This window comes from Bidens hawaiensis, unplaced genomic scaffold, assembly GCF_021521415.1.
Source record: "Bidens hawaiensis isolate Kalapana, Puna unplaced genomic scaffold, B.hawaiensis_p1.1 tig00001179_1, whole genome shotgun sequence".
Lineage (NCBI taxonomy): Eukaryota > Viridiplantae > Streptophyta > Magnoliopsida > Asterales > Asteraceae > Bidens > Bidens hawaiensis.
This window is the reverse complement of record NW_027491068.1, coordinates 2,903,599-2,975,322: the sequence shown is the minus strand read 5'-3', so window position 1 is coordinate 2,975,322 and position 71,724 is coordinate 2,903,599. Positions and strand designations below refer to the sequence as shown.

Here is a 71,724-nt window from a genome sequence, read left to right as displayed (position 1 = left end):
TGAACCGGATTCTCGGATAGGTAAACGGCCGATAAGTTATCACAGTAGACGATTGTTGCCTGATGAGTCAGAACGTATATTTGAAGAAGCAGATTTCGTAACCAACTTGCTTCGGCAACCGTATTGGCAACGACACGATATTCAGCCTCGACACTCGATCTCGATATGGTTGCTTGTCGTTTGAAGGACCAGGAGACCAAGTTAGTGCCCAAAAATATGCAATAACCCTAGGTAGATCGACGTGAGTCCGGACAACCTCCCCGATCCGCATCGGAATAGGTGGTGAGAGATTGGGAGCGGGAGGCGTTGATGTGTATACCGTGGGAGATAGTACCACGAAAGTAATGTAGAACCCACTTTAGAAAATGCGGATGGGGTTCTCGCGGTGCATTCATGAAAAGACATATTTGTTGTACCGCATATGTAATGTCAGGTCGGGTAAACGTGAGTACTGTAGTGCACCGGCGAGGCTTCGATAAAGAGTAGGCTCCGAAATTACATGACCAGTGTTTGCACTTAATTTGGAGGATGTGTCAAGCGGAGCTGCGGCCGGTTTACACGATGTCATATTTGCTCTTGCCAACATGTCTTCTGCATATAATTATTGAGATAGGAGTAAACCACCATTTTAATGTTAAACTGAAATACCAAAAAAATGATTAAGTCGACCGAGGTCAGACATGGAGAATTCCTTAGAAAGGGATTATGCTTTTGAACAAAGACAAATGTGGCGCGGTTAAGATGATGTCATCAACATAGAGGAGAAGATAGGCCATATTGTCACTTTTTTTATAAATAAAGAGTGATGAATATGATATTGCACTTGTAAACCTGCATTTTTTAGTGTAGGATGCGAAACCAAGCTCGAGGTGCTTGTTTTAATCCATACAACAACTTTTGTAATTTGCAAACATGTCACGGGCGATTTGGGTCCTTAAAACCCGGTGGTTGGAACATATAAACCGTTTCTTTAAAATCACCATAGAGAAACGCATTCTTGACGTCCAATTGATGGATTGGCCATGATCTCGAAGTGGCAAGACTGAGAACGGTTTGGATGGTTGTTGGTTTTACGATGGGACTAAACGTTTCGTCACAATCAATACCAACCCTTTGAGATTTTCCGTTTACCACAAGCCTCGCTTTGTAACGTTGTAATTGGCCCGTGTCATTAAATTTGTGTCTAAATAACCACATACAACGAATTACATTAGCATCCGGCGGCTTAGGGACTAATTTCCAAGTGGTATTGTGCAACAAGGCACTATACTCATCGTTCATGGTGTCATTCCAATTTGGATCGGAAAGGGCGTTTAGATGGGAGGTTGGGAGAGGTGAAACGGTAGTAGTATGTAGGTTTAGAAGTATTTTCGGTTTGGTTATACCAGCCCTAAGGCGAGTCGTCATGGGATGTGTGAGAATCGGCGGTGATGGGTTTGGTTGCGGTTATTTGTACGCTTTGTATGTTAACCTTTATTTGTACTGAATCCCATGCCTACATAGAACAACGAGAGTAATTATGTTTAGTGTACGAATAAACAGAGTAATTATGCTCAACATCACGAATAACCAGAGTAATTATACTCAGCGTATCATAATTACACTGGCTATGTAGGCGTGGGACCCGATGCAAATAAAGGTTAACATATGAACAGGCAGAGTGATTATGCTCAACGTTAACCTCCATTTACTTTGGTTATTTGTACGCTTCACGTATTAACCTCTATTTGTGCTCGATTCCACACCTACATTGAATAGCCAAAGTAATTGTGCTCAGCGTACCATAATTACTTTGGTTATTCTATGCAGGCTTGGGCTCCGGTATAAAATTACAAATGGAGGTTAATATGCAAAGCGTATGAATAAGTAAAGTAATTATACTTAGCATAATCATGAATACTCTAGTTCATTTAGTTGTGAGTAAGTAGTATTAGACTGCTTTAAAAATGTAGCAATATAATTATTACTCTAGTTTAAGCATAATTACTCTAATCATATATATAGTACACATGTGAAAAGTTCTTTGCATTTAATCCCAACACCTAATTTTATAGCATTCAGATATATTTTTCCACTAGTTTTTGAACGCGTGTATTACACGGAATTTGTCAAATAATAAAAATAAATTAGATCCTTCATTTTAATTGTGATTCTCAATAAAATATATAAATTAATTTAATGTAGATTTAATGAAAAAAAAACAAATGGGTGGTTAACAAAAAGTACTAAAATAACATGGTTTTAATGGAAACGTCAAGAAATTTTAAAAAAAGTATTAAAGTTGTGTAATTGGTCAAACCTCAAGTATGAAAATGAAACTTAATTCAATAATGAATAAAATCCACACTATGTTATAACCCATGAATAACTAGAATGAATGAGATGAGAGATTAGAAATTAGAAAAATGTAGGCTTGACACCTAAGATTTATCATTCTCTTTTATTAGTATTGTAAGATTTACCTATTCATCATCTACAATTCTATATATAGTTCCCACTTGCAAATAAAAACCATGTTCCAACTATAGGTTTCAAGCTTCAGGCTGAAAGTTCGTATCATTGGGAAATAACGTATAAGATACGAACTGCACTAAAGATCTTAACGCTCCGTGAGAAACATGTTCTCGTTCAGTTTTGGTCGCCTCGTGCAATTGGCAAACACCAACTACTTACAACCATAGATCAACCGTTTGGACTTGGTGTAGCTAGCGAAGAACTTTTTTATTTTAGAAGGGACTCTGAGCACAAAGCTTTTCTTATTGACAAGGATCATGAAGAAGAAGACCTTAGTCCTCCTGCTCGAGTATTCAGGCGAGGATTGCCAGAGTGGACTCCTGATATAAATAATTACAGGACTGAAGATTTTCCACAACAAGACTGCGCGATCCGTTGCAATCTTCATGGCTATTTGGCTTTACCCGTCTTTGATTCTACTACAGGGTTATGTGTTGGTGTGCTTGAGATTTTGACTTCCTTCAAGTATACGTGTTATGCATTCGAGGTTCAACAAGTTCACAAAGCACTAAAGGTTTTCCTTTTTAAATCTTTGATCTCTCAAATATGATAATCTATCTCATCGGTCATCTGTAACTCCTGTTGTCATATTGCAGGCAGAAAATCTGACGAGCCCCCAAGTTTTTGATGGCCCTACAAAAGTTCTCAGTGAACGCAGGCAAAACGAGTTGGATAAAATCTTCAGTATTTTGAAATTTACGTGTGACTTCCACAAATTACCTCTTGCTCAAACATGGGTTGTGTCATCACCCGGTAGTTTTGTTTCCCATAATAAAGTTATAGAGAAGACGTGTAGTAGTTTTGATACCAAATGCATCGAGAAAGTCTGCATGTCCACATCTGCTCTACCATTTTATGTTCGAGACTTGAGCACGTGGCAATTCAGGAAAGCGTGTACAGATCAACACTTGGATAAAGCCTGTGGCTTTGTTGGGAAGGCTTTGTTAGACCGTGGTTCATGCTATTGTCAAGATGTAACTAAACTAAGTGAAGATGAGTATCCTTTGGTACATTATGCGCGCATGAGTGGGTTAACCAGCTGCTTTACAATCTTCTTGCATAGTGTCGAAGGCGATGATGATGGCAAGGACTATGTGTTAGAGTTCTTTATACAGAATACAGATAGCAGAAATGTACTAAACTTGGTGCAAACGTTGAAGCAGAGAGTTGAAGTTGCTTCTGGATATGAGTTGGGTGAAATATCAGATTTAGAAGTTAGTGAACCAGCTAAGGATGTTAGTTATTTGTCATCAAGTATTATTCCTCATACTATACAATTATCATCAACCACAACGGCTAACACGCTGATGGATTCATCAGATTTAGAGTCAGTTTTGGCAAATGCTGCTAAAACAGACTCTGCAAACGTCCCAGACCAACGGTCATCTAAACAAGTTCACCCTAATAAACAGGGGTGTATTATCACTGACAATGTAAGCAGACAGAAGATTAAACAAAGCCGAAAACGTAAGATAGACTCTCTGACAATGGAGACGGTCGAGCAACATGTTGGAAAACCACTAGATCAAACTTCTAAAATTCTTGGTGGCAAGTCCTCTTACTTATTAATTTACTATTGTTTGTATTCTTACATTCTATAATAGTTTAATGAACATAATCTTAACTTTGGTCTGGTTTGTTCTTTTTCAGTTAGTAGGTCTACAATGAAGCGTTTTTGTCGGGAGCATGGGATGTCTAGTTGGCCTGTGCCAAAACATAGCAAAAGAACCAGTTCTGTTACCAACCTGAAGCTGTCACAAGAATTATGGTCAGAGAAACACTTGCAAAAGTCTTCAATCCATGTTGTTGTTTTCGTGATGTTAAGGGTTAAGCGTTGGAGTTGTTTAAGTAAAAACCATGGATTTTCAGGCAGGTGGTGGATTTGTGGCAAGCATAGCTATCTTCCTTTAAAATTAGGTTCTATATACCAAGTAACAAGACTTGTTGTGGGCTTGAGGCGCTGGAGACGTAGGAGTTTAAACAAAAGAGGTTATCATGCAGGGAACAGTGTGGCCCATGCGGGGTTGTTGACGGTGAAGGCGATTTATAAAGATGATATAATAAAGTTCCGGTTTCCTGTTTCATCCGGGTTGTTGGGACTGGAAAAGGAAGTGGCAAAAAGGGTGGATGTAAAGGGTCAAAAGCTTTGTCTAAAATACAAGGATGAAGAGAATGATTTGGTACTTATTACTTGTAACGCCGATCTGGAGTTTATGGCTAATAGGACAACTGTCAGATTACTCGTCGACGATCTGATGATTGATTATTATTAACCATGGGTGGGCAAAAGTGAAATTGCACTAATTTTGACGTTATTTTACTAATCTTGTGAAAATAACGTTAAGAGTGGCGGAAGGTTAATCAGGCATCATGTGGTGGCGTTGATAGCCGAAAGACAAGGGTACATGCACCAATCGGCTGGTGTCCCGATGGTTGAGTGTTATGTGCCTTATGTCCGAGGATTGATGCAAAACTATTATCGAGCCAGGGGTATCACTGGAAGCAACTCTCTATTCTTACGGGGTACGTAGTGGTAAAACTGTCTACATCTTACCCTACTCAGACCCTACCATAGCTTTGCTATTTGTGGGATTTACTGAGTACGATGACGATGATCTTATGCAGCAGCGACAACGGTGGTGATGTGTTATTATTATGTTTTTATTATATTTCTTTTCTTTGTATAAAGAAACTGAACTAGTCTTAAAAACAATAGGTTTGAGTTGCAAGCTGATCAGATCATAATTTGATTTCATAAAAGCTTGTTATCCAACTAGGTAGACACGAAACATGAGCTGTCGAGCTTTAATATCTAATTCAGTCCAAGCTATGTACTTTCTTCACTTTCTTGGGTATATTACCTCCAAACCATTTGCAAACAAGAAGGATTGGTGCATTTACATATTAAGTACTCTGAGAACTTCTACACTTATCATGACTTCATATTTCAGTGTTCATCCTATTCAAGGATCAATTTCCATACAGTGGCTAGTGAATAACAAATGTTTAGTTTCTTAAACCTAACGATTAGAACCGTAAAGTGTCGTGTGATTCTTTCAATTTTGAATGTAATTTAAAATTTTGAAAAAAAAAGAAAAGATTAGGATAGAATGTTTTAGAATCATGTATGTTTAATAAATAAATTTAGAGACCAAATTAACAAACACACATGCTTAGAAAGTTCAAAAACACAAAGGTTATTTCAATTTTTGTTTATTTCGGTTCGGTTTTTCGGTACATAACAAAATACAAAACCGAACCAAAACCAATATTTCGATTTTTGCTAAAGTTCAAAACCAAACAGCCGATTTCTAATACAGATTGGTTTTTCGGTTTTATGGTTCGATTCGGTTTTATGCACACCCCTAAGCTTTATAATTGTTTCAATTAGGTCACTCATTAAATATTTTGTTCTAGTCAGGTCAGTCAAGTTTTATTTGTGTTCTAATTATAAATATTTTACATGGATATCAAGTTATATAGGTTTTTTTTAGTTTTAAATAGTTTGACATTGTAAAATACTTTTTAAAAATTGACAAAATTAGTGAAAATTGAGAAAAAAAATAATTGAAAAAAAAACAAAAACAATTGAATTTTTTTTCTTTTGAAATTTTCAGATTAATTTTTTATTTTTATTTTTTTGCAATTTTTTCGCAATTAATTTTTTTTTCTTAATTTTTACTAATTTTGTCACTTTTTAAAAAAATTGTTTTGCATTGTCAAACTATTTGAAAATATAAAGAAAACCTATAAAATATGTTATCTAAGTAAAATATCTAAAATCAGAAAACAAAAAAAAACTTTAGTGACTTAATTGTAACAAAACATTTTATGAGTGACCTGATTGGAACAATTTCAAAACTTGATTGCTATTCTTTAGAATAATCCATTTATTTTAGTTAAGTGCAAAATGCACCGCTTTGGTCAACACCTTCTTTCAACATGAGAACCTGTGTTGGCCCTTTTGCACTTTGAGCACTTAAACCCTACATTTCAACGCAATTAAAACCCACTTGTTAAGTCAATGTTTGTTTGACTGTTAAATAAATATTTGGCAGTCGTCTTTTCACACATAAACCTAATAATAATAATAATAATAATAATGAAACAAATTCAAAACCCTAATTCCCAATTCAATTTTAAAGCTTAAACATTTAGGTTTATAACCATAACAAGGTTCACCATGGATAACAAATTCAACTAAATATAGTGGGTATTAATGTTAAACTAGACGATTACAAGTTTATAACATAAAGCAAGAGTTTTAAAACATCCAGTGTAACATCTTACTTTTATTAATAATAATTAAAAGATATGGACTTAAGGAGGGAATATGGGTCTAAGGTCTATGGGCAAAGGTATATAAATACACCTTAAATTTCTCTAAAACTCTATATATCACATTTTTCATATTTGCCAAATACACTGAAAACGCACACACACCTCTCCATAATTTCGAATTCAATGTTTAATTTAAAAGACAAATCCAAATTGTTTTGTGTTATATAAATCATCCAAGAAACTAGTAACAAGAAACGTTTACGTTTCATAATGAAAAGCTTGTTCTAAGTCACATTGTGAGTTAATATTGGACTTTTTAAACGCTAATTTGTTAATTTTATTATCTGGTGTTTTAGAAAATGCTTACGTATGATCCCACAAAACGAATCTCAGCTCGAGCGGCTCTTCAACAATGCTATTTTGATGATGTAGAACAATTAAAGATCTAGGATGCCACATTGTTTCTTTTGGCTTTATGATGTCTTCGTACGTATTTTGTTCCTGCTTGTTTCCTGAAATGATGATTCGTTTCATTGTACTTATTTTGGTTGTTTGTTAGATGTCAGATTTAAGTGGAAACACGCTCCTAAGAAATAAGTTTAATACAGTGATTGTTTGTTTGGGTCAACACCTTAGATTTACATTGATTGTACCTATGATTGGTTTCAAGTAGAGGTGCACAAACCGAGTATTTTGTAAGAATCGGTTCTTGGTATGATCAACAAAAGTCAAAACCGGGTCAGGTAGAAAATGGTTCGGGTATAGTTTGGTATTTGACCGGGTTTTTTTTTTGAGTTTCGGGTAGAGGCGAATCCGAGTCGGGTCGGGTCAGGTCCGGGAGAAACCTAATATCAGGTCGTACCTGCGGGTCGGGTACGCGTAGGAACAGGTTCTGGGTTGGGTCTGGAACAAGGTATTTTGTGCACAGTTTCAAGTTTCAGCTTATCTAATCATACATAATTAGACTGCTGCTACCCCTTTAGGATGTTTGCATTCAGGCTAAATTATTTCCAAAACTATGTTCTGCCAGCGTTTCAAAACAGAGTTGGAACATCATTAACCTTCCAAAACTCTCCCTAGACGTTGCAAAACACCCTATACAGCATATACTTTACCAACTTAGTTTTAAGCACATTTAAACTTCGTTTTCATGACTCTAATCTTACTAGTTTACACTTTACTCCAACGAGTTTGAAGGATCTAATAATGTGATTTACACATATATAAACTTCTTTTCAACCATCGAGTAAAGTTCTAAAACCTCGATTTACGTATGAACCTTGATTCATTATTGAAATCCAATCAATCTCACCTACGGAACTTTACAACTTTCCTTTAGTGTAACCTGTAGTCTCGTCAAAAAATCATATCATTAGTGATGCTCTGTGGAGTTTATATGATTACAAAACACTTTTGATGTAATTTTCAAACGAAATAGATTTTAACTTTGGTGGAAAGTAGTCTCAATGAGCCATCACATCGTTGATATTCATTGACATCAAAGGTAAGGCTCCGTTATGTTTACACTTCATATTAAGCAATGGTCAAGAAAATCTAAGTTCATAAAGGTCGTCTAAGACATGTTAAGCATAATGTTTCACAGCTACAGTTACAATTCACCCCCATTTCAAAGAGTTTGTAAAGGCAATAGTAGGGTTCTTAAACTGTAACCTTGTGTGAACTTTGACCCGTTTGGATTTTAATCAAATTCCAATGAATATTGGTTATGTCGCATTAGTATTCTTATTCTCAACCTCATGATATTCAAATATATCAAATAAAAATTTCATGCATATCATAGAGCATAATAACATGCTTCATGCTAGTTCTAGTTTTTAGTACAAATGATCAATCAGTATAACATCATTTTTAAAATATGCAACATACTATAATCATGATAATTTCATGCATATGTTCAATTGTGAGAGAAAAATAGAAACCCATCTGACAAGTGACAACCATCAAACACACGAGGCCCAAAATCAAGCGTAGTTAATTATCACTCACATTTAAAGGCCCAAGTAGTGGTGGAAAACTAGAAATGTGTAAGAACATTCACATTAGCTCTCCATTCCCATAATTTACCAAAAAATCGTCATTTTATAAATTTATTAATTTCTAAAAACCTCACAGATCTCATTCTCCATTCCTTCCTTTATAATCTTTATTTATTATTATTTCTTTCTTTCTTATTCTGTCATATACAATTTAACTGCTAACTATTTTGTCTTATTATCTTTTTTCTTCTAAAATTTATTTATTTCTAATAAACTTTTTATCTTGGGTTCGGGTCCATCTAAAAAATAGCCATATTGGTTCGAGGATGACTGGTCATGAACATGAACGGGTTTAGGTCTATCTACAAAATGTTTGTTTTGGTTCGAGCAAGACAGGTCATGAACATAAACAGATTCGAGTCAATCTAACCCATATTATTAACACCCATATATGTATACAAAATTATGCTAATAAAAATGACTTATGTGTGAAAGTAAAAAAATAAAATAAAAAATCTTCATTTTGCTACTTGTACCAAAAATTGCAAAACGTGAACACTTTAGTACCAAATTTTGCATTGAATTGAATAAAAAATAGATGAAAATGAAGAAATGGAGATGTGAAAAACATATACATGAAGTTCGTACTCCGATGTTCTCTTTTTTCCACTTTTACTACCGTCGACACAAACACCCACCACCAAATTTCTGCACATTTGTTGTAACTATTATTATAACACACGATATATCCAAATAAATCAATCAATCAGACATGTTAATACTAAAAATATATGGAAGAAGGAAATTCTATAAAATCATATGATTCAAGCGTTACGACTTGATAAGTTTACAGAAAAAAAATAACTATACGAAAAATCAGGTTGTTACAATTATCCACCCCTTAAATGGAGTTTCATCCTCGAAACCATATCAATTACATGTAATTGGAATTTAAATCCCCCACTTATGTTTTTCTTTAACCAATCATAAATTTCTTTTCATCCCAAAAAGTTACACACGATTTATGGAACAAGATCCTCACTAGTGCAAAGTAAATCCTTATAGGCTCTTATTGGTTCAATAACGACTCGAACTCACTCTAAAAGGTTAAATAGCAAAAGTGCCCTTTGTATGGTTCAAAATGACTCGAACTTACTCTTATCGTTGCCCGTAGGAGCGTGATCACTATACCACCTGTTGGACCTGTTGATTTCAAGCTTCATCATTCCAAGCATATTCTAATTCTTATTACTATGAGAGAATATTCATTCCACAATCTTAGGTATCTCATCTTGAGTTCATCATTCTCTTGATGAAGAATGGTGAAGAAACACTAATCGACCCCGGGCAGATTACGGATAATCTGGGGGTTAAATAGATGTTTCTCACGAGAGGTTAGACCCGGCAAAGATGGTTCTTCTGATAACCTGCAAAACAGACACCGTGAGATCGTCACTGAGAAGGGGGGGGGTACCTCCTTGTGACCACCCTCCGGCGTGAGAATCAGACTAGATTGCTCTTGAATATAAGTGTATATTAAGAGATTGCTAGAGCAGATATCAGGTATAAGATGTAAGATACAAGATAAGATGAGATGATCATACCATTTGGGGTATTTATAGCCGAAGGTAGGTTTCCAAGAGGGTATAGCCGGTTGAATAGTATTCCTGTTCTACCAACTGTGGCCTACGCACGTGCCATGCTGGTAGTTGGTGGGTAGGCAGCGGCTGACAGTGACCAGGCCTGCTGTGTACTATTCCTTTTCCACCAACTGCAGGCTATGCACGTGGTATGACAGGAGTTGGTGAGTAGGTAGCGGCTAATAGTGACATACAGTACAAGAGCATGCTGCTCGCCATACTGTTGTCAATGGGCTGTCGTATCTCTGGTCAGATCTTTTGCCCATACCTCGTCAGGTACAGTACAAAAGATCTTCCAGTATCGTACGGACTGGCTCATTTGGGCGGGAGTATTCCCCCTCCCGCCTTTGTGCGGGATTGTTCCCGGCTTTGCTCATTCCTTCAGGTGACTACTGAATTATTGAGAGCTAAGTGCCTTGTGCGTGTAGCCTTGCTGCGCGGGTGGCCTTCCCTGATGGCTTGTATCCGCAGCTGCGGGAACAGGCAGAGTACTTCACCATTGGGAGGCATTTCCTGCGGGAACAGCTTGCGTACTGCGCTTAAGGACGTCACGTCTCTGAGCATGGTGGGTCCTGCGGATCCAGTTGGTTTCTGCGCAGACGTCTCTCTTCAAGGTGAGTCCTGTGGGTCCAACTGGGCTCTGCTGGGACCTACCTCTTCAAATGGAATAAAAAAAAAGACAAAAAAGAGAAGTCAATTAAATACAAAATATCTCCTATCAAACGCAGGGCTGGCTTAGATCCAATACTGGGCTCGGCGACCGCTTAGGGCGGACGGGGCGGTGCGTGATGGGTGATCCATCACGCGTGACAACACCGCCGCCGCCCCTTTGTCACGCGGAAAATGGGTTAGTTGCGTGATGGGTGTCACGCGGGATGAGGGGTGCATTCCAAGAAAAAGAGCCGTTGGTAGCTTGGAAAATAAAGGAGGAGCTGCTATGAATGTTCGCCGGAAAAAGAAGAACAGGTGGTGGAAGATAATATCCGCCGGAAAAAGATGACGGAAAATGAAAATGCCCGCCGGAAAAAGATGAAATGGACGGCTGAGATGAGATCTGATGATAAATAAACAAACAAAACGGTGTCGTGTTCCTCCTTTCATCTCAAATCTAAGATCTTCATGGGAAGAAGAAGAGAAGAAAAATTAGTTTGGGATTGGTTTGGTTTTTGGGTTGTTTGGTTTGGTTGGGTTTATGTTATTATGTGTTATTATCTTCTTTGTTCCTCCTTTTATGTTATTTTTAGGAAGTGGGTTTTGGTTGGATTTGAGTGAAACCGGTGAAGTTGGGATGAAGGTGGCCGGAAAAAGGTCCGGTGAAGGTGGGATGAATGTGGCGGAAAAAGGTCCATCACACCACACCACCCCTACCAAATTCCATCAAAATATGATGGATTTGGGGTTGGTGATGTGACACATTTTAATTAGGTGGGGTGTGATGAGTGATCACACCACATCCACCACCCCTCCCCCCTTAGGGCACGGTTTCGGTGGAGGGCACATAACTTTTAAGTATATATTAGTTTTTTAAACATTAAGGGTGTGTTTGGGATTCCTTATTTTTCTCTCCTTATGACTTACATAGGATAAATAAGTCATTTTTATGTTAATATAGTGTGTGGGAATCAATAAGGCCTTTTTACTTTCTCTTTATTCATAAGGCTAAAAAATGGGTTTTGAATAAGTTAGGATATGATAACTTATCTCCTTATATGTTTAGAATACCTATTCCACCCTTTCATTCCACCCAAACACTTTTTAAAAACAACTTATTCACTTATATAAAAGTGTCTTTTTTAGTCATTTTCCATCAATAAGTTAAATAAACACTTTTTAAAAAACAACTTATTGACTTTTATTAATCCAAACACTTTATTGGAAACTCCTTATTATAAAATTCATACGTCCTTTTCTACTTATCACAATAAGTCTTTTTCAACTAAAATAAGGAATCCCAAACACACCCTAACAAGTGAAATTTTGAGAAAGTATAAGGAAAATGAATGTAACAAAGAAAAGTAAACATGGCCGGAAAATTTTCCGGTGGTTATGAAGTTGTAGCAGGAGAGCTTTTGGAGAAGACAAGTTGATTAAGAAAATTAATATTTTATTTGATGTACTTTGTTACTTTTTTTGCACACTTTTTTGGTTTATCTTGAGTAATTGATTTTAATTTAATTTATTTTGTTAACTTATTCTCTTATTCTTTTAATATAAAAAAGTAGATTAACTTTAATTTTCATTTTTGTCATGTGAATTAAAAATATACATTACATAAACAACTTAAACTAAATAAGATATTTATGTAAGTGTTTAAAACGAGATAAATTATAATTGTTTTGAGATAAAGGACGAACAATTACAATTATCCGTCATTGTATGGGCTTATAAAGGGTCTAAAAATTATGTAGAATGCACAAATATAAAAAAAAATAGAATTATCGTCGATCTTTTGAAAACAAAAATTATATAAGGCCAATTTTTCAAATTTGTCTTGGGCACTCGAAATCTCGGAGACGGCCCTGATCAAACGTATACAATATATGATTTTACTTACATTTAAATATATGTCAGCAAAATATAGTTTGTAAAATTACTAATACGGATCGTCGATCTGGCTGTTAGTCTAAGTTTGATGAATAGTAATATTACTGAGTGCATGAAACATTGATTTTTAATATATATATATATAATAACTTAAATAAATGCCCTTTTTATCTAAAAAAGAGTTGAATCCATTATTTTGCCAAACCTCAAGAACCATTTGTGAAACTAAGTTTAAAAGAATTGTACTTGGTACCTAAATGACTAAATTTGTTATGTTATTTTGTCCATAGCTCGCTTAGGGACCATTCGGTCTAAAATATTGTATTGTGATCTCTAGGTTCTGTCAATTTTATTTGTGTTCATGAACTGTTTGTGAACACATTCATTTCCTTAATGAACGAACACAAACATAAAATCTCGTTCGATAAGTGTTCGTGAACCGTTCATGAACACATTATTTCCTTAATAAACGAACATCAACAAGGCTTTTTTTGTATTCGTTCGGCTCGTTTAAAGCCCTACTTTTTAAAAAGAATGGAATAAAGATAAGAGAGAAAAGATAATGTCTCCTATCAAAAGTATAACATGATTTTACTTTGCATTTAGAAAAGATTTTTAACAAAATATAGTTTGTTAAATTACTGATTTGGACCGGACAATCTGGTTTTTCATTAGCTTTGACCCGATCATCAATTATATTTGGTTCATATAAAACTAATTTTTCTACGTCTAGTTTATTGGTTTGTAATCAAACAAACAATGGTTCCTGCTTTAACCAGTCGATCGTGTTTAGTTCTTAAAACAACGCTTTTATGAAGGGGTCCCAATCGCCATGAATCACGTATGGTCATCGAATTTATGGTTGACAAGTAGAAGTTCTTAACCCAAACACGACATGTATATCTATCTATTTATGTAAAAAAAATAACCGTAACTTGCACACGCTTAAAATCTTGTAACTCAAACACTACTCGTTAAACCTATTTATCTGAACGTGCTAATTGTTTCAATGAGCAACAATAACTAAGGTGTAAGGGTGTAATTATATATTGAGCTGTATTAGATGGATTAAATAAACGATAACGGGTCAGTTGAAAGATATAAATAAATAAAGATAAGGAACAGTTCAACCGGTGGTAGTGTAGTTCAAAGCTCATGTTTGTGGACCTTTATTACTTATTATGACCACTTTCCCAAAACCATAGATAGATCAATCTGTCTGTATGTAGAATAAATCAAACAAGAAAATGAATCCGGTTGTAAGCAGTAGCTCAAAGGTTTTGGATGATTTGAAAGCCAGATACACCTGCATACATGAACCACCTGCTTCTGCTGCAAGTCCAGGAAGAAGATATTTAACATCTCTTATGGTTTATAGCAGTCGAGAGGTTGAAGAACCTCTATCCAGTAAGTGATTTCAGTCAACTCTATCACTATGATGTTTCTTTGTTTGAGTAAATTATCAATCAATCGTACACGCCATAACACCTCATCACTTGTCATGATGATGCTTTGGATTATTATTATTATAGTTTTTTTTTCAGTTTCTTAATTGAATAACTGAATTCTAAACTCACCTAATTTGATTAATTGATTATCTATTAGAATACCTAATTTGGAAACTGATTCTTATTCAGCCATGCTTGATAGAAGCTACTATCTATCCGGTTAATTCGGAAAAATACCGGATATTGGTCAAGGACTGATATTTGAGATATCAGTTATCACGGTGACATATCAGCAGTATTAATATATATAGCAATTTAACACTAGCAATTCAATATACTCTCCTACCATTAACAAATTAACCTTTTGCAACTTACAAAACGCTAACAATTGTAGCAAGTAGAACTGATTAAGACTTAAAACGCTAACGGTAAACACCAAACATCGACAATTAAGACTTAAAAAACTGATATCTTGAAAATTGGTGGTCCAGTATCGGTCAATATCACCGCTAATATCGGGACTAATATTTTGAACCGATATTTTACCAAGGGACCAATAACCAATATATCGGCGATATCGACTGCATAGCACTATTCAATTTTCGTCATACAACTACAAATGTAAAACAAATTCAAAAATGTAATTTGTTTAATGTATTCAAAATATGTCTTTACTGTGATTCACATATTCATAGGTTCATCTACGCCGACAATCGATCCAAACATCATTAAACAGAAAGTGACATCTGCACTTAAGGTTTTAAGTTTCCGTGAGCCACATGTGCTGGTTCAGTTTTGGTCACCAGTTGCAGTCCGGAAGCGGTGCTTGCTAGCCACTTTGGACCAACCGTTTGGTCTTGGTGTGGTTGATGAAGGGCTTTATTTATATAGGTTGGAGTCTGAGCAACGCATGTTTGTTGTGGATGGTGAACACAGAGAAGAATTAGGTCCTCCCGGTCGTGTTTACCGACAAAAGTTACCAGAATGGAGTTTGGAAGTACAAGGATATATTAATCTGCCTGTGTTTGAACCTTGCAGTGGTTGCTGTGTAGGTGTGCTTGAAGTCATAACATCATCAAAGTATACTGATTATGCTTTTGAGGTTCGACAAGTCTGCAGAGCACTCAAGGTACTGTATACATGATACATGCATGCATGCATACATACCATTACCTTATTCATTTTTTGTATTCTACTTTGCAGGAAGAGAATCTGAAGTCTCCAAACGTGCTTGAAGATACCATCTTTAATGTGAGTTGTACATAACTACATAGATGTATGATATTACGTGCATATCTGATGTGTATTTCATGTGATTTTTTGTTTGAACTTTCAGACGCGTGTTAAAGATGAAAATAGGCGGCTTGAATTGGAAGAAATCTTCTGTGCTTTAAAGATGGTATGTGATGTTCATAATCTACCTCTCGCTTTGACGTGGGGTCTGTGTGGATACAGTAGTGTAGTGGCTAATTCTGGGAATCTTGCAAAGAGTTGTAGTAGCTTTAGTAGAAACTGTATAGGTCAAGTATGCATGTCAACCGTTGGTCTACCATTCTACGTGCGAGACCTAAGCATGTGGGGATTCCATGAAGCGTGTAGATCGAGACACCTGGACAAATCACAAGGAGTTGTTGGGAGATCATTAGCGTCCCGTGGTGTATGCTTTTGTGGAGATGTAAGTAAACTTGGTGAAGATGAATATCCTTTGGCTCCTTATGCACGTATGCATGGGATAACTAGTTGTCTAGCTTTATATCTCAAGGGTGTTGATGTGGATGATGAATATGCTGCTGTGTTATTTTTGCCAACTCAGACTGAAAACGAGGCAGACCTACAATGTTTGGTGACAACGCTGAAACAGCAGATTAAGAATGTTTCTAGGATACAGCTAGGTGATATCTCGTCTCCCCAAGTTATCGGGGGCGTTCCGCTTATTTGGAATCTTGAGTCTCCAACTTTGACTGAAAAACAAGAGGTTCCATTACCACCAGAGTTGGAAAAATTAAATTTATTGGCAGAGAATGGAAATAATGATTCTGATGTTAATGTTGATGTGGAGCATATGGATGAAGATAAGCCATCAAGTTCTACTGCTGCTGGGACAACTGAGAATGTTGTTGCTTCTTCTGTGGATGTCGGAAATGAAGATGTTGATATTCTTAATACAGGGAAAGTTATGGAAAGCGACATTGATAATTCCAAAGAACCAATTATAAACACGAGAACTGACAGGTCGATTAGTTTCGTTGAAGATACGACATTAGATTCTGTGGCTGCTGTGGGGATAAACGAGAATGTTGTTGTTCCTTATTTAGATGTAGGGATTGAGGATGCAGATAATATTAATAAAGGGAAAAGGCAGGAAAAATACATTGACTTTTCTAAACAACCAATTAGAAACAGGAAGAGGACCGATAGGTCAATTAGTTTAGAGGAAATCAGTAAACATTATGGAAAAACTATGGAGGAAGCTGCAGAGAGCCTTCATGGTGAGTTAATAGTTTGTTTGTGATGTCTAGAGGTGGCAGGTTTGACCAGGTCAATTGAGTCGGTTAGTCAAACTAAAAAGATTTAACTGAAAATGAACCAGGTCAACTGGGTTGAACTCAAAAGTCATTCGAAGTGTATTCAAAATGCATAAATTATCAAAGTCAATTTATTGAAGGTAGCTGGATTGCCAATAATATAGTTTTTTCTAGTTACTTAACATTTTAGTTATGGGGAATATTGCATGTGGTGGTCTCCAATTGTTCAACTTCTTACATTAAGGCCACCCATATGTTGAACGAACCTGCTTTGTAGGCCACACGGTATATGTATCATTTATACAAAGTCTAGCAAAAAATAAGGCAGATAAAAAGTTAGTTGACCTGAGTTGTCTTCCAAAATGTTTTTGGCCTATATATGATATATTCATACTTGATACTTGGAGAGCCCAGAAAGTTTACAATATATGATATGGGTGGGATTAATGAACTACTTGAAGATACGGGGAAAGGAGGGGGGGGGTTGTCTCTACATATATAATTTTATATTTAACACAACAGATAATATATACTTATTTATTATATTGAATAGAAATATTATATTTATATAAATCATGTACTTTTTAGGCTCGCAAGCCTAGTCAAGCTCAAGCTCAGACTCAAGCTCGTTTATCAAATGAGTTCGAGTTTAGGTTCGAGATTTGGCTCATGCTTGTTTAAGCTCGCCTCAATATGAGCTTTTAATGAGCCGATCTAAAGTAGCTCATGAGCAGGTCGGCTCGTTTACACCCCTAAGGAAGACATGTTTTACATAAATATATAACTTATTTAATTTTGTCATATAATAGGAATAAAGTTTTTTAAATAAACTAATAAAATTCAAATTCATTTTTCTTGTGTTGAATCTTATTAGCTCCTGAATTTCCGCACAAAGTTTTTAGTCAATTCAAATCTAATGCCACTCCTTTAAGTCAGAGTTGACTGGCATATATTATTGATTGCTATAGAGGCAGGATGCTAACTGAACCGCACCACAGGTTAACCGCTAAATGAGGATAAGGTCGACCGACTGAACTGCAAACACCACTAATTTAGCCAATATGCTAGTTCAGCTCGTCCATTTTGCCACCTCTAATAAGATCTATATATGTGACATTTTCTTTTAACATGGTATGTATGCAGTGAGCAGGTCAACTTTAAAGCGCATTTGCAGGAGTCATGGTATACCAAGGTGGCCATATACCAGGACCCCCAATGAAACCAACCCCCTTCTCAAGCCAGATCAAACAGATGCAGTCCCCCATGCATCCGACCGAGCCCTTACTACCCTTGCTTTAGGGACTTCCCATGCACCAAACATAACTTCTGATCCTGTGACTCCTGCCACTCTTACTGAACCCGGTAATCATAGTTCATCACTCATACCACACCCCAATGAACAAAAAGATCTACTTAGAACCGTCCAAGACAAGAATATCAAGAGTACTGCAGCCAACACGTACATGTTTAAGGTTACATACCAAAATAATACCGTAAAGTTTTCGTTCACACTGTCAGATGGACTGGAAATGTTGGAGAAACTGATTGCAACACGGTTCCAGCTCAGCCATGGAAGCTTTAGTCTGAAATATGTAGACGAGGATGGCGATATGATATTGATTGCGTGTGACAGTGACTTGACTGCATCATTGGGTACTTTTAGACAGCCAGATGCTCAAACTGTGATCAGACTATCGGTTTGGCCTATTGCACAACAGAACCCTGATGCTTAGAGCTTAGTTTTATATAATTTATGGTGCATTGGTTCCTGTAACGAGATTATAGGCGACGACTGCCTGTAAGAAGAAGAAACCATTAGTCCTCCAGCTTGACTAATTAGGCGAGGACTGTTAGAGTGGACTTCTGGTCTAACTAGTTACAACACAAAAGACTTTCCACAATAAGACTGTGGGATCCATTGCAATCTTCATGGGTGTTTGGCTTTACCAGTATCTGATCCTACCACAGGGTTACGTGTAGGTGTGCTTGAGCTTTTGACATTTTCCAAGTTGGAAGATTTTGCTTATGAGGTTGAGCATATACGCTGGGCGCTTAAGGTTTCCATCTTACCTTTCAAATTCAAACTTCTATGTGTTTTGTGTGAGTATGTGTTCACACACTTGTATGTCTTACACTGAATTATCTTACAGAAAGGGAATCTAACAAGCCCACAAGTATTTGAAGTACTTGATGCCCCTGCTTTAAATGTGAGTTGGATCCAGTGGTTGATATTCTCAATTTCTACTAAAGTTTTATATTTTGTCTATGTTAACCAGCTGCTTTGCAATCTTCTTGCATAGTGTTGAAGACAACAATGAATATGTGCTAGTGTTTTCCCTTTGTATTTAATTAGGTGACAGGTCATCCATTGAAGTTACTGGTCCACCTCTGGATTTGTCTTTAAACAATACAGATTCATCATAGTTAGGGTAAGTTGTGGTTATGGAGGCCGACTGTGATAACTTTACCAGCATGGTGATGGTGAATGTAACTTTTAGCAACTCTATAGAGGGGTTTGCATTTCCGCTTTTTAGTGGAGTATGAAAATTGATAAAGAAAGTTGCAAAGAGGTTAAAGTTAGAGGGTCAAGGGTTAAAACTACCGAAGCCTTGAAGTTTGCTCTGGATGCTTCGGGCAGTAACAGCGGTATCAACTTAATATGTTCAATGTCATCGATCAGATGGCCCTAAATTGCTGAATGTTGATAGCCTATTTGGATATTTGTCGAGAAGGAATGACCTTTTCAGGTATGACTTTTGTCTATTGGTTTATAATGCTCTGAACTTTTCGGTTATGCTGAATTCGATTATTTATTATGGCAATTAGCTAGTAAGAGGAAAGGCAAGCCTGAACTGATTTATGTCTTTTCAAATTTTAACACGTTATTTTTTATGCAACAGTGTATTTTTTATAATATCATGTTTATAACTAGTATGCATAATTGTAATGTTAAAAGATCTCATAATAAGGTGTGCATCAGTTATGGATTTTATGACAGTTCTGCAGCAGTTATGTGTTGGCGATTATTCGTTTTATATTTATGTACATCAGTTTTGTATCTTTGAACGCAATAATGTAAAATATGTACGGTGATACAAAACCAATGCATCAACTATGCAGATAAGTTTGTAATATAAAAGGTAACCGTTCACACTTAGCTTGGCATTTCAGGAAGAACCAGTGGGTTCGAGAAAATATTGTGAATGTTGGATGTTCATTATTGGAATCAAACTTGAAAACCCAGAAATTTTGATTCATACTGAGTTCAGTTTCAAATTGAATTTGAATTAATGAATTTCGAATTGAACTAACCAGATTATTTGAATTTGAGTTTAAATTATTTAATTTATATTTTTTATAAAAAAATTATTTTATGTTTTTTTGTCCGCACATATTTTATGCATGATTGAGAGAATTTATTCAATTCATTCATTCATTTATTTTTTCATTATTCGTGAATTCGAATCGATCCGAATGTAAACTTTTGCTTTTCAGTCAGTAGCAAACTTTCTGAATTCTAAGTTGTTCGAATTTGAATTTGGATTTGAAAATGTGAAACCTGATTCAAATAAGCCGCGGCCCAAGTAAATGCCTATGATTTTAATATGTTACGAGTTACGCCATCCATTTGACGCTTATCAAATTCCACAAATATTTTTTCCCATCGAGGCGCAGGCGCGTCTCAAAGATTTCAAGTGCCTAAGATAAGTATCGAAATGAGCCTTATATAATATATTTTTTTTAAAAGATCAATGATACGGGCCCATTTTATCACTAATTTATTAGAACTTAAAAGGGCCAAAATCTATTGTTTTGTTTATATTTGGACTTTTGGATAATTTATAGAATCTTAATATAAAATTAGCCCTTAAATAAACATATTATATATATATAGGGTAAGGATCCTAAGGCTGAGGGTAGTGGGAGTGATCGGGGGGCGCGACCGCCTACGTGGCTCGCGAACACCGCTACACCCCTCAGGTGATCGGGGGCGCGGTTGGCCGCTGTGGCTAGGACCGCGGGGCTTTATAGCCGTTGGAGTGTGGGGAAAATCAAATAATAATAATAATAGTATAGGGGTTACAGGAAGAGGAGGCGGGCGGAGGAACGACGGAGTGAGTGCCGACATCGGAGATGAAGATGGTGGTTGTTATGATTTTTCTATTTAATTATGTAATATTTAAAATAAATAAAAAATTCAATCAAGTCCCGGATCATCTGGACCACTACACCCTCTGGGGCTTGGTTGAGGGGCTTGATACAGGGTCACGTCATCGCCTACGTGTCGGGTTTTGATTGAATCACTTGGGGCTCAACCAAGTCCCATTAACCTTAGTCTAAGAGAACCCTTTGCAAATTGAGAACTTTGAGAACCATTTTAGACCACTAAAAACATCTTTAAAAAATATTTAAAAAAATCATAAAACAAAAAATAACAAAAATTTTAAAAAAGTAAAAAAACCAGATTTCTTATATTTCATTCCGGTTTCATTAAAAAAAGAAAAAATAAAAAAAAACATCGTATTATACACATATGTATAATTTTATTTAATCTTTAGTTACGTAATATACACATATGTACAGTATCCTTTATCTTAAATTATACACATGTGTATAAAAATCATGTAAATGTACATATATATATATATTATACATATGTGTATATAATTAAGCTAAACCGAGGTTTTTTTTATGATACCGGCATGTTAAAATAAGAATTTTGGTTTTTTTACTTTTTTCATTTTTGTGTTTTTTTTATTTTATGATTTTTTTTTTATTTTTGGGTTTCTTGTGGTCCAAAATGGTTCTCATGGTTTTCAATTTCAAAAAGTTCTCTCATGATCCTGATCCTATATATATATAAAATTTTTTTGAACAAATTACCCCGCTGGAAACGGGCCACCGAGCTTTGTATAGGGTGAGAGCCGGGCTGTTGAGGCATACCGGTTCATGAATATGCAGGATAAATCGATCCGTGTACACGTCCCCCTTGACACAATTTTTTTTAAAAAAAACTGATTTTTATGTTTATAGATAAAAGATATCGGTGGAAAATAAGTTAAATATATTTAAAATACAGAATAGCCTTTAGCATCAATTGTTTGATAAAGAACTTCTTAAAAAAATTCCATGCTAATACCTGTTAGGGCACGGAAATTTGACACTGTGGATACATTATCCTGACATATGTTCTTGGATCAGTTATCCTTAGACAGATCCTGTCAGGATCAGTGGTCCTCAGTACTTGGTATTATTAACAATTGTTTCTTGTGTGTAGGTTGTTATTTAATAAGTATAACGGCTCCAAGACTTATTCCACCGGATATATCGCTATTGGACTTGTCAAACACGTGGTCAAAGTCGTGGATGAAGATAGTGGGAAGGTGGCGGATTTATAGGACTTCTTGTCGTGTCACAAATAACTGAGTACTGAGGATATGTTATTCTTGCAGACGTATCTGGATCAATTATCCTTCTGAAGAGTTCCAGAGCTATGTTGGATCATGGATCCTCGGTATTTGGTGCTGTTAACGATTGTTTCTCATATGAATGTTGATATTTATCAACATTAACGGTTCCTAGACCTGGTCCTCCACTTAATTCGCTACTGGATGGTTATAGACACGTGGTCAAAGTCATGGAGTGGTTAGTGGAAGACTTCCGGATTTTTAGGAAAGGTTGTTAAGTTTGTTAATTACTTTTTTCTTATATATCTGAGTATGATCGAGCTAGAAACACACATGTACTTACACACACACTAGAGCAGAACTAAACACTCTCTCTATTCACTAGCTTTCATTGTAATCTCGATCATAAACTCCACAAACACTTGTAATACCTTTTTGTTAATCAATAAACTCGACGGTGATAGTTTTCACCGTCCGGGGGTTTTTTGTGCCGGAGACCACGATAATCATATACTCACCGACCAAATGTTACTTTGTTGATCATTGACTAAAGTAATCCGACCAAAGATTATCTTATTAATCCTTGACCGGAGTTATTTTACCAACGATTACCTCGATAAGTTTTGACCGAAGTAAGACTATCGTGATTAAGGGCTTTTTCCCTCGTAATCAAATCATTGTGTTCACCTATATTACAATCATACACTTGCTTTTACCGAGTTAGCACCTTACCTCACTTAACAGATTTGGATACTTGATCCTTAGCAGATTTTTGTCCAAAACAATACCAACCTTACATTTTCTTGATTTTTTGGTGTACACCAAAAAGACTTAAAAATTAAATTACCCGTTATAAAAAATTTCCATGCTAATACCAACCTTATTTTTTTTTGGTGTACACCAAAAAAACTGATTTTTATGTTTATATATAAAAATTCCATGCTAATTTAAATTTTTTGTTGACCCCCTCGTGTGAGCCGCATCTTCCCATGACTGGGGTGATGTGGACCTAAACCCCATCCATTTATTAAAATCGTAGTTAAAAGCTAACAAAATTCATAAATTATTGTTTTATAAATAAGACAGCCACCTTATTCATATGAGACATTTAAAAACTTCATTTTTAAAAGTGGTAAATTTTGGGTTCAACTTGTGAAAAAAATAGAAGTTTTAGGTAGGACGAGCTCAGTACCAAAAACCCCGGTATCAATTTTTCTAAAATCTTGGTACCGATACAAGTACACTGTACCTGTACCGAAAACTCAATAAGTTGGTACCGATGGTGCCAAATTCGTCCCTAGTTTCAGGTTGGTCATATGGTTTTCTCACCTATGGTTGGTTTTCTTTTGAAAGTGGAATGGAGATGATCAGGTGTGTCACTAGCTCATCAATGACCCAAATGGTCGTTAAAGAAAAAAATCATCATATCCTTCTTTTCTTCATGATATTTTTATACTAAAGTCTAAAACTGTAGTTTACTAAATAAAGATCCATTTTATATGAAGTTAAGACTTGATATCACTTTAACCAAAACACTTTCTAAGCAGTAGTTTTATCCCAAAACTTAGTACAAGTCACATTATTTAAATAAATCAAACTGAACACCTAGAAGTTTATAATTCAAAATTTTTATTAAATGACAAATGAATTACAAAAATCTAATAGAACAATCCCTCGACTCATCATAGAGATCTTAGTTGCGAAGATAACACTCTGGTTTATAATTGAAACTTTTATTGGTGATTTTAATGTAATCTAGTTATTTAGTTAATTGTATTTACTTAGGGCAATGAAAATAACAATATACATTTGATACGAGTTGTGAGGTATATGGACTATAGTGTAAACTCGTTCAAGATTATTTTGATTTTAGACACCATTAAACCTTAAGGGTTCAAGGAGGCAACACCCTGGGTGGGATCTAAGCTGAGGGAAAATTTGGTTACCATGTTTGATAGCTTTTGAAAATTTCTAATGATATAATGTGGTTGCTTTGCTTGATTCGTTGGTAGTAACTCTGATCATTTATAGAAACTAATTATCAGTAAAAAGTTGTCTATTAGTACAGTAGCGGAGTTATATCACCGATACGTATTGTTTAATATTATGGCTCCTTTTTGTGTACTCCATGAGTCTACTTTAGTAAATATATACATATCATTTTTTACATTATTATTATTATTATTATAATAAATTAAAGTTAGAATGAATGTAAATGACATAATAGTTTAGATATAAGGAGTGTGTACTATAAAAAACCTTTAAGAACAAACTTACAAAAAAATGTTATATTATTTAACAATGTATGTGTGTTTTTCTTTTCTAATAGCACTATAAAGAATAACCACCAATAATGTGTAATAACTGAAATCATGTATTGAAGAAAACTTCTAAAAGATCTAACCTTTTAAGAGAATTAAATTTTTTTTGCTATATGTATTCATTGATTATTTTCAAAGGCAATTTTTTTCTATATTTTGAGACTTGAATATAAGACGCTTATTGTATATAAACATATCTAAAGTTAATTAAGTCTTCAATGTCAAGTAAAAGCATATTGAGTTCATCTGTAACTTGGTTGTCAAAAGACTAACTTTATAAAAAAGGAAAACAAAGTAAAATTAACCATAGTGATTTTAAAAACAAATATATGTTTATTTAGATCTATCTAACCAATAAAATTGTGTGGTGTATTTTATCCATGTAATATTGGTTTTGTTTTATTAATATTTATTTAACCATATACAATTTTTTTAAATTACATTTATCACCACATTGATTTTCTTTTATTTGCTTAAAACTAATCTATTTGTCATGTTTTTTTAGTCCCTAACCGAATCGACATTGGTTCATGATTTAACCAGTCAACCAATATCATGCTTTACGTGTTAAAACAATGCTTCTATAATTTTATGTAGGGTGTCAATCGCATCTATTTGTCGAGTTTAGCATCAACGAGTTGTATTGCTCAACCCAAACTCGACGTGTATATACACATTCATGTATAAAACTTTAACCCTAAGTCGCACATGCTTAAAATCGTGTAACCTGAACACTACTCGTTTAAGCGGTATAACCCATTTATCTAAATGCGTTAAACAAGTTTACGAGTAGTAATCAAGCTGTAAACAGGTTAATCAAATGGTAAAAGTAAAAATAGGTGACCCGTTTACTTTAAAGCAGTTCAACCTATAACTAGCTTTAGGCTGCCGAAAGTACCGGTAGTTCAAACTTCAAAGCAATAAAGAGTACAGTTCAAGCATCAAAAAGCTTTTGTGAACCTTCCCAAATCGACAGAGAGATCTGTATGTAAAATAAATCAAACAATAATAATAATAATAATGAACAGAGATCCGGTTGCAAGCAGTCGTTCAAAGGTTTTAGATGACTTGAAATCTAGATACACCTGCATACATGAACCTGCTGCAAGTCCAGATATTAATAATAATGGAAGAAGAAGAAGATATTTAACATCTCTTAGGGTTTTTGTCAGTCGAGAGGTTGAAGAGCCTCAATCTCCTCTACCTACCACTAGTAAGTTTCGTTTTATTTGACTAGTTATTTATTTTCATAACCCTAACCCTAGCATCTGATTGATTGATTATTTGTAATTTTATAATTATAATATTCTTACGGACGACTTTTGTGATTTGAGTCAACTCTTTGACAACGATGTTTAGAGTATAATTTTTCAGTTTCTTAGTTGAATAATTGATTTCTAAACTGATTTTACTTGATTAATTGATTTATTAGTAAGTAAACCTAATTTGGAAACATAAATATGAATGGAAATTGATTCATTTATAGCCATGCTTGATACAAACAGTTATTTAATTTCATCATACAACTACTAATGTGACACGAGTTTAAATGTACTATATGTTAAACATTATTAATTTGCTTAATGGATTCTTAATGTGTGTGATTTACATATTCTTAGGTTCATCTATGCCGACTGTCGATCCAAACATCATTAAAGAGAAAGTTACGTCTGCACTCAAGCTTATAACTTTCCGTGAACCACGTGTGCTGGTTCAGTTTTGGTCACCAGTTGCAGTCCGGAAACGCTGCTTGCTAACCACTTTGGACCAACCGTTTGGTCTCGGTGTGGTTGATGAAGGGCTGTACTTGTACAGGTTGGAGTCTGAGAATCGTGTGTTTGTTGTGGATGGTGAACATAGAGAAGAGTTGGGTCCTCCCGGTCGTGTTTACCGACAAAAGTTACCGGAATGGAGTTTGGACGTACACGGGCTATCAAGCAGACAAGATAGGGCTGCTTATAACATCCATGGGTATATTAACTTGCCTGTATTTGAACCAATCAGTGGTTGTTGTGTAGGCGTGCTTGAAATTATAACATCATCAAAGTATATTGATTATGCTTTTGAGGTTCAGCAAGTCTGCAGAGCACTCAAGGTAGCTAGCTACCATGTTCTTATTTTCATTCACTCTATATATGATACATGCATGCACGCATTCATACATACGTACGTGTACCATTATTTTATTTATTTTTTAAATGATTATATGTCTGCTCTGCAGGAAGAGAATCTGAAGTCGCCAAACGTGCTTGAAGATACCACCTTCTATGTGAGTTATGTACATAGCTAAATATATGCATAGTTGTGTATGTATGTGTTTATTTCATGTGAGTTTATCTTTGAAATTTCAGGCGCGTGTTAAAGATGAAAGGAGGAAACTTGAGTTGGAAGAAATCTTCGGGGCTATAAAGATGGTTTGTGATATTCATAACCTACCTCTTGCTCAGACGTGGGGTCTGTGTGGATACAGTAGTGTAGTGGCTAATTCTGGGAATCTTGTAAAGAGTTGTAGTAGCTTTAGTAGAAACTGTATAGGTAAAGTCTGCATGTCAACCGCTGGTCTACCGTTCTATGTGCGAGACTTGAGCATGTGGGGACTCCATGAAGCGTGCGGATCGCGACACCTGGAAAAATCACAAGGACTTGCTGGGAGATCATTGTTGTCTCGTGGTGTATGTTTTTGTGGAGATGTGAGTAAACTAGGTGAAGATGAGTATCCATTAGCTCCGTATGCACGTATGCATGGGATAACTAGTTGTCTAGCTGTCTATCTCAAGAGTGTTGAAGTGGATGATGAATATGTGGTAGAGTTGTTTTTGCCAACTCAGAGCGAAAACGAGGCTGAGTTACAAAGTTTGGTGATTACATTAAAACAGCAGATTAAGAATGTTTCTAGGATACAACTAGGTGATATCTCGTGTCCCCAAGTTATCGGGGGAGTTTCTATTAATTGGAATCTCGAGTCTCCAACTTTGACTGAAAAACGAGAGGTACCACTACCACCATCGTTGCAAAACTTAAATCTAATGGCAGAGAATGGAAATAATGATTGTGATGTTAATGTTGATGTGGAGCATATGGAGGAGGAAGATAGGCCATCAAATTCTGCTGCAGGGATAATTGAGAATGTGGTTGTTTCTTATATGGATGTTGGGAGTGAAGATGCTGATATTATTAATAATGGGAAAGTGATGGAAAACCACATTGATTATTCCAAAGAACTAGTCAGAAAAAAGAGAAACGACCGGTCAGTTAGTTTAGAAGAAGATAAGCCGACAAATTCTGCTGCTGTAGGGACGGACCAGAATGTTGTTGTTCCTTATTTGGATGTCGGGAATGAAAATGTGGATATTAATAATAAAGGGAAAAGGAGGGAAAAATACATTGACTTTTCCAAAGGACCGATTAGAAAAAGGAAGAGGACCGACAGGTCAATTAGTTTAGAGGAAATCAGCAAACATTATGGAAAAACAATGGAGGAAGCTGCAGAGAGCCTTCATGGTGAGTTAATAGCTTGTTTATGATGTCTAGAGGTGGCAGGTTTGACCCGGTCGAATGGGTCAATAAGTCAAACTAAAAGATTTAACTAAAAAAATGAACCAGGTCAAATGGGTTGAAAGTTATTCGAAGTGTATTCAAATGCATAAATCATCAAATTAATTTTATTTAAGGAAGTTGAATACTTGAATTATTATTGATATAGTTTTTCACTTTTTCTAGTCACTTAACACATTAATTATGGGAATATTGCACGTGGTGCTCCCCGAATTTTCCAGCTTCTTACATTAAGGCCACCCATATATTGAACGAACCTGCACTGTAGGGGCGTAGGCCACATGGTATTTGTATTATTTAGGCCAATTCTAGCAAAAATAAGACTGGATAAAAAGTGAGTTGACCTGAGTTGTAATTTAAAATGTTTTTGGTCTGAAATACTGAATTGGTACAAGTGAAACCATATTTATACTTGGGTAGCCCAGAAAGTAGTTCCAATATATGGGTGTGAATAATGAACTTGAAGACATGGGGTAGGTGGGTCTTTACATATAGTATCCTTAATCATAAGAAGTGTGTTGGACTAGTTTTATCCTGCACTAAAAGTTAACCATTTTGACCTAGGGTCGTTCAAAAGAATTGCTAAACTGAAACTGGACCACGAACCAAACCGAAAAGACAAAATGTTCAAGTGTGGATTTATTTAGGTGGCTCGGTTAACCAAGCCAAGAAAGGTGTCTCATTGTTTGGTTCGTTTTAGGTTTGGTACTTTAAATAATGTGATTAACGGAACTGAACCCTTAATATGCATACATTATACTAGATTAGAAATATGTGATAGGTTGAATAAATGAAATATAAAATCGTTAGTAATGAAGATTTGGGAATTTTAAAACAATATTCGAGATAGGATATGACTGAAATTACTCATTGTATGTTATGTTTCATTACTATTGCTTCTTTTTTAATCAACTTTTTTAAATAAAAAAATAGAATAGAAAGGGGTGAAATGAGTGAAGCGGAAAAAGAATCTTGGGCTCACAAAATTGTGACATGTGTTGTAACAAGTTACTTGTTTGTTAGGTTTAGATAAGGAAGCCTAGTGGTGTAAACGAGCCAAGCTCGCTCATTTCAATCTCTATTTCTAAAGCTCGAGCTCGGCTTGTTACTATGTATTGGATAATTAATTGTTGTATTTATATAATAATATATACAATAATACTTATTATGTGATTGTATATCTATATTCTAAAATAAAAAAGGATTTTAATTATAAAAATAATGTTTTTAGGCTCGCGATCGGTCAACCGAACTGAAAACACCACTACTTTTATCCAATATGCCAGTCCAACATGTCCCTTTTGCCACCTCTAAATTATTGTCTATTTTTGTCAGCTTGCCTTCTAACATTCTCAATCTCACCTTTGACCTTTTACATTGCAGTCAGCCGGTCAACTTTAAAACGCATTTGCAGGAGTCATGGAATACCAAGGTGGCCATATACCAGGACTCCCAGTGAAACCAAGCCCCTTCTCAAGCCAGATGCATCCAACCGGGCCCTTACTACCCTCGTTTTAGGGACAACAAACATAACTTATGATCCTGTCACTCTTACTGAGCCCGGTAACCATACTTCCACACTTGTACCACACCCCAAGGAACCAAAAGATCCACCTACAACCGTCAGAGTCAAGAATATCAAGAACCCTACAGCAGACACTTATACGTTTAAGGTAACGCACCAAAATAACACTGTAAAGTTCTCATTCAGACCGTCAGATGGACTGGAAAAGTTGGAGAAACTGGTTGCAGCACGGTTTCAGGTCAGCCATGGAAGCTTTAGCCTGAAATATGAAGATGAAGATGGTGATGTGATATTGATTGCGTGTGACAATGACTTGACTGCATCGCTGGATGCGTTTAGACAACCAGATGCTCAAACGGTGATCAGGTTATCGGTTTGGCCCGTTGTGCAACAGAACCCTGATGCTTAGAGCTTAGTTTTCTGTAATTTATGGTGCATGTAGATTATAGATTGTTTAGTTGACCCTTGTAACTGTAAAAGGTAGTTAAACTTGGAAAAATGGTTCAATTTGGAATGTCAACTCTGGTATATTTATTCTGAACTACATAAATGTAATAAGATGATGTCATCGTTTGATCTTATTTACAGAATATAAATTTTTAAAATTAGTTTTAAAATAATTACAATTGGGAGGACTTTTTGGGAATATAATTCTATAAAGTAACATGTAAATAAAAAAATAAGTTGTTCTAAGTGTGGTGGACTGAAACAAATATATAATATGGTATGGTCCCATTTTGTCATAAAGGGCAGCAGCTAGCAGGTCACTGTGTTTTTCTTTTTGTGATCTGGGCCAATACATTGACCCTGTTTGGACTTTTAAATGTTTTGGTTTATACATAAAAGTGATAAAACCATTGACTTTTTTTTTAAAGTTTTGCAACTGTTTCAAATAACAAAACTTTCTTGTCACAAGATTTATAAAATATAAATATTGGTGTAATTTTAGTTATTTTAATATCTGAAAATAAGCGAAACAACTTTAGAATTTAGAATTTATATTTGATCCATTAGTTGAGTCTTTCATGACATGAATTGCAAAAAGGTACCATTAGACTGGTTACATACTTACATGAAAATCATTAAAACAACATATAATTAATCTCTAACAATTGTAGGTGTATTTTTGTTAAAGTACACACAAAAACAATATATGTTATTGTATGGAGTGGTTAGAATGTTTGGGGATCGGATCTATTAAAAAACGTGTTTGAATGGGTCCCTCGTCAATCCCGCTTTTCATTATATAGATAATGGGATACAAAAAGAGTTGACTGGCGAGCCGTATGAGATAGGAAACTCTCAAGTACGGTTAAGTCAATGATTATAAATACTCTTTTATCACCACGTTGGTTGGGGTTAAACCACACCCCTTATAAGTTAAAAAGACTCAAGGTATGACAAACCGGTAAATCTCAATTATATGCGAGCGTAGATTCAAGGATGTCATAATTATAGCCTAATGTATTTACTTTAATATTTAATTTTCGTAGTTCTCTACTTTAAATTGGTTGCCTGTTATGCAGGATGTCCAATTGAGTAACTGACTCATAAGCATACAATGTTATAATGAACATACTGGAAACGATGAGGGGTCCGAGGATTATATGCCCCCTTAATGATTTTGATGAAGATGACATGGTACGAGCAAGCAAACGAAATACGTTGTGGTATGTATTTCAAATTCAAAAAACAAATGTAAGTTTAAATATAACAATACTAAACTTAATTTGGTTCTAAACATAACAAGATGAACCTTATAAGTTGGTTCTAGACATATAAATAAAATAAGAGAAGTGGCTTGATCAAACAGGTGAAAGATGACTGACTATTGCACCAGAATAGGACCTGAATCAAAAATAGAAAATATTATGACATCAACAGTTGATTCTATATATTTCTAGTCATCACATATTCACATTATTATGTCTTTATGTATATCAGTATATGGGAAGCTAGGAAAATCATTAACTTACAGTTTGGATGAGCATCTGCAGCATCTAAATCACAACATTCCTCTCGATCACAGCACCTGTAATTATATATACGCTTCCTCTTAGCAATGCGTTAATTTTAGTGATCATATAAGTGTTAATACCTCGGTCAAGGTGGCTTTTGGAGAACTACTTAGCAAATACTTTTGAACTTCAGGAGACATAATAACTCTTGTGTGTTTGTGCTGCACAAAAGTAGCAACTTCTGGAAGAAGCGTCAAACTCTTTAAGTTAGCAAGTGGGCAAGGTCGGTGCGAGATTAGTTCCTCAGATGAATTCAGACGCTGCACAAATTAAAGTCTATATATTCAAGACAACTATATACATATAAGGCTAACTGTTACTACTTACTAGTTACTAACCTCAATGATTTCCATGCTCAATGTAAGATGTTTGACATTGCGAAACTGTTGAAGCAGATTAACAATGGTAGGAGCATACGAGCCGCTTATACACTCTAGACGACTGTGAAAAGAAAGGTGTGCGTTTTCCAAACAAGGGAAACCATCTCCTGTTGTGAACATCTGAGGACAAAAGCCAAAAAAGTGCAAGGAAGCAAGCTCGGGTGCTGAAACGTGGAATCGTCCTCCATTGACAGTATGCGTAAAACACTCTCCTTTTTCAAGAGTGAGGTTAGAAAGCTGCGGATGACTAATCCTTAAAACAGGCGATCCGGTCATTCTGTAGCTAAATAAGGTGAGGTTCTTCAAGTTGGGGCACATGGAGAGAAAGCCATCGTATAATGTGATACTATGAAGAAGCAAAGTTGTTAGAGATGAAAACCGTTGTGCGGATGTGAGTACGATCTCCTCGTCAAAAAGGCCACATGACCCCCTTAAGGAGAGATGTTCGAGAGTCTTGGAACCCGAAAGAGAAAGAGGGAACGCGACTCTCTCGTCGTGGGAATATTTTTTGTTTTTCTTAAACAAACATGCAATGGTTAGTTGTTGGACGTTAAGGGAGAATGCATGGTTGATAATCCTTTGGGCACGGACGTCGCCTTTTCGATGAAATTCAAGATCGATGGAAGAGAGGTTCTTGTGGCGAGAGAGAAGGTTAACAAAGTTTGATAACTCTTTCATTGTAGAGATGTCTAGTTGAGATATAGAGTTTGACATGGGGAATTGAAGTCCATAGATACCTCCATCTGGATGACAAAACACTAGTTCTGATGGCATCTTTTAGGCGAACAAGAGACAGGATTTTAAGGATGAGATCATCTGATAAACTACTCAGTCTGTCATCCATATTCTCATCTGGTAAACAAACCAACAACAGAATAAATTAATATAAGAGAAAAACTTCAATATATGATTTTATCAGGGTTTGATTTAAGAGATGTTAAGGCGTTTATGGACTTTTGTTGATAGTAATCTTGAAGAGGTTTAAACTGAAGGTTGAGGGGCTAAATCGTAAGAGTTACAAAGATGGTAACAAATATTAAGAGTTATTTAGTTTTATTTTATATAAGGAAAATTGGATTTTATTGGTCTCAACTATCGTCTTTTGTAGAGATGGCAACGAAACCCGAACTCGATTGGGAAACCCGATATAAATGGGACGGGTAATACCGACCCACTAGGGTTTGGGATTAGTTTTGAAATTTCTCGCGGGTTTCGGATGGATTTCTAATATACCCGATTACCCGATAACATAAACCCATTTACCCGATTATATACCCCATGTACCCGATGTAGCTTATAATATTATATATATACTATATTCCAAATATATTATTTGTCGAAATTTATTTATGTCAATTATTTGAGACATTTTATATTTTATGGTAACTATCTTTGTAATCGATTAGTTATATTTTGTCAAAACTCGGTAAAAACCTAACGGGTTTTGAGCCGGGTATACCCGACGGGTATTTTATCAAAACCCGATAAAAAACCCGATGGGAAAACCCGAAACCTGACGTGTAATTACCCAATTAAAACCCGACGCGTTTGGGACGGACTTTCATACCCGGGTATGGGTTTGGGAATACCTAAACCCGACCCATTGCCATCCCTAGTCTTTTGGTCACTACCGGTCCGAACTAATGAATTGGCTGCTAACGGTCCAAACTTTTAACGTATTTGTTCCTAACGGTCCGCGACTAATAGAATTCTAACGTCATTAGTTTAAGGTCGTCGGAAAAACGTTTTTGGTTGTAAAATACACATTTTTCCCGAAAACTCAACAATTTTGTCTTAAACATCATGGTAACTTTGTATCGTCTCTTTAGGAACTTTTTTCTAGTACAAGCCCCAATTATTGAGGTCGTCGGAACCCTAGAACCATCGTCGAAATCAGTTGATGGTGCTTAAATGATGGTGGTTGGTTGGAGGCGAGTCAATTGGTGGTGGTGGCGGTGTTCATGTGTTGTTTTCAGGTAAAAAAATTGACTTTCCCGGCCAAAAACGTTTTTCCGACGACCTGAAACTAACGGTGTTAGGATTTTGTTAGCCGCGGACTGTTAGGAACAAATACATTAAAAAATGGGACTATCAGTGACCAATTCATTAATTGGGACCGGCAATGACCAAAAGGCAATAGTCGGGACCAGTAAAAACCAATTTTCTTTTATGGATAGGGTAGCGTTTGGTATGCATGAATGAAAGGCGGAATGGTACCATTATGATGGACTGAAAAAAAATGTGTTTGGTTGGTCTATGGAATGGAATCACCCATAACATTGTTCATTTCATTACCTCTAAAACACCCCAAATTCATTTCATCCACCCCCCTTGTTTTTTTTTCATTCTATCCCTCTTTCACACTATATCACCTCCACCACCCTCCCACCACTACTTCCCATTGTCCTCTCACCACCACCACCACCCACCACCGCCGGCCACCACCACCATCCACATCCGCCGTCCAACACTACCACCGCCTACCATCGTCTTCCACCACCTACCATTGTTGCCCACCACCGCCACCACCAACCATCGCTTCCGGTCATCACCACCGCCCACCACCCGCCACTTACTATTGCCACCGCCACCACCAAAACTACTATCACCATCACTAATCGCTCCCGCCCATCGCCACCGCCCACCACCCACCGCCACCGTAACTACTCGCCACCACCACCACCATCCCACCGGCACTCACTACCATTTTTATTTTATTCCGGCTTTTTCTAGCTGACCAACAAATAAAAATAATAATTTATGTCATTCCAACATGGTAACCAAACATGTCAATGGAATGTTAATGATCAATTCCATTACCTCGTCCATTTCATTCCCTCGCTCATTCCATTCCATCGCTTATTCCATTACCCCATACTAAACAGACCCTAGGTTTTCTTGCTGTCAAGAATTATGGTAAAGGAGAAAGAGTCGATCTTGGCGTCATGTTCTTGGGTCTTGGTTGAGAACAAATTTCGTGTCGTGTTCTTAGATATGATTTCCAACATTTTTCTAAATATGATGTATGGATTTCTCTATGAGGATACAGTTATGTTATTAAACATGCTTGAAAGGTTTATTGCTTCAAAACTTCAGATTTTTCGAATCAGGTTTTTAAAACTTTTCAACATATTTCCTCAACTCTATAATTGTAACTCTAAGTATTGCATTGAAACCAAACAACATGAAGAGTTGTGAATTGACGCATATTTGGAATGTGTCTAGTTTTTTGACAAGCGGCAAGGATTCGTTTGAATAACGTTTTTCTAGACAACAATGCCATCGACTTATCATTTATTGTAAAAATTTTTAGAATCACAGAGACAAAGAAAAATAAAAGCGTCATCCTAGTAAATATTTCATGATACAAATAAAACAATGCAAGTAAAGCATATGTGTGATTATTGGTATAAAAGCATTCACTGTAAAGAAACACAAAAAGGACATGTCTAATTAGCTTTCACGTAAAAAAATACATATTTCTTTAAAAACACTCAAAATGCACTCAATATTCAATAAAGACTTCTAAAAGCACTTAAAAACATTGTTATATCATCACCAGGTTTCATACGTCCTTTTCTACTTATCACAATAAGTCCTTTTCAACTAAAATAAGGAATCCCAAACACACCCTAACAAGTGAAATTTGGCTAATGGCTTGTGAAATAATGAGAAAGTATAAGGAAAATGAATGTAACAAAGAAAAGTAAATATGGCCGGAAAATTTTCCGGTGGTTATGAAGTTGTAGCAGGAGAGCTTTTGGAGAAGACAAGTTGATTAAGAAAATTAATATTTTATTTGATGTACTTTGTTACTTTTTTTGCACACTTTTTTGGTTTATCTTGAGTAATTGATTTTAATTTAATTTATTTTGTTAACTTATTCTCTTATTCTTTTAATATAAAAAAGTAGATTAACTTTAATTTTCATTTTTGTCATGTGAATTAAAAATATACATTACATAAACAACTTAAACTAAATAAGATATTTATGTAAGTGTTTAAAACGAGATAAATTATAATTGTTTTGAGATAAAGGACGAACAATTACAATTATCCGTCATTGTATGGGCTTATAAAGGGTCTAAAAATTATGTAGAATGCACAAATATAAAAAAAAAAAGAATTATCGTCGATCTTTTGAAAACAAAATTATATAAGGTCAATTTTTCAAATTTGTCTTGGGCACTCGAAATCTCGGAGACAGCCCTGATCAAACGTATACAATATATGATTTTACTTACATTTAAACATATGTCAGCAAAATATAGTTTGTAAAATTACTAATACGGATCGTCGATCTGGCTGTTAGTCTAAGTTTGATGAATAGTAATATTACTGAGTGCATGAAACATTGGTTTTTAATATATATATATATAATAACTTAAATAAATGCCCTTTTTATCTAAAAAAAAGTTGAATCCATTATTTTGCCAAACCTCAAGAACCATTTGTGAAACTAAGTTTAAAAGAATTGTACTTGGTACCTAAATGACTAAATTTGTTATGTTATTTTGTCCATAGCTCGCTTAGGGACCATTCGGTCTAAAATATTGTATTGTGATCTCTATGTTCTGTCAATTTTATTTGTGTTCATGAACCGTTTGTGAACACATTCATTTCCTTAATGAACGAACACAAACATAAAATCTCGTTCGATAAGTGTTCGTGAACCGTTCATGAACACATTATTTCCTTAATAAACGAACATCAACAAGGCTTTGTTTGTATTCGTTCGGCTCGTTTAAAGCCCTACTTTTTAAAAAGAATGGAATAAAGATAAGAGAGAAAAGATAATGTCTCCTGTCAAAAGTATAACATGATTTTACTTTGCATTTAGAAAAGATTTTTAACAAAATATAGTTTGTTAAATTACTGATTTGGACCGGACAATCTGGTTTTTCATTAGCTTTGACCCGATCATCAATTATATTTGGTTCATATAAAACTAATTTTTCTACGTCTAGTTTATTGGTTTGTAATCAAACAAACAATGGTTCCTGCTTTAACCAGTCGATCGTGTTTAGTTCTTAAAACAACGCTTTTATGAAGGGGTCCCAATCGCCATGAATCACGTATGGTCATCGAATTTATGGTTGACAAGTAGAAGTTCTTAACCCAAACACGACATGTATATCTATCTATTTATGTAAAAAAAATAACCGTAACTTGCACACGCTTAAAATCTTGTAACTCAAACACTACTCGTTAAACCTATTTATCTGAACGTGCTAATTGTTTCAATGAGCAACAATAACTAAGGTGTAAGGGTGTAATTATATATTGAGCTGTATTAGATGGATTAAATAAACGATAACGGGTCAGTTGAAAGATATAAATAAATAAAGATAAGGAACAGTTCAACCGGTGGTAGTGTAGTTCAAAGCTCATGTTTGTGGACCTTTATTACTTATTATGACCACTTTCCCAAAACCATAGATAGATCAATCTGTCTGTATGTAGAATAAATCAAACAAGAAAATGAATCCGGTTGTAAGCAGTAGCTCAAAGGTTTTGGATGATTTGAAAGCCAGATACACCTGCATACATGAACCACCTGCTTCTGCTGCAAGTCCAGGAAGAAGATATTTAACATCTCTTATGGTTTATAGCAGTCGAGAGGTTGAAGAACCTCTATCCAGTAAGTGATTTCAGTCAACTCTATCACTATGATGTTTCTTTGTTTGAGTAAATTATCAATCAATCGTACACGCCATAACACCTCATCACTTGTCATGATGATGCTTTGGATTATTATTATTATAGTTTTTTTTTCAGTTTCTTAATTGAATAACTGAATTCTAAACTCACCTAATTTGATTAATTGATTATCTATTAGAATACCTAATTTGGAAACTGATTCTTATTCAGCCATGCTTGATAGAAGCTACTATCTATCCGGTTAATTCGGAAAAATACCGGATATTGGTCAAGGACTGATATTTGAGATATCAGTTATCATGGTGACATATCAGCAGTATTAATATATATAGCAATTTAACACTAGCACTCTCCTACCATTAACAAATTAACCTTTTGCAACTTACAAAACGCTAACAATTGTAGCAAGTAGAACTGATTAAGACTTAAAACGCTAACGGTAAACACCAAACATCGACAATTAAGACTTAAAAAACTGATATCTTGAAAATTGGTGGTCCAGTATCGGTCAATATCACCGCTAATATCGGGACTAATATTTTGAACCGATATTTTACCAAGGGACCAATAACCAATATATCGGCGATATCGACTGCATAGCACTATTCAATTTTCGTCATACAACTACAAATGTAAAACAAATTCAAAAATGTAATTTGTTTAATGTATTCAAAATATGTCTTTACTGTGATTCACATATTCATAGGTTCATCTACGCCGACAATCGATCCAAACATCATTAAACAGAAAGTGACATCTGCACTTAAGGTTTTAAGTTTCCGTGAGCCACATGTGCTGGTTCAGTTTTGGTCACCAGTTGCAGTCCGGAAGCGGTGCTTGCTAGCCACTTTGGACCAACCGTTTGGTCTTGGTGTGGTTGATGAAGGGCTTTATTTATATAGGTTGGAGTCTGAGCAACGCATGTTTGTTGTGGATGGTGAACACAGAGAAGAATTAGGTCCTCCCGGTCGTGTTTACCGACAAAAGTTACCAGAATGGAATTTGGAAGTACAAGGATATATTAATCTGCCTGTGTTTGAACCTTGCAGTGGTTGCTGTGTAGGTGTGCTTGAAGTCATAACATCATCAAAGTATACTGATTATGCTTTTGAGGTTCGACAAGTCTGCAGAGCACTCAAGGTACTGTATACATGATACATGCATGCATGCATACATACCATTACCTTATTCATTTTTTGTATTCTACTTTGCAGGAAGAGAATCTGAAGTCTCCAAACGTGCTTGAAGATACCATCTTTAATGTGAGTTGTACATAACTACATAGATGTATGATATTACGTGCATATCTGATGTGTATTTCATGTGAGTTTTTGTTTGAACTTTCAGACGCGTGTTAAAGATGAAAATAGGCGGCTTGAATTGGAAGAAATCTTCTGTGCTTTAAAGATGGTATGTGATGTTCATAATCTACCTCTCGCTTTGACGTGGGGTCTGTGTGGATACAGTAGTGTAGTGGCTAATTCTGGGAATCTTGCAAAGAGTTGTAGTAGCTTTAGTAGAAACTGTATAGGTCAAGTATGCATGTCAACCGTTGGTCTACCATTCTACGTGCGAGACCTAAGCATGTGGGGATTCCATGAAGCGTGTAGATCGAGACACCTGGACAAATCACAAGGAGTTGTTGGGAGATCATTAGCGTCCCGTGGTGTATGCTTTTGTGGAGATGTAAGTAAACTTGGTGAAGATGAATATCCTTTGGCTCCTTATGCACGTATGCATGGGATAACTAGTTGTCTAGCTTTATATCTCAAGGGTGTTGATGTGGATGATGAATATGCTGTTGAGTTATTTTTGCCAACTCAGACTGAAAACGAGGCAGACCTACGATGTTTGGTGACAACGCTGAAACAGCAGATTAAGAATGTTTCTAGGATACAGCTAGGTGATATCTCGTCTCCCCAAGTTATCGGGGGCGTTCCGCTTATTTGGAATCTTGAGTCTCCAACTTTGACTGTAAAACAAGAGGTTCCATTACCACCAGAGTTGGAAAAATTAAATTTATTGGCAGAGAATGGAAATAATGATTCTGATGTTAATGTTGATGTGGAGCATATGGATGAAGATAAGCCATCAAGTTCTACTGCTGCTGGGACAACTGAGAATGTTGTTGCTTCTTCTGTGGATGTCGGAAATGAAGATGTTGATATTCTTAATACAGGGAAAGTTATGGAAAGCGACATTGATAATTCCAAAGAACCAATTATAAACACGAGAACTGACAGGTCAATTAGTTTCGTTGAAGATACGACATTAGATTCTGTGGCTGCTGTGGGGATAAACGAGAATGTTGTTGTTCCTTATTTAGATGTAGGGATTGAGGATGCAGATAATATTAATAAAGGGAAAAGGCAGGAAAAATACATTGACTTTTCTAAACAACCAATTAGAAACAGGAAGAGGACCGATAGGTCAATTAGTTTAGAGGAAATCAGTAAACATTATGGAAAAACTATGGAGGAAGCTGCAGAGAGCCTTCATGGTGAGTTAATAGTTTGTTTGTGATGTCTAGAGGTGGCAGGTTTGACCAGGTCAAATGAGTCGGTTAGTCAAACTAAAAAGATTTAACTGAAAATGAACCAGGTCAACTGGGTTGAACTCAAAAGTCATTCGAAGTGTATTCAAAATGCATAAATTATCAAAGTCAATTTATTGAAGGTAGCTGGATTGCCAATAATATAGTTTTTTCTAGTTACTTAACATTTTAGTTATGGGGAATATTGCATGTGGTGGTCTCCAATTGTTCAACTTCTTACATTAAGGTCACCCATATGTTGAACGAACCTGCTTTGTAGGCCACACGGTATATGTATCATTTATACAAAGTCTAGCAAAAAATAAGGCAGATAAAAAGTTAGTTGACCTGAGTTGTCTTCCAAAATGTTTTTGGCCTATATATGATATATTCATACTTGATACTTGGAGAGCCCAGAAAGTTTACAATATATGATATGGGTGGGATTAATGAACTACTTGAAGATATGGGGAAAGGAGGGGGGGGGGGGTTGTCTCTACATATATAATTTTATATTTAACACAACAGATAATATATACTTATTTATTATATTGAATAGAAATATTATATTTATATAAATCATGTACTTTTTAGGCTCGCAAGCCTAGTCAAGCTCAAGCTCAGACTCAAGCTCGTTTATTAAATGAGTTCGAGTTTAGGTTCGAGATTTGGCTCATGCTTGTTTAAGCTCGCCTCAATATGAGCTTTTAATGAGCCGATCTAAAGTAGCTCATGAGCAGGTCGGCTCGTTTACACCCCTAAGGAAGACATGTTTTACATAAATATATAACTTATTTAATTTTGTCATATAATAGGAATAAAGTTTTTTAAATAAACTAATAAAATTCAAATTCATTTTTCTTGTGTTGAATCTTATTAGCTCCTGAATTTCCGCACAAAGTTTTTAGTCAATTCAAATCTAATGCCACTTCTTTAAGTCAGAGTTGACTGGCATATATTATTGATTGCTATAGAGGCAGGATGCTAACTGAACCGCACCACAGGTTAACCACTAAATGAGGATAAGGTCGACCGACTGAACTGCAAACACCACTAATTTAGCCAATATGCTAGTTCAGCTCGTCCATTTTGCCACCTCTAATAAGATCTATATATGTGACATTTTCTTTTAACATAGTATGTATGCAGTGAGCAGGTCAACTTTAAAGCGCATTTGCAGGAGTCATGGTATACCAAGGTGGCCATATACCAGGACCCCCAATGAAACCAACCCCCTTCTCAAGCCAGATCAAACAGATGCAGTCCCCCATGCATCCGACCGAGCCCTTACTACCCTCGCTTTAGGGACTTCCCATGCACCAAACATAACTTCTGATCCTGTGACTCCTGCCACTCTTACTGAACCCGGTAACCATAGTTCATCACTCATACCACACCCCAATGAACAAAAAGATCTACTTAGAACCGTCCAAGACAAGAATATCAAGAGTACTGCAGCCAACACGTACATGTTTAAGGTTACATACCAAAATAATACCGTAAAGTTTTCGTTCACACTGTCAGATGGACTGGAAATGTTGGAGAAACTGATTGCAACACGGTTCCAGCTCAGCCATGGAAGCTTTAGTCTGAAATATGTAGACGAGGATGGCGATATGATATTGATTGCGTGTGACAGTGACATGACTGCATCATTGGGTACTTTTAGACAGCCAGATGCTCAAACTGTGATCAGACTATCGGTTTGGCCTATTGCACAACAGAACCCTGATGCTTAGAGCTTAGTTTTATATAATTTATGGTGCATTGGTTCCTGTAACGAGATTATAGGCGACGACTGCCTGTAAGAAGAAGAAACCATTAGTCCTCCAGCTTGACTAATTAGGCGAGGACTGTTAGAGTGGACTTCTGGTCTAACTAGTTACAACACAAAAGACTTTCCACAATAAGACTGTGGGATCCATTGCAATCTTCATGGGTGTTTGGCTTTACCAGTATCTGATCCTACCACAGGGTTACGTGTAGGTGTGCTTGAGCTTTTGACATTTTCCAAGTTGGAAGATTTTGCTTATGAGGTTGAGCATATACACTGGGCGCTTAAGGTTTCCATCTTACCTTTCAAATTCAAACTTCTATGTGTTTTGTGTGAGTATGTGTTCACACACTTGTATGTCTTCCACTGAATTATCTTACAGAAAGGGAATCTAACAAGCCCACAAGTATTTGAAGTACTTGATGCCCCTGCTTTAAATGTGAGTTGGATCCAGTGGTTGATATTCTCAATTTCTACTAAAGTTTTATATTTTGTCTATGTTAACCAGCTGCTTTGCAATCTTCTTGCATAGTGTTGAAGACAACAATGAATATGTGCTAGTGTTTTCCCTTTGTATTTAATTAGGTGACAGGTCATCCATTGAAGTTACTGGTCCACCTCTGGATTTGTCTTTAAACAATACGGATTCATCATAGTTAGGGTAAGTTGTGGTTATGGAGGCCGACTGTGATAACTTTACCAGCATGGTGATGGTGAATGTAACTTTTAGCAACTCTATAGAGGGGTTTGCATTTCCGCTTTTTAGTGGAGTATGAAAATTGATAAAGAAAGTTGCAAAGAGGTTAAAGTTAGAGGGTCAAGGGTTAAAACTACCGAAGCCTTGAAGTTTGCTCTGGATGCTTCGGGCAGTAACAGCGGTATCAACTTAATATGTTCAATGTCATCGATCAGATGGCCCTAAATTGCTGAATGTTGATAGCCTATTTGGATATTTGTCGAGAAGGAATGACCTTTTCAGGTATGGCTTTTGTCTATTGGTTTATAATGCTCTGAACTTTTCGGTTATGCTGAATTCGATTATTTATTATGGCAATTAGCTAGTAAGAGGAAAGGCAAGCCTGAACTGATTTATGTCTTTTCAAATTTTAACACGTTATTTTTTATGCAACAGTGTATTTTTTATAATATCATGTTTATAACTAGTATGCATAATTGTAATGTTAAAAGATCTCATAATAAGGTGTGCATCAGTTATGGATTTTATGACAGTTCTGCAGCAGTTATGTGTTGGCGATTATTCGTTTTATACTTATGTACATCAGTTTTGTATCTTTGAACGCAATAATGTAAAATATGTACGGTGATACAAAACCAATGCATCAACTATGCAGATAAGTTTGTAATATAAAAGGTAACCGTTCACACTTAGCTTGGCATTTCAGGAAGAACCAGTGGGTTCGAGAAAATATTGTGAATGTTGGATGTTCATTATTGGAATCAAACTTGAAAACCCAGAAATTTTGATTCATACTGAGTTCAGTTTCAAATTGAATTTGAATTAATGAATTTCGAATTGAACTAACCAGATTATTTGAATTTGAGTTTAAATTATTTAATTATATTTTTTATAAAAAAATTATTTTATGTTTTTTTGTCCGCACATATTTTATGCATGATTGAGAGAATTTATTCAATTCATTCATTCATTTATTTTTTCATTATTCGTGAATTCGAATCGATCCGAATGTAAACTTTTGCTTTTCATTCAGTTGCAAACTTTCTGAATTCTAAGTTGTTCGAATTTGAATTTGGATTTGAAAATGTGAAACCTGATTCAAATAAGCCGCGGCCCAAGTAAATGCCTATGATTTTAATATGTTACGAGTTACGCCATCCATTTGACGCTTATCAAATTCCACAAATATTTTTTCCCATCGAGGCGCAGGCGCGTCTCAAAGATTTCGAGTGCCTAAGATAAGTATCGAAATGAGCCTTATATAATATATTTTTTTTAAAAGATCGATGATACGGGCCCATTTTATCACTAATTTATTAGAACTTAAAAGGGCCAAAATCTATTGTTTTGTTTACATTTGGACTTTTGGATAATTTATAGAATCTTAATATAAAATTAGCCCTTAAATAAACATATTATATATATATAGGGTAAAGATCCTAAGGCTGAGGGTAGTGGGAGTGATCGGGGGGCGCGACCGCCTACGTGGCTCGCGAACACCGCTACACCCCTCAGGTGATCGGGGGCGCGGTTGGCCGCTGTGGCTAGGACCGCGGGGCTTTATAGCCGTTGGAGTGTGGGGAAAATCAAATAATAATAATAATAATAGTATAGGGGTTACAGGAAGAGGAGGCGAGCGGAGGAACGACGGAGTGAGTGCCGACATCGGAGATGAAGATGGTGGTTGTTATGATTTTTCTATTTAATTATGTAATATTTAAAATAAATAAAAAATTCAATCAAGTCCCGGATCATCTGGACCACTACACCCTCTGGGGCTTGGTTGAGGGGCTTGATACAGGGTCACGTCATCGCTTACGTGTCGGGTTTTGATTGAATCACTTGGGGCTCAACCAAGTCCCATTAACCTTAGTCTAAGAGAACCCTTTGCAAATTGAGAACTTTGAGAACCATTTTAGACCACTAAAAACATCTTTAAAAAAATATTTAAAAAAATCATAAAACAAAAAATAACAAAAATTTTAAAAAAGTAAAAAAACCAGATTTCTTATATTTCATTCCGGTTTCATTAAAAAAAGAAAAAATAAAAAAAACATCGTATTATACACATATGTATAATTTTATTTAATCTTTAGTTACGTAATATACACATATGTACAGTATCCTTTATCTTAAATTATACACATGTGTATAAAAAATCATGTAAATGTACATATATGTATATATTATACATATGTGTATATAATTAAGCTAAACCGAGGTTTTTTTTTATGAAACCGGCATGTTAAAATAAGAATTTTGGTTTTTTTACTTTTTTCATTTTTGTGTTTTTTTTATTTTATGATTTTTTTTTATTTTTGGGTTTCTTGTGGTCCAAAATGGTTCTCATGGTTTTCAATTTCAAAAAAGTTCTCTCATGATCCTGATCCTATATATATATAAAATTTTTTTGAACAAATTACCCCGCTGGAAACGGGCCACCGAGCTTTGTATAGGGTGAGAGCCGGGCTGTTGAGGCATACCGGTTCATGAATATGCAGGATAAATCGATCCGTGTACACGTCCCCCTTGACACAATTTTTTTTAAAAAAAACTGATTTTTATGTTTATAGATAAAAGATATCGGTGGAAAATAAGTTAAATATATTTAAAATACAGAATAGCCTTTAGCATCAATTGTTTGATAAAGAACTTCTTAAAAAAATTCCATGCTAATACCTGTTAGGGCACGGAAATTTGATACTGTGGATACATTATCCTGACATATGTTCTTGTATCAGTTATCCTTAGACAGATCCTGTCAGGATCAGTGGTCCTCAGTACTTGGTATTATTAACAATTGTTTCTTGTGTGTAGGTTGTTATTTAATAAGTATAACGGCTCCAAGACTTATTCCACCGGATATATCGCTATTGGACTTGTCAAACACGTGGTCAAAGTCGTGGATGAAGATAGTGGGAAGGTGGCGGATTTATAGGACTTCTTGTTGTGTCACAAATAACTGAGTACTGAGGATATGTTATTCTTGAAGACGTGTCTGGATCAATTATCCTTCTGAAGAGTTCCAGAGCTATGTTGGATCATGGATCCTCGGTATTTGGTGCTGTTAACGATTGTTTCTTATATGAATGTTGATATTTATCAACATTAACGGTTCCTAGACCTGGTCCTCCACTTAATTCGCTACTGGATGGTTATAGGCACGTGGTCAAAGTCATGGAGTGGTTAGTGGAAGACTTCCGGATTTTTAGGAAAGGTTGTTAAGTTTGTTAATTACTTTTTTCTTATATATCTGAGTATGATCGAGCTAGAAACACACATGTACTTACACACACACTAGAGCAGAACTAAACACTCTCTCTATTCACTAGCTTTCGTTGTAATCTCGATCATAAACTCCACAAACACTTGTAATACCTTTTTGTTAATCAATAAACTCGACGGTGATAGTTTTCACCGTCCGGGGGTTTTTTGTGCCGGAGACCACGATAATCATATACTCACCGACCAAATGTTACTTTGTTGATCATTGACTAAAGTAATCCGACCAAAGATTATCTTATTAATCCTTGACCGGAGTTATTTTACCAACGATTACCTCGATAAGTTTTGACCGAAGTAAGACTATCGTGATTAAGGGCTTTTTCCCTCGTGATCAAATCATTGTGTTCACCTATATTACAATCATACACTTGCTTTTACCGAGTTAGCACCTTACCTCACTTAACAGATTTGGATACTTGATCCTTAGCAGATTTTTGTCCAAAACAATACCAACCTTACATTTTCTTGATTTTTTGGTGTACACCAAAAAGACTTAAAAATTAAATTACCCTTTATAAAAAAAATTCCATGCTAATACCAACCTTATTTTTTTTGGTGTACACCAAAAAAACTGATTTTTATGTTTATATATAAAAATTCCATGCTAATTTAAATTTTTTGTTGACCCCCTCGTGTGAGCCGCATCTTCCCATGACTGGGGTGATGTGGACCTAAACCCCATCCATTTATTAAAATCGTAGTTAAAAGCTAACAAAATTCATAAATTATTGTTTTATAAATAAGACAGCCACCTTATTCATATGAGACATTTAAAAACTTCATTTTTAAAAGAGGTAAATTTTGGGTTCAACTTGTGAAAAAAATAGAAGTTTTAGATAGGACGAGCTCAGTACCAAAAACCCCGGTATCAATTTTTCTAAAATCTTGGTACCGATACAAGTACACTGTACCTGTACCGAAAACTCAAAAGGTTGGTACCGATGGTGCCAAATTCGTCCCTAGTTTCAGGTTGGTCATATGGTTTTCTCACCTATGATTGGTTTTCTTTTGAAAGTGGAATGGAGATGATCAGGTGTGTCACTAGCTCATCAATGACCCAAATGGTCGTTAAAGAAAAAAATCATCATATCCTTCTTTTCTTCATGATATTTTTATACTAAAGTCTAAAACTGTAGTTTACTAAATAAAGATCCATTTTATATGAAGTTAAGACTTGATATCACTTTAACCAAAACACTTTCTAAGCAGTAGTTTTATCCCAAAACTTAGTACAAGTCACATTATTTAAATAAATCAAACTGAACACGTAGAAGTTTATAATTCAAAATTTTTATTAAATGACAAATGAATTACAAAAATCTAATAGAACAATCCCTCGACTCATCATAGAGATCTTAGTTGCGAAGATAACACTCTAGTTTATAATTGAAACTTTTATTGGTGATTTTAATGTAATCTAGTTATTTAGTTAATTGTATTTACTTAGGGCAATGAAAATAACAATATACATTTGATACGAGTTGTGAGGTATGGACTATAGTGTAAACTCGTTCAAGATTATTTTGATTTTAGACACCATTAAACCTTAAGGGTTCAAGGAGGCAACACCCTGGGTGGGATCTAAGCTGAGGGAAAATTTGGTTACCATGTTTGATAGCTTTTGAAAATTTCTAATGATATAATGTGGTTGCTTTGCTTGATTCGTTGGTAGTAACTCTGATCATTTATAGAAACTAATTATCAGTAAAAAGTTGTCTATTAGTACAGTAGCGGAGTTATATCACCGATACGTATTGTTTAATATTATGGCTCCTTTTTGTGTACTCCATGAGTCTACTTTAGTAAATATATACATATCATTTTTTACATTATTATTATTATTATTATAATAAATTAAAGTTAGAATGAATGTAAATGACATAATAGTTTAGATATAAGGAGTGTGTACTATAAAAAACCTTTAAGAACAAACTTACAAAAAAATGTTATATTATTTAACAATGTATGTGTGTTTTTCTTTTCTAATAGCACTATAAAGAATAACCACCAATAATGTGTAATAACTGAAATCATGTATTGAAGAAAACTTCTAAAAGATCTAACCTTTTAAGAGAATTAAATTTTTTTTGCTATACGTATTCATTGATTATTTTCAAAGGCAATTTTTTTCTATATTTTGAGACTTGAATATAAGACGCTTATTGTATATAAACATATCTAAAGTTAATTAAGTCTTCAATGTCAAGTAAAAGTGAAGAAACACTAATCGACCCCCGGGCAGATTACGAACAATCTGGGGGTTAAATATATGTTTCCCACGAGGATGAGGTCCAGCAAAGAAAGTTGTTCTTCAGGTGACCTGCAGAACAGACACCGTAAGCTCGTCACTGAGAAGGGGGGTTTATCCTTGTGACCACCCTCCGGCGTGAGAATCAGACTAGATTGCTCTGAATATAAGTGTATATTAAGAGATTGCTAGAGAAGATAAGATAATGAGATATCCGATGATGTCCTTACCATTCCAAGGTGTTAGAGTATTTATAGCCGAATGTAGGTTTCCAAGAAGGTACAGCCGGCTGAATAGTATCCCTGTTCTACCAACAGTGGGCTACGCACAAGCCATGCTGGTTGGTGGATAGGCTGCGGCCGATAGTGACAAGGCCGGCTGTATACTGTTCCTTTACTGCCGGCTATGCACTGTTCCACCAACTGTAGGCTACGCACGTCCCACAGTGAGGGTTGGTGAGTAGGCAGCGGCTAATAGTGACAAACAGTACTAGAGGGTGCTCCTCCTCGTACTATTGTCGGTGAGCTGTCACCCTATGATTGGTTCATGGGCTGTTTTGGTCAGATCGTCTATTTTGCCCATACCTTGGCAGGTATAGTACAAAAGATCTTCCAGAAGCATACGGACTGGCTCATTTGGGCGGGAGTATTTCCGCCTTGCTCATTCCTTCAGGTGACATTATTGAAGTATCGAGTTAGTGCCTTGTGCGTGTAGCCTTGCTATCAGTGCGGGTAGCCTTCCCTGATGGCTTGTATCCGCAGCTGCGGGAACAAGCGGGGTACTTCACCATTGGGAGGCTTTCCCTGCGGGAACAGCTGGCGTACTGCGCGTAAGGTCTTCTCTGAGCATGGTGGGTCCTGCGGAAGCAGTTGGTCTTTGCGCAGACGTCCCTCTTCAAAGTGAGTCTTGCGGGTCCAACTGGGCTCTGCTGGGACCTACCTCTTCAAGTCCCCCCAGTCCAATGTTCTTCTCATGAATTATTAATAAGTGAGGTGAACTTTTGGACTTTAGCAAGGGGTTTTGAAAAGGGTTTTTAGTTTTAAGGTTTTCCGTGGGGATTCTTCCCGCGGTTTTCCTAATGTCACGCAGAAATTCCTGACTTTTCTGCTTGATCTTTGGGTATGAAGCGGGTAGGTCTGTAACCTCCTCGCAAGTCAGGAGCGTTGAGTCCTACTTGTGTGGATTCTCCATGAGGTTTTGGAAGTTTTGAACATAGTGATCAATTATGTTAAAACCGCCAATTCCATCTTGGAGTTTCAAACAATATAGTTCTCGACGTTCCCGCTATGCGGGGATGTTATTCCCGTTTCCGCAAGCATGGCCCAGAAGATCCTTCTTGGTTTGAATTCCCTGCGGAGCGCTAAGTATGTGAAGGTTTTCGCCTTGACACTGTACCCGCACTCGTCTTACGGTTACTTTACTTCCAAGGTATTCCTGGCGTCAATTCCCTGCGGGTGCTAAGTATGTGAAGGGTTTTGCCTTGACACTGTACCCGCACTCGTCTTACAGTTACTTGGTTGCCAAGCTAAGGGGTATTTTCCCGCTTACTTTTGAATCTTTTTGAAATTTTGAAATTCGAAGAGTTGGTGAAAGGATAAGAACAGTCCAAATTGTTGAAACGTCATCCGACGGTTTCTTCTGACAGTGTCAGGACGTGCAGGAAGTTATGGCGACGTGACAGTATATGGTCATTCCAGGCGCTTTTTCAGGCGCGTGGGCGCGATTTTTCGGGCGCGTGGCCGCGAAATTAATGGCACGCGTCCTTTCAACAGCTGTTGCCAGCTTGCTCATTGCCACGTGTCATAGTTTCATTGCACCTGCGATTTCTCTCTCTTCCGCATTAAATTCATCGCATTAATTGCGGTGGGTATATAAAGGGGGAGAGGGTCCTTTGCAATCCACACTTTCACTTCTCTTCATCTTCTAAACGATTTCCGGCGAATACTCACTGTTCCGTCGAGCATTCTTCTGAAATCGTTTTTCTGTACCTCCAAACATGTCTTCTTTTGCCGAGGAGTCTGACGTGTTCGTCGAGAATCCTTCGTCCACTTCTGATAAGGACGATAAGAGTACAGCTGGCGAGTGCCAGTGTGCTCTTCCGGCCGACCTCTATCGGTACGTCGTCCGGAAGTTCATGCTCGAGTCGTTCGAGCCTGAGTTTCCGGAGCCACACCAGACGGTGTACGATGCCCCCCAGGGCAAGATAGGGGTGTACGCCGCATTCTTCGTTTATGGGAATCTCAGGTTCTCATTGACGAAGTTTGTATACCGTGTCTTGGAGAGGCACGGCGTGCATCTGACGGAGGTACACCCGATGGCGATCGCCAAGATCCGCCACTTTGAGTGGGTGTGCCTCATTCTGGGCGTGGAGCCCCATGCTGACCGCTTGATGACCTTCTATTCTTGGAGGTGCATCCAGGGGTGGTACACCTTGGTCAATCGGATCAAGGGGTTGAAGATCTGCGCTACCGAGCGTAGTCTTCGGTCGTGGAAGCGTGAGTTTTTTTATATCTCCGCTCGCGTCATCCCCCTTGCGATGACCTTTAAGAATGGGAGAGCACTCCCCGCCCTTCACGCCCTCAACTACCAGGAGGCGGAGTGGTTCGCCAAGATCTCCCGGGTCCAGACTCCGGTATACCGCTTTGCGGAGTCTGGGATGGTGATGCTTGGGATGAGCCGGGTGTGGAAGGAGGCGTCACAGGTTCCCATCGTCCTCGAATACGGTTTGAACTATGTCCCTTACGGTATGCTCTGTCTTCTTTGTTTATATAGGTTTGTCTTCTAACTGTTTCTTTTGTTTCAGAGGGGAACGACTTGCAATCGCTCCTGCATCCGCGGGAGGCTGATAGTCCCGCTCGGATGGGTACTCGTGCTCTAGATGAGAACGAGTTGCCCATCCTTGAACAGACGGCGGATAGGTTCGTGGAGGTCTACCCGCCAGGCCACGAGATCCTGAGCGCCAGGCGGCCAGGTAATGAGTTATTCAACTCTCGACCCCTCAATGCTGAAACCTCTGCTGGAATTCCTCTAATCTCCGCAGATGGTCCTCCGTTGGTGCGGAAGAAGAAGGCTGCCGGCGGGAAGGGGAAGGCGAAGGTTGCCTCCACTGCCGATCCGGTGCCTCGGTCTGATTCAGAGACCGAGAGCGAGGAGGTGGCGGGGAACCCTGGTGGTGATAAGACCACTGCTCCGGAGGCTGAGACGACTGTCACCTCCGAGCAGCCCAGGACAACGACGGTGAGCGGCGTGAAGAGGCCGGCTCCATCGGGTTCGTCCCCGCCTGTTCGCACTTTTAGGCTCAAGAAAACCCGTAAGTATAAACTTTACTTTTTAACTTCATATCTTTCCGCCATTATACTTATATCTTCTTTGTACAGGCGTGGATGCTACCGCATTCCAGGGTGGAGCAGGAGGAGCACCTCCGGACCCATGACGGTAGGCTTGGTCAACCTACCTGAGGCGGTGACCCAGGCGACTGCGCCTGCTTCAGTTGGTTCAGTTGCTCACCCAGTTGAGCCAACTGTTCCAACTGTGATGACATCTCCGCCGGCTGTCAGTGCCATATTTACTGAATCTTTCACTGAGCCGGCGGTGACTATTTCTGCGGGCTTCTCCGCAGCGGCGACCACGGTTGTGAGTTCACCTCCGGTGAGTTCACCTCCGTTGGTTTCTACCGCGGCGGCCTCCATGCCTCCTCCGACGTCAGCGGCTGCGGCCGATCATTCAGGTATGCTTGGGGCTTCTCGCCAACCTCTGCCTCCTTCCCATCTGCCTGACCTCTTGGATGGATTTCCCTTGGGTTCAGGTGATGGGTTTGGCGGCTATCGGCCTGTTGTCGACCCTACAGGTCCGTAGGGTTCTTTTGGCCTTTTTTTTTTTTTTTTTTTTTTTCCTAACTGCTTTTTGTTTTTTGCAGTGTCGGATTCCAATGAAGTGTATGTTCCACGATGGAACATCCGCCGAGGAACAACCCTTCGCACGCCTGTGGAGTGCGTGGAGTGGGCTCGTCACGCGGCTCACAGTGGTGCGTTGGGGGAAGCCATGGCTAGCTACCAGGAGGGTAGGCTAACCAATGAGCTTCGGGTTCTCCTGGCCCGGATGCAGCCGCGCGTTGAGCTGCTTTGTCGTGAAAACGACAAGTTAAAAGCAGCTCGTATCCAAGAAGTAGCTCAGGCGCGGGCTGTCCGGGAGGAGAATAGGAGGCTCTCCGCCGTTGCTGCGGAGAAGGAGAAGGCCTTCAAGGCCCTTGAAGTTGAAGTTCAGGCCCGTCTCGAGGCCCGTTCCAAGGCTGCCCAAGCTGTTAACGAACAGCTTCGGCTGGCTAAGGAAACTGCTCGGAACGCAACTGAAAGGGCCACCAAGGCTGAAGCTGTTGCTGAGCCTCTACGCCTCGAGAATGAGGAACTTAAAGCCAAACTAGAGGTGCTCCAACAAGCTCATGATGCCTTAGCGATGGAAGACGCCAAGAAGCTCCAAGAGATCTTGGACCAGAGGGGGGTGCTTGACCACACTGAGCGGAAGCTAAAGGGCGTTGAAGAGGCTGCGGCTAAAGAAGTGTTGCTTGCCAACCTCAACAAAAGTGAAGCCGAACGCGCCCGTAATCAAGCTCAAGCTGCCCTCCAGGAAGCTCTGGTTACCAAGGAATGGCTTCTTCGAGAAGCGTTGTCTCAGGTATGCGTAATTTCATATCTTTACACTTTTCTTTGCACATAGAAAAGGTTCTGACACTTGTATTTTTTCTTGTAGGTTGTGCATCGAGTCTTCACGGACACATCATACGACGATGCCATGAGCGCAGCCCTCAACGCTTCTCACGAGGATGGGGAAAAGGCCGGCTTCCTGCTTGGTCTAGGGTTCGTTGAGAAAGGCATCCCGCCTTCCAACTTCCCTTTGTATGATGTGGATACTGAAGCTGTTTATGACTAAGCAGTGAACCAGTATGCCGCCTTCCCGCATCCGGTGGTGGACAAGGTGAACGAAGTTGCTGCTGCTGATGATGGGCTAGCTATCCTTAAAGCTTTCCTTGAACCGCCACGCTCTACTGATGGTGCGGGTCCAAGTGGAAGTGGTCCTGAAGCTTGATCCTGAAGATCCCTTTCCACCATTAGAGTAGATTTTTATTTTTGTATAGCTTCTTTTGTATGCGGGTATGCACTCAGCAATCTTTGTAATATTTGAATTTTGATGGAATAAAGATTATGTGCTAATTCCTTGCCTTGTTTATTTTACGCATGTTTTGATTTAACTTAGCAATTTCTTTAGTACTTAGATAAGTTAACTTTTTAACGTGGCAGATTATAAGTTTATGTTTCGCTTCCTCTTTCATGATTGTGCGGGTATGATCGTCACTTACACTTAGGATGGCTTAACTTTACTTATATCTGACCTGCGTGGAAGTTTTCCTCATCTTTTCCTTTGAAATTTTCTAAGTGTTTAGAATAAGTTAACCTTTGAACGTGGTAGATAATAGGTTGAAGTTTTGCTTCCTCATTCGTGATTGTGCGGGTAAGACCGTCACTTGCACTTAGTAGGATGGCTACACTTTGCCTACATCTGACATGCGTGAAGGTTTTCCTTTTCTTTTGAAATTTTTACCGTTTTGTGTTTATGCGGGTTTTGCCGCCTTCCACACGTAACGACTTACTTCTTCCCATATTTATGCGGTGAATACCGGCACATCAGTGTGGGAAGTTCATAAGTATAAAGGTAAGGCTATCAACACATTGTGAAAGGAGAATCATTTCTATTAGAAGTGGCTCTAGGACTTTTCTTTACAAGTTTGGAATTGATCTACATATAACATTTGCGTAATTGAGCTCCATTCCATGTTCTTGGGATGGGAGTGCCATCGAGCCTTTCGAGCCGGTATGCGCCCTTTCCCAGAACTTCTTTGATAATGTATGGCCCTTCCCAGACCGGGGCCAGTTTTTCTGGGCGTTGTTGGTTCGAAGCCTCGTTGTTACGCAGTATGTAGTCTCCTATATTGAAGTTGCAGAGTTTTACCCGCGTGTTGTAGTACTTTTGCATTTGTCGCTTGTAGTTCTCTTCACGCACTGCGGCTAAGTCTCTGCGTTCCTCGGTTAGCATAAGGTCTAACCGTCTTTCCGCATCATTGTCTCCTGGCTGAATCAAGACCCTTGGTGAGGGTAAACCAATTTCGACCGGGACCATGGCTTCAGTGCCATAAGTGAGACTGAACGGGGTTTCTCCCGTACTGGCCTTTTTCAGCGTTCTGTTTCCCCAAAGGACGTGCGGAAGCTCGTCCACCCAGCCGGATCTGTGTTCCAAGAGTCTTTTCTTTATACCTTCGACGATGCTCTTATTTGCTCTTTCTACCTCACCATTACCCTGCGGGTGCGCCACTGAGGTAAAAGTGTGGGTGATTTGAAGTTCTTCCAGCCACTTTTGTAGCTTCTTGTCAGCAAAGTTGGTGCCGTTATCGCTCACCAAATTCTGTGGAAGTCCAAAACGACAAATAATAAATTCCCAAATAAATTTTTTGATATGTTTCGCGGTTGTTTGGGCTAAGGGTTTTGCTTCTATCCACTTGGTGAAGTAGTCGATGGCTACCACTAGGAACTGAACATTTCCTGCTGCTGTAGGAAATGGGCCTGTCACATCGATGGCCCACTTCTGAAATGGTCATGAAGAGGTGACTGGAACAAGTTCATTCTTCGGGCGATGCGTGTTGGGTGCGTAGAGCTGACAAGACCTGCACTTTCTGATGTATGCCAGCGCATCCGTATGCATCCCCGGCCAAAAGTATCCCGTGTTGTTTAGCTTAGCTACAACAGCGTGTGGACCTGTGTGTACTCCACAGATGCCTTCGTGTACTTCCCTTAGGAGGTAGTCAGCATCTTGGTTGTCCACACATCTTAAGAGTGGGCCAAGAAAGTTACGTCTGTAAAGGATGTCATCGATGAGTTGATAATTCAGTGCTTTACAGCGTAGTTTTCTTGCCTGTGTTTTTGACTCTGGTAGTGTACCTGCCGCAAGGTAATTTATTATTGGTGTCATCCACGTTTCTGTGACGGTTTGGATGACACAAATTTCCTTGTGCGGGACTGAAGGTGCCTCGAGGAGTTCAATGCGGATGTCCTTTCCCAAGTGGGTGAAGGCTAATGATGCAAGCTTGCTTAACGCATCCGCAGATTTGTTTTCACTACGCTTGACGTGTATGACTTTGCAATCGTTAAAATCGCGCATAAGGGTTTTTGCTTGTGCGAGGTACAGGGCCATTGTGTCGTTCACAGCCGTGTACGTCCCGTTGATTTGGTTGGCTACTAACATGGAATCCACGTGGGCTTCCAAGTGTTTCACTCCCATCTTACGCGCAATTCTCAGCCCGACCAAGAATGCTTCATACTCGGCTTCATTATTCGTACTTGGAAAATCCAGTCGAATAGCGTAAGTGTATTCTTGGCCTGCTGGGTTGGTTAGTTTCAGCCCTGCGCCTGAACCCTCGTTACTGGCTGCTCCATCAGTGTAGAGTCGCCAGACATCATTGATGTCCTGTGCTGGAGAGGGTTGAGCCTCTTCCTGGAACTCTTTCTCCCGCGATGCAGGAACTTCCGCAATAAAGTCGGCCAAAACCTGGCCTTTTATGGCTGGTCTTGGCTTATACTTTATCGCGTATTCCCCCAACTCAATTGCCCATTTGGCTAGGCGTCCCGATAACTCGGTTTTACGTAGAACGTTTGCAAGTTTGAAGTTGGAGAGAATGGTGATTGGGTGACCCTGAAAATATCGTCTTAACCTGCGTGAAGCGTGTATAAGTGCCAAGACTAATTTTTCGAGGGTAGAGTACCGGGTTTCTACGTCTGTTAGGATACGGCTGACATAATAGATTGGCATCTGGATGCCTTTCCGTTCAACTAGCAGGACCGCCCCGGTTGCTCTATCTGTTGCGGAAAGGTATAGGATTAACTCCTCCCCCGCTTTTGGTGCTGTGAGAGTTGGGAGTTCGATCAACCGTGACCGAATCTCCAGAAAAACTGCTTCCGCTTCTTGTGTCCAGCGGAAGTGCGTTTTCTTTAAACAGTTTCTCAACGTTGACACGAAAGGAAACGACTTATCCGCGTGGTTTGCCAAAAAGCGATTAAGTGCGACTAGTCGTCCATTCAGTGTCTGAGCCTGTTTGATGGTAGTAGGTGATTCCATTTTGATAATGGCTTCGACCTTTTCAGGGTTCGCTCTGAAGCCATCTTTAGTGACGATGACCCCCAAGAACTTCCCTTCTTCCATTCCAAAGGCACACTTGCTCGGGTTGAGCTTCATGTTTATCTTCCTGAGCGTGTTGAAGGTTTCTTCGATGTCTTTCAACATCGCTTCTGCGTCAGGGCTTTTGATGACCAAGTCATCCATGTAGACTTCCAAGTTCCTCCCAATTTGGGCATGAAACTGGTTGTCCATCAGGCGTTGGTATGTGGACCCGGCATTCTTAAGTCCAAATGGCATCATTTGATAACAAAATGTGCCATCGGGCGTCCGAAAAGCGGTTTTGTCCTGATCATCAACGGCCATGTGGATTTGATGGTACCCCTTATGCGCATCAAGGAAGCATTTAAGGCGAAACGGTGCTAACGAATCCACCTTGAGATCAATTTCGGGTAACGGATAACAATCTTTGGGGCATGCTTTGTTTAAGTCCTTGAAATCTATGCACATGCGCCATTGTTTGTTATTCTTCGGTACCATAACGGGATTTGCAACCCATGTTTGATATCTGCTAACGCGTACGATGCCTGCGTCAAGGAGTTCCTTGACTTGGGTCCTACACGCGTTAGTTTGTTCTGGCCCCATTACTCTGCGCTTTTGTACGACGGGCGTAACAGCCGGATCGCACTTGAGCTTATGCTCTGCCTTACTTCGGGGTACACCAGTCATGTCAGCTGGTGTCCACGCGAAGATGTCAGCGTTTTTCTGTAGTAAGCGTTTGAGTAAGGTGCGTGTGGGATCAACAACTGTTGGGCCAATGGTAACGGCCTGGTCAGGGTATTTGCCATTGAAGGCCCATCTTTCCGGTTCGGTGATGGTTGGTTTAGCCATCTTTGGTTTGGGTTTAGATGAGACAGATGCGATGCATACCTGGGGAATGCCGGTGATCATCGCTACACCCTCAGCTGTTGGCCATCCCATCATGCCGTGGACTGAAGATACCACGGCGTTGAATCTTGCCATCCTGTCTCTTCCGAAGAGAATGTCGTATGTGTGGTGTGGCTTCCTCATCACGACAAAATCCACATCTTCTGTGCGTGAGTGATTCCCGTTCGTAAGAGTGACGGGGAAAGATAGGATACCCAGGGGGGTGTTTGTGCTGCCGTCGAACCCTTCCATCGAGGCGTAGACCGTTTCCAGGCGTTCCTTGTCTTCGTCATCTAGCTTGTCGAAGAACTGCCTGTACATCACCGTTGACGAGGCGCCATTGTCAGCAAGAGTGCGAGAAGTGATGTAGTGCCCCAGCTGGCTTTTGATGACGATAGGGCCTTCTTTGCTGGGTCCTCCAGGCACTCGCGGGAAGCGCACCTCAGCTTCCTTCCACGCGCATGGTTCTGTCGCTCGCCTTTTTCATCCTCTGATGTTGCCATGAACCATGTTGATGCTGATGTCAACGGGCTTTCGTCCGTTGCCTCTGTACCGGTTATCATTCCTTCCTCCCTTCTTGATTGATGCCACAAGGTGTGCAAGTCTTCCATCATTGACGAATGTTTTGACAATATCCTTCAAGGATGTACACTCCTCCGTACTATGACCCTTTGTCCCGTGGAAGTCACAGGATTTGCTTTGATCCGCATTAGGTCGCTGCCGGATCATTGGAGCTTTTGGCCATGGTAGTTTTTCGGTGGCAAATATCTCCGTGACGCTTTTGGTGAGTGGCGTCCACCGGTGTTTTCGGCTTGAAGGGTGTGTTATCCCTTCCGCCAACAAGAGGGCGAGAGCTGGATGAGGTGTCAAAGTTTACCCTTGACTGCCAAATACCTAGCTTCCTCTTTTTGTTCTGCCGGGCGATCCGAACATTGTTTTCTCTGGTCCTCTGCGTGTAGAGGTGTGTACTCTGGGGAAGATCCCTACCCAGTTGCTTCTCTGTCTCGGCAAAGCGCTTGGCCGCCGTCATGATGGCATCCCATGTGGATGGCATGCCGTCCTTACCCGTCAACGTGCGGATAAGCTCTGGGTATTCGGCGCCCTGGATGAAAGCGGCGCGAACAAGATCTTCACTTATGTTGCCCAGACTCAGCTTTTTGGAGTTGAAGCGAGTGATGAAGTCTAGTAAAGATTCATCCTCCTCTCTAACGCAGTTGAGGATCGTCCACTGTTCTTCAGTATATTTCCTCTGTTGGCTGAAGTGTTGGCTGAACTTGTTCTGAAAGTCCGCCCAATCATAGATGTGGTGGACTGGTAAACGATCAAACCATGCCCTGGCCGCTCCAACCAGTGTCATCTGGAACATATAACACCACGTGGGTTCCGTCCAGTTACTGACGGTTGCCCCCGCAATGAATCTGTTCAAGTGATCGTCTGGGTCGGATAGACCATCATAAGTGCCGATGTTGGACATTTGTTTGGCACTTCTCGGGGCGATTGCTTCCGCAATGTCCCTTGCAAACTTGGACTTTCCTGCATTTGTAGCAGTTGGTCTAAAGGTTTTGGAGAAGTCACGTGGGTTTCTCCCCGCGTTTGTTGGTTTAAAGGTTTCTCCAAAATTCCTTGTCGGTTGGAAGTCCGTTTCCTTACGCTTCCCTTTTGCCTTATGGCGAGGGTTTGCGTCGGTATCGGATTCTTCCCGCTCATCGTCCGAGTACTCGCACTCACTGTTCATGTTGAGATGTTGGCGAGTACTGCCGAATTCGTCAGCCTGTTGAAGTGAACGCAAGCGTTCATCCAACTCAGCTTGGAACTCTTTCTGACGTGCTTCGGCCCACGCCTTAACTTGATCGAGTGTTTGGCGAGAGACCCTCATCCGTTTCTCCAACTGGGCATCAGTGAACCCCAGTGAAATATTGTTTACTGCACTTGTCCCGGCTTGGGTAACCGGGGTAGTGTTCGTAAAATTTGTATAACCGCCGGTGTTCCCCCCAGTTGCTGGGGTTGTGGTTACCGGGGTTTCTTGGTCACTTACTGGCTTTGGGACCGGAGTAACGTTAACCATTTCTTTAGAAATTTTGAAAAAACTAAGAATTAGTTCTAGATTTTACCCACGGATGGCGCCAATGAAGAAACACTAATCGACCCCCGGGCAGATTACGGAAAATCTGGGGGTTAAATAGATGTTTCCCACGAGGATGAGGTCCAGCAAAGAAAGTTGTTCTTCAGGTGACCTGCAAAACAGACACCGTAAGCTCGTCACTGAGAAGGGGGGGTTCCTCCTTGTGACCACCCTCCGGCGTGAGAATCAGACTAGATTGCTCTGAATATAAGTGTATATTAAGAGATTGCTAGAGAAGATAAGATAATGAGATATCCGATGATGTCCTTACCATTCCAAGGTGTTGGAGTATTTATAGCCGAAGGTAGGTTTCCAAGAAGGTACAGCCGGCTGAATAGTATCCCTGTTCTACCAACAGTGGGCTACGCACAAGCCATGCTGGTTGGTGGATAGGCTGCGGCCGATAGTGACAAGGCCGGCTGTATACTGTTCCTTTACTGCCGGCTATGCACTGTTCCACCAACTGTAGGCTACGCACGTCCCACAGTGAGGGTTGGTGAGTAGGCAGCGGCTAATAGTGACAAACAGTACTAGAGGGTGCTCCTCCTCGTACTGTTGTCGGTGAGCTGTCACCCTGTGATTGGTTCATGGGCTGTTTTGGTCAGATCGTCTATTTTGCCCATACCTTGGCAGGTATAGTACAAAAGATCTTCCAGAAGCATACGGATTGGCTCATTTGGGCGGGAGTATTCCCGCCTTGCTCATTCCTTCAGGTGACATTACTGAAGTATCGAGTTAGTGCCTTGTGCGTGTAGCCTTGCTATCAGTGCGGGTAGCCTTCCCTGATGGCTTGTATCCGCAGCTGCGGGAACAAGCGGGGTACTTCACCATTGGGAGGCTTTCCCTGCGGGAACAGCTGGCGTACTGCGCGTAAGGTCTTCTCTGAGCATGGTGGGTCCTGCGGAAGCAGTTGGTCCTTGCGCAGACGTTCCTCTTCAAGGTGAGTCTTGCGGGTCCAACTGGGCTCTGCTGGGACCTACCTCTTCAAAAAGCATATTGAGTTCATCTGTAACTTGGTTGTCAAAAGACTAACTTTATAAAAAAGGAAAACAAAGTAAAATTAACCATAGTGATTTTAAAAACAAATATATGTTTATTTAGATCTATCTAACCAATAAAATTGTGTGGTGTATTTTATCCATGTAATATTGGTTTTGTTTTATTAATATTTATTTAACCATATACAATTTTTTTAAATTACATTTATCACCACATTGATTTTCTTTTATTTGCTTAAAACTAATCTATTTGTCATGTTTTTTTAGTCCCTAACCGAATCGACATTGGTTCATGATTTAACCAGTCAACCAATATCATGCTTTACGTGTTAAAACAATGCTTCTATAATTTTATGTAGGGTGTCAATCGCATCTATTTGTCGAGTTTAGCATCAACGAGTTGTATTGCTCAACCCAAACTCGACGTGTATATACACATTCATGTATAAAACTTTAACCCTAAGTCGCACATGCTTAAAATCGTGTAACCTGAACACTACTCGTTTAAGCGGTATAACCCATTTATCTAAATGCGTTAAACAAATTTACGAGTAGTAATCAAGCTGTAAACAGGTTAATCAAATGGTAAAAGTAAAAATAGGTGACCCGTTTACTTTAAAGCAGTTCAACCTATAACTAGCTTTAGGCTGCCGAAAGTACCGGTAGTTCAAACTTCAAAGCAATAAAGAGTACAGTTCAAGCATCAAAAAGCTTTTGTGAACCTTCCCAAATCGACAGAGAGATCTGTATGTAAAATAAATCAAACAATAATAATAATAATAATGAACAGAGATCCGGTTGCAAGCAGTCGTTCAAAGGTTTTAGATGACTTGAAATCTAGATACACCTGCATACATGAACCTGCTGCAAGTCCAGATATTAATAATAATGGAAGAAGAAGAAGATATTTAACATCTCTTAGGGTTTTTGTCAGTCGAGAGGTTGAAGAGCCTCAATCTCCTCTACCTACCACTAGTAAGTTTCGTTTTATTTGACTAGTTATTTATTTTCATAACCCTAACCCTAGCATCTGATTGATTGATTATTTGTAATTTTATAATTATAATATTCTTACAGACGACTTTTGTGATTTGAGTCAACTCTTTTGACAACGATGTTTAGAGTATAATTTTTCAGTTTCTTAGTTGAATAATTGATTTCTAAACTGATTTTACTTGATTAATTGATTTATTAGTAAGTAAACCTAATTTGGAAACATAAATATGAATGGAAATTGATTCATTTATAGCCATGCTTGATACAAACAGTTATTTAATTTCATCATACAACTACTAATGTGACACGAGTTTAAATGTACTATATGTTAAACATTATTAATTTGCTTAATGGATTCTTAATGTGTGTGATTTACATATTCTTAGGTTCATCTATGCCGACTGTCGATCCAAACATCATTAAAGAGAAAGTTACGTCTGCACTCAAGCTTATAACTTTCCGTGAACCACGTGTGCTGGTTCAGTTTTGGTCACCAGTTGCAGTCCGGAAACGCTGCTTGCTAACCACTTTGGACCAACCGTTTGGTCTCGGTGTGGTTGATGAAGGGCTGTACTTGTACAGGTTGGAGTCTGAGAATCGTGTGTTTGTTGTGGATGGTGAACATAGAGAAGAGTTGGGTCCTCCCGGTCGTGTTTACCGACAAAAGTTACCGGAATGGAGTTTGGACGTACACGGGCTATCAAGCAGACAAGATAGGGCTGCTTATAACATCCATGGGTATATTAACTTGCCTGTATTTGAACCAATCAGTGGTTGTTGTGTAGGCGTGCTTGAAATTATAACATCATCAAAGTATATTGATTATGCTTTTGAGGTTCAGCAAGTCTGCAGAGCACTCAAGGTAGCTAGCTACCATGTTCTTATTTTCATTCACTCTATATATGATACATGCATGCACGCATTCATACATACGTACGTGTACCATTATTTTATTTATTTTTTAAATGATTATATGTCTGCTCTGCAGGAAGAGAATCTGAAGTCGCCAAACGTGCTTGAAGATACCACCTTCTATGTGAGTTATGTACATAGCTAAATATATGCATAGTTGTGTATGTATGTGTTTATTTCATGTGAGTTTATCTTTGAAATTTCAGGCGCGTGTTAAAGATGAAAGGAGGAAACTTGAGTTGGAAGAAATCTTCGGGGCTATAAAGATGGTTTGTGATATTCATAACCTACCTCTTGCTCAGACGTGGGGTCTGTGTGGATACAGTAGTGTAGTGGCTAATTCTGGGAATCTTGTAAAGAGTTGTAGTAGCTTTAGTAGAAACTGTATAGGTAAAGTCTGCATGTCAACCGCTGGTCTACCGTTCTATGTGCGAGACTTGAGCATGTGGGGACTCCATGAAGCGTGCGGATCGCGACACCTGGAAAAATCACAAGGACTTGCTGGGAGATCATTGTTGTCTCGTGGTGTATGTTTTTGTGGAGATGTGAGTAAACTAGGTGAAGATGAGTATCCATTAGCTCCGTATGCACGTATGCATGGGATAACTAGTTGTCTAGCTGTCTATCTCAAGAGTGTTGAAGTGGATGATGAATATGTGGTAGAGTTGTTTTTGCCAACTCAGAGCGAAAACGAGGCTGAGTTACAAAGTTTGGTGATTACATTAAAACAGCAGATTAAGAATGTTTCTAGGATACAACTAGGTGATATCTCGTGTCCCCAAGTTATCGGGGGAGTTTCGATTAATTGGAATCTCGAGTCTCCAACTTTGACTGAAAAACGAGAGGTACCACTACCACCATCGTTGCAAAACTTAAATCTAATGGCAGAGAATGGAAATAATGATTGTGATGTTAATGTTGATGTGGAGCATATGGAGGAGGAAGATAGGCCATCAAATTCTGCTGCAGGGATAATTGAGAATGTGGTTGTTTCTTATATGGATGTTGGGAGTGAAGATGCTGATATTATTAATAATGGGAAAGTGATGGAAAACCACATTGATTATTCCAAAGAACTAGTCAGAAAAAAGAGAAACGACCGGTCAGTTAGTTTAGAAGAAGATAAGCCGACAAATTCTGCTGCTGTAGGGACGGACCAGAATGTTGTTGTTCCTTATTTGGATGTCGGGAATGAAAATGTGGATATTAATAATAAAGGGAAAAGGAGGGAAAAATACATTGACTTTTCCAAAGGACCGATTAGAAAAAGGAAGAGGACCGACAGGTCAATTAGTTTAGAGGAAATCAGCAAACATTATGGAAAAACAATGGAGGAAGCTGCAGAGAGCCTTCATGGTGAGTTAATAGCTTGTTTGTGATGTCTAGAGGTGGCAGGTTTGACCCGGTCGAATGGGTCAATAAGTCAAACTAAAAGATTTAACTAAAAAAATGAACCAGGTCAAATGGGTTGAAAGTTATTCGAAGTGTATTCAAATGCATAAATCATCAAAATAATTTTATTTAAGGAAGTTGAATACTTGAATTATTATTGATATAGTTTTTCACTTTTTCTAGTCACTTAACACATTAATTATGGGAATATTGCACGTGGTGCTCCCCGAATTTTCCAGCTTCTTACATTAAGGCCACCCATATATTGAACGAACCTGCACTGTAGGGGCGTAGGCCACATGGTATTTGTATTATTTAGGCCAATTCTAGCAAAAATAAGACTGGATAAAAAGTGAGTTGACCTGAGTTGTAATTTAAAATGTTTTTGGTCTGAAATACTGAATTGGTACAAGTGAAACCATATTTATACTTGGGTAGCCCAGAAAGTAGTTCCAATATATGGGTGTGAATAATGAACTTGAAGACATGGGGTAGGTGGGTCTTTACATATAGTATCCTTAATCATAAAAAGTGTGTAGGACTAGTTTTATCCTGCACTAAAAGTTAACCATTTTGACCTAGGGTCGTTCAAAAGAATTGCTAAACTGAAACTGGACCACGAACCAAACCGAAAAGACAAAATGTTCAAGTGTGGATTTATTTAGGTGGCTCGGTTAACCAAGCCAAGAAAGGTGTCTCATTGTTTGGTTCGTTTTAGGTTTGGTACTTTAAATAATGTGATTAACGGAACTGAACCCTTAATATGCATACATTATACTAGATTAGAAATATGTGATAGGTTGAATAAATGAAATATAAAATCGTTAGTAATGAAGATTTGGGAATTTTAAAACAATATTCGAGATAGGATATGACTGAAATTACTCATTGTATGTTATGTTTCATTACTATTGCTTCTTTTTTAATCAACTTTTTTAAATAAAAAAATAGAATAGAAAGGGGTGAAATGAGTGAAGCGGAAAAAGAATCTTGGGCTCACAAAATTGTGACATGTGTTGTAACAAGTTACTTGTCTGTTAGGTTTAGATAAGGAAGCCTAGTGGTGTAAACGAGCCAAGCTCGCTCATTTCAATCTCTATTTCTAAAGCTCGAGCTCGGCTTGTTACTATGTATTGGATAATTAATTGTTGTATTTATATAATAATATATACAATAATACTTATTATGTGATTGTATATCTATATTCTAAAATAAAAAAGGATTTTAATTATAAAAATAATGTTTTTAGGCTCGCGATCGGTCAACCGAACTGAAAACACCACTACTTTTATCCAATATGCCAGTCCAACATGTCCCTTTTGCCACCTCTAAATTGTTGTCTATTTTTGTCAGCTTGCCTTCTAACATTCTCAATCTCACCTTTGACCTTTTACATTGCAGTCAGCCGGTCAACTTTAAAACGCATTTGCAGGAGTCATGGAATACCAAGGTGGCCATATACCAGGACTCCCAGTGAAACCAAGCCCCTTCTCAAGCCAGATGCATCCAACCGGGCCCTTACTACCCTCGTTTTAGGGACAACAAACATAACTTATGATCCTGTCACTCTTACTGAGCCCGGTAACCATACTTCCACACTTGTACCACACCCCAAGGAACCAAAAGATCCACCTACAACCGTCAGAGTCAAGAATATCAAGAACCCTACAGCAGACACTTATACGTTTAAGGTAACGCACCAAAATAACACTGTAAAGTTCTCATTCAGACCGTCAGATGGACTGGAAAAGTTGGAGAAACTGGTTGCAGCACGGTTTCAGGTCAGCCATGGAAGCTTTAGCCTGAAATATGAAGATGAAGATGGTGATGTGATATTGATTGCGTGTGACAATGACTTGACTGCATCGCTGGATGCGTTTAGACAACCAGATGCTCAAACGGTGATCAGGTTATCGGTTTGGCCCGTTGTGCAACAGAACCCTGATGCTTAGAGCTTAGTTTTGTGTAATTTATGGTGCATGTAGATTATAGATTGTTTAGTTGACCCTTGTAACTGTAAAAGGTAGTTAAAGTTGGAAAAATGGTTCAATTTGGAATGTCAACTCTGGTATATTTATTCTGAACTACATAAATGTAATAAGATGATGTCATCGTTTGATCTTATTTACAGAATATAAATTTTTAAAATTAGTTTTAAAATAATTACAATTGGGAGGACTTTTTGGGAATATAATTCTATAAAGTAACATGTAAATAAAAAAATAAGTTGTTCTAAGTGTGGTGGACTGAAACAAATATATAATATGGTATGGTCCCATTTTGTCATAAAGGGCAGCAGGTCACTGTGTTTATCTTTTTGTGATCTGGGCCAATACATTGACCCTGTTTGGACTTTTAAATGTTTTGGTTTATACATATAAGTGATAAAACCATTGACTTTTTTTTTTAAAGTTTTGCAACTGTTTCAAATAACAAAACTTTCTTGTCACAAGATTTATAAAATATAATTTTTGGTGTAATTTTAGTTATTTTAATATCTGAAAATAACCGAAACAACTTTAGAATTTAGAATTTATATTTGATCCATTAGTTGAGTCTTTCATGACATGAATTGCAAAAAGGTACCATTAGACTGGTTACATACTTACATGAAAATCATTAAAACAACATATAATTAATCTCTAACAATTGTAGGTGTATTTTTGTTAAAGTACACACAAAAACAATATATGTTATTGTATGGAGTGGTTAGAATGTTTGGGGATCGGATCTATTAAAAAACGTGTTTGAATGGGTCCCTCGTCAATCCCGCTTTTCCTTATATAGATAATGGGATACAAAAAGAGTTGACTGGCGAGCCGTATGAGATAGGAAACTCTCAAGTACGGTTAAGTCAATGATTATAAATACTCTTTTATCACCACGTTGGTTGGGGTTAAACCACACCCCTTATAAGTTAAAAAGACTCAAGGTATGACAAACCGGTAAATCTCAATTATATGCGAGCGTAGATTCAAGGATGTCATAATTATAGCCTAATGTATTTACTTTAATATTTAATTTTCGTAGTTCTCTACTTTAAATTGGTTGCCTGTTATGCAGGATGTCCAATTGAGTAACTGACTCATAAGCATACAATGTTATAATGAACATACTGGAAACGATGAGGGGTCCGAGGATTATATGCCCCCTTAATGATTTTGATGAAGATGACATGGTACGAGCAAGCAAACGAAATACGTTGTGGTATGTATTTCAAATTCAAAAAACAAATGTAAGTTTAAATATAACAATACTAAACTTAATTTGGTTCTAAACATAACAAGATGAACCTTATAAGTTGGTTCTAGACATATAAATAAAATAAGAGAAGTGGCTTAATCAAACAGGTGAAAGATGACTGACTATTGCACCAGAATAGGACCTGAATCAAAAATAGAAAATATTATGACATCAACAGTTGATTCTATATATTTCTAGTCATCACATATTCACATTATTATGTCTTTATGTATATCAGTATATGGGAAGCTAGGAAAATCATTAACTTACAGTTTGGATGAGCATCTGCAGCATCTAAATCACAACATTCCTCTCGATCACAGCACCTGTAATTATATATACGCTTCCTCTTAGCAATGCGTTAATTTTAGTGATCATATAAGTGTTAATACCTCGGTCAAGGTGGCTTTTGGAGAACTACTTAGCAAATACTTTTGAACTTCAGGAGACATAATAACTCTTGTGTGTTTGTGCTGCACAAAAGTAGCAACTTCTGGAAGAAGCGTCAAACTCTCTAAGTTAGCAAGTGGGCAAGGTCGGTGCGAGATTAGTTCCTCAGATGAATTCAGACGCTGCACAAATTAAAGTCTATATATTCAAGACAACTATATACATATAAGGCTAACTGTTACTACTTACTAGTTACTAACCTCAATGATTTCCATGCTCAATGTAAGATGTTTGACATTGCGAAACTGTTGAAGCAGATTAACAATGGTAGGAGCATACGAGCCACTTATACACTCTAGACGACTGTGAAAAGAAAGGTGTGCGTTTTCCAAACAAGGGAAACCATCTCCTGTTGTGAACATCTGAGGACAAAAGCCAAAAAAGTGCAAGGAAGCAAGCTCGGGTGCTGAAACGTGGAATCGTCCTCCATTGACAGTATGCGTAAAACACTCTCCTTTTTCAAGCGTGAGGTTAGAAAGCTGCGGATGACTAATCCTTAAAACAGGCGATCCGGTCATTCTGTAGCTAAATAAGGTGAGGTTCTTCAAGTTGGGGCACATGGAGAGAAAGCCATCGTATAATGTGATACTATGAAGAAGCAAAGTTGTTAGAGATGAAAACCGTTGTGCGGATGTGAGTACGATCTCCTCGTCAAAAAGGCCACATGACCCCCTTAAGGAGAGATGTTCGAGAGTCTTGGAACCCGAAAGAGAAAGAGGGAACGCGACTCTCTCGTCGTGGGAATATTTTTTGTTTTTCTTAAACAAACATGCAATGGTTAGTTGTTGGACGTTAAGGGAGAATGCATGGTTGATAATCCTTTGGGCACGGACGTCGCCTTTTCGATGAAATTCAAGATCGATGGAAGAGAGGTTCTTGTGGCGAGAGAGAAGGTTAACAAAGTTTGATAACTCTTTCATTGTAGAGATGTCTAGTTGAGATATAGAGTTTGACATGGGGAATTGAAGTCCATAGATACCTCCATCTGGATGACAAAACACTAGTTCTGATGGCATCTTTTAGGCGAACAAGAGACATGATTTTAAGGATGAGATCATCTGATAAACTACTCAGTCTGTCATCCATATTCTCATCTGGTAAACAAACCAACAACAGAATAAATTAATATAAGAGAAAAACTTCAATATATGATTTTATCAGGGTTTGATTTAAGAGATGTTAAGGCGTTTATGGACTTTTGTTGATAGTAATCTTGAAGAGGTTGAAACTGAAGGTTGAGGGGCTAAATCGTAAGAGTTACAAAGATGGTAACAAATATTAAGAGTTATTTAGTTTTATTTTATATAAGGGAAATTGGATTTTATTGGTCTCAACTATCGTCTTTTGTAGAGATGGCAACGAAACCCGAACTCGATTGGGAAACCCGATATAAATGGGACGGGTAATACCGACCCACTAGGGTTTGGGATTAGTTTTGAAATTTCTCGCGGGTTTTGGATGGATTTCTAATATACCCGATTACCCGATAACATAAACCCATTTACCCGATTATATACCCCATGTACCCGATATAGCTTATAATATTATATATATACTATATTCCAAATATATTATTTGTCGAAATTTATTTATGTCAATTATTTGAGACATTTTATATTTTATGGTAACCATCTTTGTAATCGATTAGTTATATTTTGTCAAAACTCGGTAAAAACCTAACGGGTTTTGAGCCGGGTATACCCGACGGGTATTTTATCAAAACCCGATAAAAAACCCGATGGGAAAACCCGAAACCTGACGTGTAATTACCCAATTAAAACCCGACGGGTTTGGGACGGACTTTCATACCCGGGTATGGGTTTGGGAATACCTAAACCCGACCCATTGCCATCCCTAGTCTTTTGGTCACTACCGGTCCTAACTAATGAATTGGCTGCTAACTGTCCAAACTTTTAACGTATTTGTTCCTAACGGTCCGCGACTAATAGAATTCTAACGTCATTAGTTTCAGGTCGTCGGAAAAACGTTTTTGGTTGTAAAATACACATTTTTCCCGAAAACTCAACAATTTTGTCTTAAACATCATGGTAACTTTGTATCGTCTCTTTAGGAACTTTTTTCTAGTACAAGCCCCAATTATTGAGGTCGTCGGAACCCTAGAACCATCGTCGAAATCAGTTGATGGTGCTTAAGTGATGGTGGTTGGTTGGAGGCGAGTCAATTGGTGGTGGTGGCGGTGTTCATGTGTTGTTTTCCGGTAAAAAAATTGACTTTCCCGGCCAAAAACGTTTTTCCGACGACCTGAAACTAACGGTGTTAGGATTTTGTTAGCCGCGGACTGTTAGGAACAAATACATTAAAAAATGGGACTATCAGTGACCAATTCATTAATTGGGACCGGCAATGACCAAAAGGCAATAGTCGGGACCAGTAAAAACCAATTTTCTTTTATGGATAGGGTAGCGTTTGGTATGCATGAATGAAAGGCGGAATGGTACCATTATGATGGACTGAAAAAAATGTGTTTGGTTGGTCTATGGAATGGAATCACCCATTACATTGTTCATTTAATTACCTCTAAAACACCCCAAATTCATTTCATCCACCCCCCTTGTTTTTTTTTCATTCTATCCCTCTTTCACACTATATCACGTCCACCACCCTCCTACCACTACTTCCCATTGTCCTCTCACCACCACCACCACCCACCACCGCCGGCCACCACCACCACCCACATCCGCCGTCCAACACCACCACCGCCTACCATCGTCTTCCACCACCTACCATTGTTGCCCACCACCGCCACCACCAACCATCGCTTCCGGTCATCACCACCGCCCACCACCCGCCACTTACTATTGCCACCGCCACCACCAAAACTACTATCACTATCACTAATCGCTCCCGCCATCGCCACCGCCCACCACCCACCGCCACCATAACTACTCGCCACCACCACCACCATCCCACCGGCACTCACTACCATTTTTATTTTATTCCGGCTTTTTCTAGCTGACCAACAAATAAAAATAATAATTTATGTCATTCCAACATGGTAACCAAACATGTCATTGGAATGTTAATGATCAATTCCATTACCTCGTCCATTTCATTCCCTCGCTCATTCCATTCCATCGCTTATTCCATTACCCCATACTAAACAGACCCTAGGTTTTCTTGCTGTCAAGAATTATGGTAAAGGAGAAAGAGTCGATCTTGGCGTCATGTTCTTGGGTCTTGGTTGAGAACAAATTTCGTGTCGTGTTCTTAGATATGATTTCCAACATTTTTCTAAATATGATGTATGGATTTCTCTACGAGGATACATTTATGTTATTAAACATGCTTGAAAGGTTTATTGCTTCAAAACTTCAGATTTTTCGAATCAGGTTTTTAAAACTTTTCAACATATTTCCTCAACTCTAAAATTGTAACTCTAAGTATTGCATTGAAACCAAACAACATGAAGAGTTGTGAATTGACGCATATTTGGAATGTGTCTAGTTTTTTGACAAGCGGCAAGGATTCGTTTGAATAACGTTTTTCTAGACAACAATGCCATCGACTTATCATTTATTGTAAAATTTTTTAGAATCACAGAGACAAAGAAAAATAAAAGCGTCATCCTAGTAAATATTTCATGATACAAATAAAACAATGCAAGTAAAGCATATGTGTGATTATTGGTATAAAAGCATTCACTGTAAAGAAACACAAAAAGGACATGTCTAATTAGCTTTCACGTAAAAAAATACATATTTCTTTAAAAACACTCAAAATGCACTCAATATTCAATAAAGACTTCTAAAAGCACTTAAAAACATTGTCATATCATCACCAGGTTTTACGTTTAACATTATGATTATTATTCAATGCCCAACCCCCACCACCTACAAAAGGGTCCACAACAACTCGTTTTTTCTAGTTTTGTCCAAAAACTTGTTTGATGAACATCTCAGAAAAATGTGATAAGCAAAAAGATAGAATAGAGAAACAGAGAAGTATTCCAACTAATTGCTGCGTTTATTATTGTTACTCACAGTTAAGTACAACTAACTCTCAACTAACAGTTCGTTAGCTAGATTACAAGCACATCCCTAACAATTACAAGTATTACAAACTAGTCTCTCTAGTACTATTGTTTACACTTAGACCGCTATACTTTCCTATACATAATAATACCTTCTCCTTATTCAGAATCCTTGACCCAAG

General features: G+C 38.1%; 6 protein-coding genes across 8 annotated transcripts in view; 5 read left to right on the top strand and 1 right to left on the bottom strand.

The window, feature by feature from the left end:
* Window positions 1-5,015, top strand: part of LOC143562741 (protein NLP6-like) — a 6,010-nt gene extending 995 nt beyond the window's left edge. The window contains exons 2-4 of the mRNA XM_077050470.1: window positions 2,529-3,028; window positions 3,111-4,062; window positions 4,165-5,015. Of these exons, the coding sequence (XP_076906585.1) occupies window positions 2,529-3,028; window positions 3,111-4,062; window positions 4,165-4,787 (2,075 nt within the window). The 3' untranslated portion in view covers window positions 4,788-5,015. The remainder of the gene's footprint in view (window positions 1-2,528; window positions 3,029-3,110; window positions 4,063-4,164) is intronic.
* Window positions 5,016-14,214: 9,199 nt separating this feature from the next.
* Window positions 14,215-19,323, top strand: LOC143563334 (protein NLP6-like). The gene is made up of 6 exons (XM_077050901.1): window positions 14,215-14,383; window positions 15,120-15,553; window positions 15,628-15,675; window positions 15,761-16,913; window positions 18,093-19,006; window positions 19,100-19,323. Exons 1-5 carry the CDS (start codon window positions 14,224-14,226, stop codon window positions 18,680-18,682), a joined length of 2,385 nt encoding a protein of 794 aa, XP_076907016.1. The 5' UTR covers window positions 14,215-14,223; the 3' UTR covers window positions 18,683-19,006; window positions 19,100-19,323.
* A 6,375-nt stretch (window positions 19,324-25,698) lies between these two features.
* Window positions 25,699-30,357, top strand: LOC143562076 (protein NLP6-like). Its single transcript, XM_077049992.1, has 5 exons — window positions 25,699-25,891; window positions 26,298-26,773; window positions 26,900-26,947; window positions 27,030-28,179; window positions 29,617-30,357. Exons 1-5 carry the CDS (start codon window positions 25,699-25,701, stop codon window positions 30,165-30,167), a joined length of 2,418 nt encoding a protein of 805 aa, XP_076906107.1. The 3' UTR covers window positions 30,168-30,357.
* Window positions 30,358-31,838: 1,481 nt separating this feature from the next.
* Window positions 31,839-32,930, bottom strand: LOC143562067 (uncharacterized). Its single transcript, XM_077049984.1, has 2 exons — window positions 32,115-32,930; window positions 31,839-32,036 (listed from the first exon to the last, which is right to left on the bottom strand). The coding sequence occupies exons 1-2, from the start codon at window positions 32,928-32,930 to the stop codon at window positions 31,839-31,841; spliced, it is 1,014 nt and encodes a 337-aa protein (XP_076906099.1).
* A 4,707-nt stretch (window positions 32,931-37,637) lies between these two features.
* LOC143563319 (protein NLP6-like) lies at window positions 37,638-42,781 on the top strand. 3 transcript variants are annotated; one of them, XR_013140649.1, is made up of 7 exons: window positions 37,638-37,797; window positions 38,524-38,957; window positions 39,032-39,079; window positions 39,165-40,317; window positions 41,500-42,413; window positions 42,507-42,563; window positions 42,710-42,779. XR_013140649.1 is itself a non-coding variant. In XM_077050890.1 (5 exons), the coding sequence occupies exons 1-5, from the start codon at window positions 37,638-37,640 to the stop codon at window positions 42,087-42,089; spliced, it is 2,385 nt and encodes a 794-aa protein (XP_076907005.1). In that variant the 3' UTR covers window positions 42,090-42,781. The 3 variants fall into 3 exon arrangements, 1 of the variants encoding a protein (XP_076907005.1); XR_013140647.1 differs by having other exon boundaries at window positions 42,507-42,781; XM_077050890.1 differs by having other exon boundaries at window positions 41,500-42,781.
* Window positions 42,782-61,340: 18,559 nt separating this feature from the next.
* LOC143562059 (protein NLP6-like) lies at window positions 61,341-66,097 on the top strand. The gene is made up of 5 exons (XM_077049978.1): window positions 61,341-61,533; window positions 61,941-62,416; window positions 62,543-62,590; window positions 62,673-63,822; window positions 65,260-66,097. Exons 1-5 carry the CDS (start codon window positions 61,341-61,343, stop codon window positions 65,808-65,810), a joined length of 2,418 nt encoding a protein of 805 aa, XP_076906093.1. The 3' UTR covers window positions 65,811-66,097.
* The last annotated feature ends 5,627 nt before the right edge of the window (window positions 66,098-71,724 follow it).

Coding starts and splice junctions, on each gene's coding strand:
- LOC143563334 (XM_077050901.1), top strand. CDS start 14,224: ATGAATCCGGTTGTAAGCAGTAGCTCAAAGGTTTTGGATGATTTGAAA. Junction 14,384..15,119: donor GGTTGAAGAACCTCTATCCA/GTAAGTGATTTC, acceptor ACATATTCATAG/GTTCATCTACGCCGACAATC. Junction 15,554..15,627: donor AAGTCTGCAGAGCACTCAAG/GTACTGTATACA, acceptor TCTACTTTGCAG/GAAGAGAATCTGAAGTCTCC.
- LOC143562076 (XM_077049992.1), top strand. CDS start 25,699: ATGAACAGAGATCCGGTTGCAAGCAGTCGTTCAAAGGTTTTAGATGAC. Junction 25,892..26,297: donor ATCTCCTCTACCTACCACTA/GTAAGTTTCGTT, acceptor ACATATTCTTAG/GTTCATCTATGCCGACTGTC. Junction 26,948..27,029: donor TTGAAGATACCACCTTCTAT/GTGAGTTATGTA, acceptor TTGAAATTTCAG/GCGCGTGTTAAAGATGAAAG.
- LOC143562067 (XM_077049984.1), bottom strand. CDS start 32,930: ATGCCATCAGAACTAGTGTTTTGTCATCCAGATGGAGGTATCTATGGA. Junction 32,037..32,114: donor TGAGCATGGAAATCATTGAG/GTTAGTAACTAG, acceptor TAATTTGTGCAG/CGTCTGAATTCATCTGAGGA.
- LOC143563319 (XM_077050890.1), top strand. CDS start 37,638: ATGAATCCGGTTGTAAGCAGTAGCTCAAAGGTTTTGGATGATTTGAAA. Junction 37,798..38,523: donor GGTTGAAGAACCTCTATCCA/GTAAGTGATTTC, acceptor ACATATTCATAG/GTTCATCTACGCCGACAATC. Junction 40,318..41,499: donor AGCTGCAGAGAGCCTTCATG/GTGAGTTAATAG, acceptor GTATGTATGCAG/TGAGCAGGTCAACTTTAAAG.
- LOC143562059 (XM_077049978.1), top strand. CDS start 61,341: ATGAACAGAGATCCGGTTGCAAGCAGTCGTTCAAAGGTTTTAGATGAC. Junction 62,417..62,542: donor AAGTCTGCAGAGCACTCAAG/GTAGCTAGCTAC, acceptor TCTGCTCTGCAG/GAAGAGAATCTGAAGTCGCC. Junction 63,823..65,259: donor AGCTGCAGAGAGCCTTCATG/GTGAGTTAATAG, acceptor TTTACATTGCAG/TCAGCCGGTCAACTTTAAAA.